Below are 72,089 nucleotides of genomic sequence, written 5' to 3' on the forward strand. Positions count from 1 at the left end.
AAGGATCACAGATAAACTGTTGCCTTTTCGTGACCAACATTTCGACTGTTCGCAAAGAGAAATTTGGGAGGCTTTCTCAGGCGTTTACCACGAACTGGCAACATTAACTAAGATAGATTATGACTGCTTGAAACTTACTTGTGATCATCAGCTCGTGACTTGTGTCAGTGCCAAGGTTACAACCATCCTCGTCTTCAATCCAATGGAAAATAAAGTGGTGTTTTACCTCTATGCTCTAGGCCACGCACGCTTTGGCCCTCACGGTGTTTCTTGGCTTTGAGTACGCGTCACGGAAGTTACGTTTGTTTTGCAGTCATAAAACATAAAAGGCCGCTTGTGCGTCTTTGACTCCACGACAGTATTTCAATTGATATTATGTAACGCTATTCACTGCAAATGCAATGCACTGAACAATCGTTAATCGTTAATCGTTCTGGAGCCTGTCAAGTGTCGTACTATGGAGTTACCCCTTTGACTATTCCATTCTTTTTGGGGGTGACTGAGGGTTGTGACGGGCTGTCTATTAAGCTTGGCGATAAAAAGCCAAATGAAATCAAAACAAAATCAACTGATAATGATTTCTGATTTAGGACAAAACCAAACATTTTGTGGTATGAGTAAGATTATAGAGTGATTTTGAAAAAATGAAGTGCGTGGCGTCAGAATAATTCCACAGGAAGAAGAACGTGTCAAAATGACTGAAATGATAGGTCGCTGTCAAATTTATTCTGTATGAGAATTTGATTTGTGCAAATTTAGAACGCAGAATTTATTGAATCGGCACGTAGTTGAACGTTGGCTGCATTGAACTTGCCAGAGATGTGGTGCAAACACAAGCGAAAGACAATATACACATATTGACTGGCTATGAGGGCAACAGCATACGTCTGTACCCCGAGGGACTGTGAGTCACCCCCAAAAACAGACTGTTTCCCGAGGCCGTAGGCCGAGGGAAACAGTCTGTTTTTGGGGGTGACTCACAGGCCCGAGGGGTTAAAGACGTATGCTGTTGCCCTCATGCCAGTCAATATGTGTTTTGTAACACACCTCATCCGTAGCCATGCATAAGAACGTACTATACACAACACTTGTCGCATGTAGGTCTATGATGTAATATGTTTGAGTGGTTCAGTGAGAAAAAGTTTTTCCTAAAAAGATTGCAATACTTCTGCAAAACGTTCAATTCACCTTTGATTATAGTTTTGTCCGTATCGAGTCCTTGTTGGAAACCAAAGCATTCAATTCTTCTTCAGAAAGTAGGATAAACCAAAAAAATTCTGGATTATAGTTTCGATCGGCCGCAGACGACATCTTTGTTTACATTCCGGTCCGCGTTCGCGTCAAATATCGTTTTTGACGTCAGCGGGCATCATTTTTCGGAACTGATGCCTGGCAGGCAACAGTTCAAACAAATGATACCTGATGACGTCGTTTACGTGGATCAGCACAAAAAGAACGCATCCCACGTGACTATCAATCGGCGAATTAGAATACAGACTGCGGATGAGGTGTGTTACAAAACACGTCTGTTCCATGTTCTTGAAGTACTGGAAACTGCTATATAAAACTGATGAAAATAACTCGTTGCAGTGTGACTGGAAACGGCCGATCAGTAGTCGACTCCGTGATCTCGCTAATCACCCGACCGGTTTCGTTTGTTGGCTTAAAGGGACAAAGTCGGCCATTTTTTCATGAATTTTGTTTGATACGAAATACTATTTATTATTGTTTGACACGTTGAAAGATAATGAATGGGTGACCATGCATATATTCGACCCCGGTTTAAGACAAATTAAATAAAACCATCGCGAAAATGAATTAATTAATTCATTTTCGCCATTTTTTCATGTATCGTGTCTAAAACCTGGGTCGAATACATGCATGGTCACACATTCATTCAGTATCTTTCAACATATCAAAAAATATGAATAGTGTCTCGTATAAAAAAAAATCATGAAAAAATGGCCGACTTTGTCCCTTTAAGAAAAAGTTATCAGTAGTTCTCCCTATTTACCCGGTTGAATTGTCATGAAAATTACCGATTCTTTTGTCTATCACTCCAATTCCATTGAAACTCTGTTTTGCAGTCGCTCACAGCCATCGGCCACCCCTAACAATGGTGCAGTCCTAGCTCTGCATGGCAGGGCTGTGTGTTACCGGCGTTATCTGTGGTGGGAGGCCGTACAACGCCGGTAACAACAGCCCTGCCACGCAGAACTAGTGCAGTTCATGGGGGAGAGGGGGGGGGGGGGTTAACTCTGAGGCACGATACTTGACAAGCTCTGCCACAGTCCGGATCGTGGTCAGTCTTTCTTTGGCTTCTATTTATCAAACAGCTGGTCTCAATAGCGACCTGTTTTTTTCCGTTAGGGGCCATGTGTTACGAGAAACACATCGCTATTCTCCGAGGCCGTCGAGGTAATAAGGCTGCGTTCACAAATAACGGTTAGGGGGTCTGGAAGAATCGCGATTGAAATCTTATTTTTTTTAGATCCCCTCCCCCTCAGTACCCTCAAAAATTTTCAAGTCGCCAATATGATCATTTTTTTCAAGCCCCCATTATCAAATAACCGCATACTTATTAGGGATGCATGTAAAGAAAAAAGAAACATGAATTTGGCAGTTCTACCGGAGAATGTTCGACATAACCTGTTATTAGCAGTTTATAGAGCCATATTTATGTAAGGAAAGTTCTTCATTTGATTCAATTGTTTAAAGGCATTAGTGGATTTTTTGGATTTATTTAAGCCGACTTGAGTTAATCAAACTCTGTCCAGGTCAATGGCACCTGCTGAAGAGCACACAAAATGACGATCATGAGAGAGTACGTAATTGTGAATTCCTGGCAACTTTTTTGCCAACTTAATCATAGTGGAAAACTGAGCACAGACAGTGACGTACCAAAATATTTTTCAAAAGTATGAGACACACATAGATGCTGCTCAAAATTGGCAAAACTGAAAGGTTAAAATATTCCATAAAATAAACATTTAAATCTCTATAATATTCGGTTCAATAATGGCGAATTCGGTAGTAAATAAATAATTCCATTGAGTCACACATTTTTTCGTTTACAGTCTTTGCTGTTCAAGTTGTTATTTTGTGTTATTTTCCGAAGAGAATGTGAAAATTTAGAAAATCAAGCATGGTGACCTAATATTTTTCCTTTAATGTTTGATTGTTCTCATGTGCCAGAATTCAAAAATCCCCGATATCTTTCAAGTTTCCTTGTCTTCCATATCATGTGTTGCTTTCTGGTCTGATCTTGTGTAAAGTATATTTCACTGTCATGAGCGTCATCTGACCAAAAAACTCTTCTTTAACTACATCAGAGTCAGAGCTATCTCTGTCGCTGCCGACAATGCAGTGACAGTGACACTGCAATAGTAAGGCAGTAGCTGTATTAACTTTATTTTGACAATATTTTTGTTCAGTTTATACAACTGTGATCTTGTTCTTCTCCCTACAGCATGTTGAACTGTCCAGTATTCAGCTTGCCAACACAGTCTGTGTATGTGTTCTGTGCATTGTATCATTGACAAATGACTTTCAGTTTGGACTCTAATTCAACTATCATCCAATACATATTTATATAAACAGGCTTTGTCGACAAACTGAATATTGTGTGTTTCAGCATACTGCAGGGAGACAGCAAGAAACTGTATTTGATATAATGCTTATAAATTTCGTAAAACGTAATCAATAGTTGCAGCTTCTGCCCTATTACTGGGCCCACTTCAAGGGACTTGTTTGGTTTTTTAAATCATACATATTTAGATTTCTTCAAGATGAAAGTCATGAAATGTGACAAAATGTTCTAGATTTTAATTATAACTAACATTAGAACAACTGGATGACATTAATATGTTATTCATTTTTCATTGAATTACCTGGCAAACCTTGGAATTGGAAAATCTAAAGCTAAAAGGGAACTAAAAATTTCAGGTCCCCACCCCTCTACAGGCAGCGCAAAATTTTCAAGTCTCCTCTCCACTACCCCTATTATTTTCGATTCCCCTGAATTCGTCCAGCTCCGTCACCGGGTTTTTTTTGTGAACGCAGCCTAATCGGGCGCTAGAGTCCGATAAAAGACTAAGTTATAATTTTTTATCACACACGACATGCTAATACCCTTCTTTTGTTATTATTTTAAATGTGTTTCGGTGTATATATTGTGAGAAGTTTGCTGGGTTATTTTCCACAGCGGGAAGAGAAGTTCCAATTTCTTCACAAAAAGAAGTTAAATGTCCTTAAAGCATAACGTATAACGTCCTTGTTGCACTTGAATCTTTGGCGCTAATGAGCTCGTCAAGTTCCTACGAAAATATCGTCACTTAGAGGCTCCTCGCTCACCCCGGGTATCCATCATGCTGTAATCACTCGCCATTTTATTGTTTCAAAGCTGCAGACGACACTAATCGCATCGTCAGATGACCGGGCACTTTGCGAAGTCTATTTCCCTAGGGAAATAGTTTTCGGAAAAATTCCCTCTGACGTCATGTTTTTCGAACCAGTAAGGACTAGTCTTATAATTTTCTCGTCACGTGACGTGTTCTTGCGAATTGTGACATGGAACAAGAAAGGAGCATGTGCCGTGTTATAAATTCAGATATTCAGCCATGATAAGCGGGCAATGTAATGACAAACGACGCTACAGGTTAACATTCGCTTTAATTCACATCCATTCCTGGTTCAAAGTTGAAAGGTCGAAAGGTGACTGCACCGGTGTATTTTTTAAATGTAAAAAAAATTGAAAAGACCTATACATTTGCACCAAGTTTGTGGGCATATAAATATCCATGATCACAACAGAGTATATTGAAGGAATAAACTTTAGCAGATTGTCTCTTTGCCTATGAGGTGATAGTAGGTATTTGCTTTGTTAGGCTGCATTCACAAACACCTTGGGGAGAATAAAAAGTTCTGTGATTTTTTTATATGACCCGCCGTAACTCAAAATGTGCCCAAATGCCCCGCCCCCGACTTGCAATATGTTTGAAACACCCTCTTTGGGACTGGACAGAAATTACAGGAAGGAATGCCAGTGGTTTTTTGCGGGTGGGTCGCAATTTTTTCCGCAAGCAGTTTTGAACGGTAATGGAGTTTCACGCATGTCTTTTGGGGAGGGTTGCCATTTTTTGTGCAGGATAGCAGAATAGCAGAAATGGATAACAGAAAAAGCAGAAAGCAGGATGTGGCCGATATAGTACTTCGTCCAAATGATATCAAATCATAATATATGGAAGTCTATTGGGTTGACTATTATTATATAGGGCTCAGCCCTTGGTGTCGCGCCAGGGGTTAAGATTGGCAATGTTATTTGTATTGATTCATGATAAAATGTAATTAATTGTTATTTCATAAACGTTTATATAACAACTATGCCCAGTTTCCCTCTGATGAAAGCAGTTGACATACGTACACGACGTCAAACCCTGCAGCAGTGCAGGTATAGATTTTCTGTAACGTGTAAAAATTTTGGACAAAAATTGGCAATTTTTACAATGATAACAGCCTATTGCGTTAAACAAGGGACGTATTATGCAATCATTATCATTGCAATGGTAACCGCACTGCCCACCTTCCACTTGCAAGCTGAAAACTACAGCGTTCCGTCTAAAAACTGGCAATTTTTGAATCTAATTATTGACACAGGGGGCGCTTTTCTAAAATTCAATCCCAGCATTCTTTGCGTATGCCTCCGTTCATATGCACGACAGTTTTCTCCCTTTATCTATATTAACGATATTTTGTATCAGCGACAAGGTGCATAATAACATTTACTGGCTAATAAAAGAGGTATATTTTATAAATGGCATGTTATATAATAGTAATTTCTTTCGTATTTGTTTATTTACGAGTACTCAAAAAAAACATGGCGGCGCCCATGAAAGAAGGGTACACTTCCGGTTACTCGCATATATATTATGAATATGCGCATGCGTAGTCAGTAAGCCGCTGCGCGACTATTAACAATTTTATTTAAAAACCAGCTATATCTGTACATTTACATGCGTGTGACAACGTATATAAATGTATACTTTACTTGAAGTGGGAGGTAAAAACTGCACGTGTGTACAAAAAATTCGATTTTGGATTCTACTAAAAGTGTTACTAATTATACATGGTAGACCATGAGAAACTTTGAAAATATTTTTTCCAAAATAAAACTATCAATACCTGTGCATTTATATATGTTTGTTAATTTTGGAATTTCGCCGAACGTGGATCCACTGTACATGATAGTCTATGAGAAAACTATGAATGATTATTTTACATTACAAATTAGCTAAATTTGTCTTTTTTTTATAAGTGTTTGACAATTCGTACAAATGTACTTGATCAAAATAGGGTGTTTGAAAGTACAGATATGGACAACAAATGAATTTTACTCAAAAAATATTAATTCATTTCATGGTACTCTATGGGTAAACTATTAAATTATATTTTCCCTGATAAAACGTGCTATATCTGTGCATTAGTATGGAAGCATTGATTTTTTACCTGTAATAAGTTTCTTGATAAACAATAATAGTGCTGTCTGTACACTTATCAGCCAAACTATAAATGAAGGTAAACATTGTAAACATTGTAAACATTGCTGTTGTCCCTTTTGCGATCACATATGAAAGGTTTGGAAACAGGATGACTTCCCTCACCTGTCAGGAAAAGTTGACACAAAATAACACAATTGTATAAAAAGGACATTAGTTGCACCTTTTGGCCAATCATATAAGTTTAATGTTCCAACTGCAGTTCCTTGTTCTACTCCCCACGGCATTCTAGAATAACTAATATTCTGCTTGGCGATTATTCTGAATATGTGTAAAGACTGTTATCATTGTTATGGATTGACAAATGAATTCTAGTCTGGACTTGTTAAACAACAATGCTGACACAAATGGCTGTGCTGGACTTTTTATCACGATTCAGGGAGTAGAACAAAAGAAACTGCAGTGCGTGGTTACATAAAGAAGAACGAAATCACTCAAACATTAAGTGTTATAGCTTAGATTGACAACCCAACACCGATTTCATATAAATCAAAGACAGTTTTGTTTCGAATCCCCGTCCTCAATTAAGGCCAACATTCCTTCAAGTGCCCCTAGACTGGCCCCCAGTCGCCTGGCATTATTTTCTCAGCAGTCGAGTTACTGGCTGGCCGCAAGCAACGATCTACGAAACAGCCTACCACTTATCACGACGGTCTACTGATGTTTAGTCCTTCAATTTATTGCGGCTTTCCTGTCTGGTGCTTCCAGGTTAATACAGAACTGAGCATGCACGATATTTAGTGAGATTCATGATTTTGTGAGAAACGTTGCCATGACCAGTCTGGCTTACAAAGGGCCCTGCGAGCGGCAAAGAGGAGAAGCGAACGCGAACGCTCGTAACGATCGATTGCTCCTCGCTTGTTGCATTGTCGCTGTCGACACACTTTGTCTTTCAAGGTATTTTCTGCGATAGCGAGTTTAGTTACAACGGCTGCTTGCTTTATTATTCACCTGGTGAATAGCGGACAACGCAACTTCAATGAGAACCATTTGAATTGTGAAGGACAACTAGGCGTAAGAAAAAAACATGTAATTCTTTACCCGAAACCCCGACTATACCCTGTTTTCCTAGGAAATAGGGAAGGTCGATCGTGAACGTAACTTTTTACTTTTACTTATATGACCTATCAAAAACAGCAAATTTCGGTAAAATCACGCATGGGACTTTTGAAGGGTCGAAGGGTTTTAAATAATTCTTTTACCGGTTCAATGATTCAGTGCCCGCGGAGGTTTACAAAGTGTACGTTACTCATAGAACTTTTTTAGCCGCAGGCTAAATGATAAAACCGTTTTTTCTCGAAGGTCTATGGGTAAACGCAGGGTTTGTAACTCATAGGACACTATGGCAGCTTCAGGACCTACATTTTCGTCGCCGATGGATGAAAAATGCACGAGACATTTTTTTGCATTGCAAATTTGTGTCATTCTTGCATAACAAACCATTGTACGACACAAAATAAGCATGCTTTTGCTGTTTTGAGTGTCACGGTACATGCTGTTTGACACAACCCACAGATTGTGGGATAATTGGGTTGGTCGGGTTAGAGGAAACACATATTTTTTTTCTTATTGGCCTTATCGTATTTTTGCTTTCACCCCTTGCAGGAACCGAGAGGACAAATAATTGACGATAAATCGAAGACTGTTCAAAATTTGGTATCTTAACATGCTGAGTTATCTCTCGAGGACAAAGAGATCTCGCGTTATGTCTAGTGGTCTGTCACAATTCTGGCTAGCCTATGAGTATTTACGTACGATTTTATGCAGTTCAGATTTCTTTATGAAAATTTTCACCCTGATCTTGACGTAGGAAGATGATTAAGATTTCACTACCTATCTGTGCAACTTTCACAAACACTCTTTCACCAACCTCTTTAACATTTTTTGAACAGAAACAGTGTCAGCTTGCTGACCAGAAAATGAAGTCTCACAATGATATATTCATTAAAAGCATCACGAAAATCTACTTTGTCAGCACATTTTCAGGTTGCTCAGTGAGTAATCAATGTAACTTTTCGAAAATGTCACAGTTTTGTCGGAATAATCGCATCTTGCAGAAAAAGTGGATTTTTTCCCCGACTGTAGCGTTGACGAACTTTTATGCTGCTCTGAGCTGCTGCGATGTGATCAGTAAATCTCTACATCTCTAGTGGGCGTGGCTCGTAACTCACACTGCCTAGCCTCACCACTGTACATCAAAGTTTTTTGTAGCCCAAGATCGTTTTATGTGAAGTCGTCTGTCCTTTCCCCCCTAAATTCGATGTCTGCAAGGGACCGATCAGTTTCTTCAGCATGGGGGCAATGGATCCATAGATCCGTGTGATTTCCGTGCGCATGTGCAAGAGCAGTTAATCGCTTGATATGCTTGTTATATATTGTGTATGCCAGACCATTGAGCGAGGCCAGACGTTGTTGTCTCGTCGCTCCCGTTCAGGTCGATCCGGCGGGAAGTAAGATGATAATTTGTCCAATGTTTCGAACAGTTACGGGCAACAAGTATCGAGTTTATAACTACGGAAAGCATTACGTTTCCTGGGCACTGCTCTCCTTCGTTTAACGTTCAGGTAAGTTTATACAGAATTTTGCGTAGTCCCCCCACCAAGGTGATTACTGCATAGACAGTAGTTAACGTGACGCCTCTATGCTTCAATACCCCATTGATGTTGTGACACTGAGAAGCAACCGACCATGGTCAGTGTATGTATGTATGTATGTATGTATGTATGTATGTATGTATGTATGTATGTATGTATGTATGTATGTATGTATGTATGTATGTATGTATGTATGTATGTATGTATGTATGTATGTATGTATGTATGTATGTATGTATGTATGTATGTATGTATGTATGTATGTATGTATGTATGTATGTATGTATGTATGTATGTATGTATGTATGTGTGTGTATGTATGTATGTGTGTATGTATGCATGTATGTATGTATGCATGTATGTATACAGGGTTCTCCCCACGCTGGTCGGCGCAGGACGGGCCCGACCGGCACTCGGGATTTCTGACCAGCGTCGACAAGTGACTGTCCGGCACTTGCTGTTCAAGCTTTGAACTGTACATGAATGTCTATGACAATTTTGAGGCCAAGCAGTTCATAATCTTGCATGACGAGTTGATGAAAACAATGGTACTATTGAATCCCTTTCAATAAAATGCTGTTAAAACAATACCACCGGTTAATTACCGTACGCTGATTTTGCATATGAAAAGCTATTTTGTCAGGTTGAGCGTACATAATGTATGAAAGTATCTATCTATCTATCTATCTATCCATGGAGGTAGCTCTGCTACCTCCATGATCTATCTATCTATCTATCTATCTATCTATCTATCTATCTATCTATCTATCTATCTATCTATCTATCTATCTATCTATCTGCCTTTTTACGTACGTACGTACCTATGTATGTATGTCATCAGCGCCCATTTGTCAACTTGAGCTCCGAGGCGTCATGTTATGCAAGGGCTCTCGTAATAAAACTTCTATACCCAAAGTTTTGATCCAAAACAAGCACGTCACAGTGGATATCGTTCATTAAGTTAATTTCTTTTGTGTTACCAGGCAGTGGGGAACGAATACGAATTCACTTCACCATAGACAGTGGGTGTCAACTGTTTATATCCCAAGTCGAGACATTTTATAACAATTTTCTCATATCAGTACTCCTAGGGTGAGCATCAACATTTATAAATGTTCTTTTAAAAGTTTTCCAAAATTACGACCACCCTTTGTTGATCCCATATATCTCAGTCTGTACCCATGATTTCAATCTTGTACAACCAGGATAGCCCTGTGTAGAAAGATGTTTGCGTCAAGCCGGCGAACTTTGTTTTTAACCGAAATGCTAAAATGTAAATACACAAATTCTACGAGGAAACCGGTTTTCTCCCTGGTGCCGCTTGTGACAGGTGGGCGTGTCAAGGCTGCTAAAGCAGGTTATTTTGGTTGAACACTGGCAACCTACAAATACAGGTGGTGAAACTAGAGTAAGTCCCAACAAGGGAGCAGTAAAGCATATAATACATGTAAAGACTTAACGCTTGGTTACTAGAAAGTACAGGACAATACAAAGTATATTATGTAAGGAACAATTCATAGCAGACTGGGAAAGTATATGTGGGAGCAAGTTGACTTGTTGCTGCTTCGGCGGCCGGAAGTGCATTTTTGCTCATTTGCATAGCAAGGGAGGATGCTGCAAATTTTGAGGAGTGGGGCGCAGAGGACTAGGAAAAATAGTAATGGCCAGCTTAGACTCAGGTTTTTCGCTCACGTCTTCATGCACACGAACTGTTGTAGTAAACACGTTTGTCATACTTTGTGTATGTCTGTCTTTGTGTATGTCCGGCTGTCTGTTAGTACAATACCTTACAAACAACTGATTGGATCGGAATCAAATCTGGTAGATATATTCTGTCTTGGAATAGCAAGACCGATTAGCTTTTGGTCAGGGGTTACTTTCACAATGTATTACTAATTTTGCATACTTGTTTGTTCAGAAACCAGATATTCTCAGAATGATAGTGTCATATGTTGTAAATCTTCCAGAGACGTTAATCAAGGAACCATGGACAGATTTCAAGGTCAAGTGCAATTTTTGTGATGATGACACTGTTCATTTGTATATAAAATGAACTTTCCAAGAGTTAAGGATATATATCTGGATTTATCCTACGAAAGTTGACAAAACTTGCTATGTCCATTCAAAATACCGTGATATATCAAAACTGAAGGTCTTTAGCATTTTTTTCATCAACTGAAAACTAATTTGCATATTTAACACACTTTCATAATCAGGAATATATATATCTGGATAGACTTTAACAAAATTGGTGAAACATGCTATATACATTGAAGATACTATGATGTGACATTGACAAATATCATCTAGCAGTTGTATATCAGCTAATTAGTAATTTGCATATCGAATACCTTTATATCAAAGCCTTTCATACTGTGTAAATGCCTTAAATACAATACACTACTTTGAATACGTTGATATTTTAGGCAAATTTCGCTGTGTGCAAGATCTTTACAAAATTTGGGCAAGGCCTTTACAAAAGTTGTCAATCTGAGACTTAGTGTCTGATATTGCTCATAACAGCGTATTTATATCGTAAAAAGCCTGCCAAAATTCGCCTATGCAATACTGTAGGAAGGGAATGATATGAATCGATTATAAAAAGAAATACTCTATGCTTGAATGTTATCATGACATACTGATGTGACGATAAACTTCAATTATGTTATGGAATGGTCCAGTTATAACATGCGGCACACCCATGATTATAGAAATAAAGGATGACTCGCCAAGGACGAGAGGAAAGCCAACAATTAATGGTATACTGTCACCTGTTCCAATTTTGCCACAGTTACCGGGGAAAGAGAAAATCGAACCAATCACAGATTTAAGCGGGTGGCCGTTTTTTAAAAACAGCGCCCTCACATAGGCATTTTGAATACTAAGGAACGCTCCTTTGACCATATATGGGCATATTTAGATTACAGGTGACTGTATACCTTTAAAGGGCGAAAATTTATGGGCTCGCGCCAATAAATTAACATTAATGGTCAGGGCAGAGTCTGTTATAGCCACACATTAACAGCGAACCCACGAAAACCGTCAAAATTTTCGAAAATTTCCCACGCGAAAGACAACAGGGCCCAAGAACTTGTCAGTGAGTAGTGCGGGCGCTGTGAAAAATTTGCAAATCCGGAGATTTTTTTCAAAAAAGTGTCTAAACAAGTGCTCCATTTTATTTTGTGATTGATCATGATCTTTATATAAATCACAATTTACGTTTTAGCTGTAAAGTTACTACGTTTACGATATTATTCATATTCACTGGCATGTAAACAAACCATTACTGTGTATTTGTGGGCAATAACGTGGTTCAGCTCAACTAACTAAAATGCGACGGACAGGGCATGGTAATATAATAGGTAATTAACACACACTGACTGTATGAAAATTCCATTACGTCCATTACACGCATTCCATCTTGATGTACGCCCCCATGCCAGAACTTCGCAGTTAGCAGTGATGATCAAGTATTACATTATATTCTTTGTGGAGTGACCATGATATTACTGGGTGATGAGTTGAGCACATGATCGAGTGAATACAACCATGCCATGTGACTATATGCGAGCAAGAATATTAAGCAACCTAGGTAGTGAAAATTAACGGCAATGCTTCAGTCAAGAAACATGGCCGACACGCCCATGGCTTCGTCTCCAACAACACCGACCCCAGCCTTCATAATATTTCATTTTATGCTAAAGTATACAAACGTTACTGGTAGACCCCTATCCCTAAATAAGTAAAACTTTGAAGGACTCTAACGACAGTGCGTTACTTTATTTCATCTTGCGTCTAGTTTAGACGCCTTGGGAATAATCGATAAGGACGTTCCAAATACAAAGAAAATGAAGGCAATTTCACATATCGATTCTACCTTTGTCAGTGATATGGTATAGAGAGTAGATAATTATGGTTTCATTAAAAAGGGAAACGTGACGAGACAAGGTGAATCGATGGTACTTTGACCCTGTTCATTTGATCTGGGTCCCCGGGCAAACAGATTGTGTTTGTGATTCGTCCTAAAGGTGTTTCAGGACCAAAGCCCCTTCGTCAATCGCTCGCATGGATTTGCTTTGCCACATTGAGAGTAGCCATTGTTCATCAAAGAGAGATGGATTAGTACATTGTGGGGTACTTACCTTTGTTAAGTTTTCAATGCGCCATTGACTGATCATACCTTGTGTGAATTGTAGTAAAAGTTTATGAGCATGACATGTTTATATAACTTACATTTTGTCATTCTGGAAGTTTGACGAGTGTGGCAGATCATAATTAGTTCACCTGCGTATCTGACTGACTGAATGTAGGCCCAATATCAATGCTGTATACTTTGAATTTGAACAAGTACGACATTGGTGAATGACCTGTGTTCACTTCAAATATTGTAAGTATGAGAAGATTCAAGTTTTTGAGTAGCAAATGCCTTTTTTGTTATTTTTACTTCCATACGATGTTTCCAATACATTCCTTTGGGCACACGGTGTCAACCCGTCTTGCTTTGATTGGGACTTTTCCAACCTGGTTGTGAGATCAGTTTCCTTGGAAAGTGCAGAGATTTCCACAGATTTAGGTACGTGTGTATAGGTTCCAGAAAAACGATGTCATTCAACCGTTACACGGCACCTTGATCACGCCATGTGTTTTCAACTTTTGTGATCGCAACGAGAGTAGCTGAGAATTCGCTGTTTTCGGGGAGCACCAAGCTGCCGGGACAAGAGAGACAAGCGAAAATGGAGGTTCTGGAGTAATGACTCGTCTGAACCGTTTTCGATTGATAGGTCACAGCATGGAGGCACCTCTACAGTCACAGCACCGCTCCAGCGTAGACCACAGGGCCTCATAAGTGCCTATTTAAGTCAATATTACAGCGTTTTTCTTTCTTTTTCAATGTCACAAATAATCCAGCTGAAGAGCACAACACTTGTGTAGCTGTCTTTTGTGTAGCGTGTATTGGCATGTATAGTGCGTCCTCGTAAATGTGACCTTTAGTTCTGTGACCTCTAGGCCCGGCTCTAGCCATGCCTACTTCCTGCCCTGCCCTCGCTATGCTTACTGTACTAATTTCCCAATATACAGTAAACACAGCGACGTATGTACACGTGGCCAGAAGGCATGGCCAGAGGAATTGGCTAGAGGTCACGGAACTAAAGGTCGTATTTACATATGATCACATTCCCCATTGAGGGCGCACTATACATGCCAATACAAGCTACACAAAAGACAGCTACACAAATGTTGTGCTCTTCAGCTTTATTTGTAACATTGAAAAAGAAAGAAAAACGCTGTAATATTGACTAAATAGGCACTTATGAGCCCCTGTGCGTAGACTATATAGCATACACTGCAGTATGTCTTTCACTCCACATATATTGTTATGTAACTTCACGGGGAGACATCAGAGGCAGCAAATAGTTTCAACCATTGGCAGTTAAATATCGAAAAAGTGATTAGAAAAATAATAAAATCGATGTGGTGTACGATTTTTTAATTTCATTTTATGTCCTTAAGACTGCATCGCGATACATTCTAAGACATCGCCATGGGTGATACAGATTACACAGTCTTTATGTAAAACAACATGAGGGAGTTTGGCGGATGATCTTTTACCTCATTTCCATAAGTATACATATCTTTGACGTCATCAATTTATGGCTTGAGATGGTGCCTACGAGCGTTATACTCTTGCGTTTCCGTAGTTCGGATTATTATGTCGTAGACTATGAAAATATTGATGTGATTACATAACTTTTTTAGGCTCAGCGTGCGCCTGGATGAGCACTTAACTCCCCTTGTTGCAGCAGTAGGCTACTCAGTGTGCGTCAAAAGTTCAGACGGCAGTAGGGTCTATACCGATAAGAACCCCCATATTAACTACAAGAGTAAAACAGAAGGACTCAAAATTTGCGAAGTGGGTGTATTTTGTCAGACTCTAAAAATCATGACTAATTTTTGCAAATTTTCACATCAAGACGAATTCTGATCCCGGGAGAAATACGGGCGGCCATTTTGTTTGTTTGCATTGACAAGCACGTCGAAAATTGACACAAAAAAGTTCCGACGCACCAAAATTGATGACATAGACGCGGGTTGTCGTGACGTAGAACGACCAGAAAACAAATATCGGTATTTTCTGCTTAGAGACAACAAATTTGGCTCGTGCATGTGATAAGAGTGTTAAAACCAACGTTAGTAAAACTGAAAAGTGAACAATGTTGTCGTTTTCCTGATCGACTTTGTTGGCACTACGAACGTTTAGATCGACGCACATAATATTATGAAAAGAGATCCTCTCATATAAATTTCTAAAAAATCATATTCATAACGTATGTGGCGTACCCTTCCGGCAATTACCCCTATCCTTGTGTCTAAAATGTGACCTTCCCATTGCTGGCATTCTAAAATTTGACCCTCCCCCAATCACTGCAGTATTCTCCCAAGGAATAACTCAGACACAAAATCAGCTAATTACATAACAATATGTTTAATCGTTATGTAAGTTACAGACATAAATTACGGGGGGGGGGGGGCTGGCATTTTGAGAGGGAGAGTTGCAATTCATCACGCAGGCATTTTTAAGGGTCATTCATTTGCGGGAGGGTCACCACATTTTGTACAACTATAAGGCGACAAGATGTGGCTGATATAGCGCTTCACCCGAAAATATCAAATGATAATACATGAGTATCTATCTTGCAAACTATTGACAATTTTCCCCACACAACAAGCTATATCTGTACATTTATATATGTTTGATAATATATGTAAATGTACTTTGCTTTTGAAGTAGGAAGTAAAATGTGCATGTGTGTACAAGAAATTGGATATTTGATTTCATTGAAAATGTTCATTTACTATACATAGTTGTCTATGAGGAAACTATGAATATTTATTTTCAAATATAATGCAATAATAGGTAAAGCTGTGTATTTATGTACACTTGATTATTGATGTCATGTATTTGGTTCGACTAGAGTGGTTACAAGTAGATATGTGTGCAAGGAATTGGATTTTGGAATTTCACCAAAATGTTGACTTTACTGTATATTGTCGTCTATGAGGAAACTATGAATGATTTTTTTCCAGTGCAAAACCTGGTAAATCTGTGTATTTATGTACACTTGATTAATGATATTAATATACTTGATTAGTCTAGGGTAGTTAAAATGGATGTGTGTGCAAAACAATGGATTTTGGAATTTAGGCGAAATGTTGAATTCAGTACACTTGGTAGTCTTTGAGAGAACAGTTTTACTATAATTAATTTTTTACTAATGTAAAACATAACCTTACAATATCTGTGCATTTATAGACATTTGATAATTGATATACACTTTGCCCTCTTTCCAATATGTTATTGTCTCTTGTCTTCCATCAGTTTTAACTGTTTAATGTGTTTAATGTAGGATACCACTGCATCTTCTTTGCTAGTGAAGCTTGTCGATAATGTGTATGTATTTATTAAAAGAATCAATGTATTTCGTCGGCAATTTCCTATTCAGGAAATATCAAATGGACATTCAAAGGTTTGGCCGTAAAATCACCTTCTGTAAAAAGTGACCCTCCCCCAAGATGGGTTTATAAAGAGTGACCCTCTCCCTTGGACAGTTTTCTAAAAAGTGACCCTCCTCCTAATTCCCCCGGCCCACCCCTTGTAATTACTGAAGGCTCCCTTAACTACTGTAAGATGGATTAAAGCAATATTTTCCATATCTTCATTACTGAATGCGGCCAGTTTTACTTTAAAAAATAAAAAGTAGATAATATAATGAATAATTATATGAAAAAATAACTAACTAACTGACTTACAAACTAACAAATAAATAAATAAATAATATTTCTTATTCATACAGATTTTTGAAGACATTTTCACTCTTTGGCAAGTCGACTAGATGTTTCGAAGATGCGTCACTTGGTAGTATTAAAACATTGCATGCTTGCTGTCTGCACCGCAATTTTTACCTACCTATTCCTGGTTGCTGTGCTCCATAGTAAAATGATGACATCACTCCAAAGCATCCGTCTTGGGCCAGTCCGAGCTTCCAGGGATAGAGTTGCCTTGGCTGCAGGTAACGTGCAATAACTTGTGCCTCATATTTCACTGTCAAGGGATGCAACAAGACAAGCAAACAGTACGTGAAAAGCTGGAAGCTTATGTATCTGTGATGTTGACATCTAGACACTGGCATACATAACAGACGAGTAAAAAAACCCTGCCCCGATTCGTGGTCATTCAATCTTAAATCCTTGACAAATCTGTGAATGCAAATTCTGTTCAATATACATTACATAAATAGTAGGGTCCTCATGAAGTCAAGTTCCTTTCTTTCTGAGAATTCGAAACAATATCAAAACCATCGAAAAGTGTGAGTTAATAAAAGAAAATAAATAAATAAATAAATAAATAAATAAATAAATAAATAAATAAATAAATAAATAAATAAATAAATAAGTAAATAAACATATTTTTCCAATGTTGAAGATTCTAAACACCAATTAAGCACTGGGATCTGCGAGTATTTTATTCATAAATAAATGTAGAAAGAAATAAGGAGAAAAGCTAGAATGAAATAAAAGCAATAGTTTTAAAGACGTTCATCCTACAGCTTTCAGTTTCTCTGGTATTTATGGGTACCATCCGTTACGACAGGAAAATGCGGTGAAGTCAGCGAATTTCTTGTAAAAGTACATTTGAAAAAAGTAATAATTAAATCTAGGGGATAAAGTTTTAAAAATGTTACAGCGTAAAGACTACAGTGTACTTAACCCTTTCACCCCAGTTCCCTGTGTACAGGTCCAACTTTACCATAGAAAACAATGGATTTGGGAAAAACCATAGCGGTGAAAGGGTTAAAGGAGCAAGTAATTTTAAGCTTTATTTATAAGTAAATAGACTAATTTGAGAAAACTTTCAATGGAAAACAAGGAAGTAATACCATGTCAGTACTCGATGTCAACAAGAGCTAATCCGAAAATCAGGCATTGAGAAGTCTACTGTTCCTTTAACCGAACTGGGATGGTACATGAAACACCCCTTAAGGTAGAACGCGCCTCGGGACAGATATTCTGACTCTCAAATTTCTACAATTCTATTCTGATGTACCACTTGTGGGGGTTCATTTTAAAGCTCTTGGAGACACAAATACTTTCACCGTCTTAGTTTTTCGAAAATCCAAAATTTAATATTTTCCCCATAGAGTTAATACAGGGATGGCGGCCATTTTGAACTTCAAATATCGTGAAATGTTTGGTAATTTGTTTCGCTACTTTCAAACTTTGCACGGTGACCCCCGATTTATGTTGTTGATTTATTAAGAGAATGATTGAAAGTTTCATTTGGGAAAGTTTAAGCAAAAGTTTAAGTCTTTCACTTTCGAATCGCTTACAACCTTAAAGGTATACAGTCACCTGTAATCTAAATATGCCCATATATGGTCAAAGGGCGTTCCTTGGCATTCGAAATGCCCATGTGAGGGTGCTGTTTTTTTAAAGCGGCCACCCGCTTAAAATCTGTGATTAATTGGTTAGATTTTTCTCTTTCCATGGTAACTGTGGCAAAATTGGAACAGGTGACAGTATACCTTTAATCATTGGTGGTGACAGGTAAACTCTTAAGTTCGAACGATGGTCTAAGCAAGGGTATTTACTAGTAAAGGCACAGGCCTTTATCTCAAATTATATTGGTTTAACTCTTTAAAATTTAAAAGAAAAATAAAGGACTTGCATTCGGTAAGCAGACGATATCAAGAAGAATCAAGGCAAGCATAGGGGATTGGAGGCTACGGCATATAGGTAATACAATGCGGCCTATTCTCTTCGAATAAGCACGCATGGATACACAACTGAGAGATGGCTTGCTTTGTATTGGATTAGCAAAGCAATGGGCGCGCGCCTCAAAACTGAAAGACTAAAACTTTTTCTCATACTTCTTGTAAAGAAACTTTTAACCACTCTTTTTTCGTAATGAGGAATAAATTAAACTGGTTACCTTGCAAAGTCTATAATAGAGTGACATATTGTCTAAAATTCAGCAATACTTGAAATTCATCATATCCCCAATACCCAGTGTTAAATCTATGGAGAAAGGGAACATTGAGATTTTCTCAAAACAATATTGAAAATTCCATTTATTCGACAAGTTTCAAAATTAATCAGTATAATTCCATGCCAATGAAAATGTAAGTCTATCGTGTTGTGTATAGGTTATGAAAAATTGCCAAACCTGTGATGTTTGCTCAACCATTTCTGTGCATTTACATAACGATAGGTTTTATCTAGGTACACTGTACGGGTCGGTACAATGATTGGTGTTTTCTATAGCCAATACTCAACGTGTTCTGTAAGTGAGAACAGCAGACGTCGCATTGGGTTAATTTGTTGCAAAATCTATCAAAGGAGAACGTTTGCAATGGATGCTGTTGGCGTTTTCTTTCGCCAGAAACGTTTTTTCTAATCACCCAAGCACGTTGTAATTCCAAGCTATTTTGAAATTCACTGTAAAATTGCAAGGTTTATTCTGATGTTTGGAATTAATGAACTACAAAAGAGACCTTTGTTTTTCAGGCGCCACTGGTGGAGCACCCCGCTCGCTAAACTGTTCCGTTCGCTTGGCTGCCCCCGGTACGTTCCCAACGGTAGCTCTAGCGAGCCCACCCGGTGCAGGAAATACGTGGACCCGTCACTTGATACAACAAGCGACCGGTTTCTTCACAGGCTCGGAGTACCGCTACTTAAAGCTAGCGAAAACAGGTGAGCTAACAAAGAGGGTATTCAACGTCAGATGAAGAACGACTGACAGCAAACCGAAACGAGTATTAGCTTTATAGTTACACAATTTTGTAGACTTAACCTGTCCACCCCCTTTTCCCTGTAAACAGGTCCATAATCATCATTGATAACGATGGGCCAAACCATGGTAGTGAGAGGGTTAAATCTGTCGACAAGAAAAACGATAAAAAACGATTTCGTATCACTCTATTTAAGTTTCATTGCTATAAACCTCGTTTCTGTTTTAGACGTCTTAAATATTCCTACAAAGGTGCAGTTATCTGATACAGTTTGCAACAGTTAAATTAAGTCTTTTTTCGGTCTATTTTTCTATAAAATCCCGCTAAACTGAGCGAACATGCTGTGATGACCGAGTAACGACCATACCAAAAGTCAGGATAAAGACAAAACACTCCTTCTTTCTATCACAAGGTTTGTCAGATCCATGGCAAAACATATCACAAAACATAGTGACTGATTCATGAGCTCTTCTGGTGATAATTTCAGACACACTGCTCATGCGTGGTATTCTTCTGGATACTGTCTGCTCCCCTGCCCCGTTTCTACCGCTGGCCGCACTGCTTTTCGTGAGCAACGCAGCCGGCGGTAGAAATGGGCCAGGGGACCAGAGCAACCACGTACCCCAGACCTTTGCTGTATCGCACCCCGCACACTATGCAACGGACAGAGGTAGTCAAGGTGTCCCGTTTCCTATGAAAACTTAATCACTTTGCATATGGCGGCTTGGTAAAAGATTTTCTTCTTTGCATTTCCAAAATAATTTCAGTATTTATTCCATATTAATGGATTATCTTTAAAAACCAGGTAGGGTTTTTGGATCTAGGACTATTAACCTCGGGGGGGGGGGGGGCAGATATTCGAACTCTCAAAATTTTATATTTTTCTCTAATATTGCACTTGTGGAGGTTCATTTAATTGCTCCTGGTGTAAGAAAACTTTTCACTGGCTTAGTTTTTCGAAAATCGAACATTTTATTTTTTCACCATAGAAAATGAGAGTTATGAGAAATTTCTGATAGACTGCAAAATTCCTGTTTAATTTTATTGTCTTTCTTTGTTTTCCGTCCCTAGTGTAACGCTTGCCTTTTACTTCATTAATAGTGTTAAAATTATGTAAATTACCCATTTCTACTATTCTGGGTACAACCCCCTTTTGGCAATTTAGTCACGATAAGCCCCTGGACTACGTTCCGCTGAGTGGTATCGACCGGAAGTGTATGCAAATGTTGATATCGACATTAATGAGGGAGTTCCCTGATCAGCTGAAAGCTGCCCGTTCAAATATACAATTGGGTGTCTTTACTGATAATGGATTCTCGGCCTATATGCAAATTTATTGATCGTGGCGGTGATGACGACTGTTGTTATTGTTGTTGTCGTTGTTGTTGTTGTTGTTGGTGGTGGTGGTTGTAACCTCCACAAATGTAATAATCTCCACAAATGTAATATCAACCACAATTGTAATAAAATCAACCACAAATGTAATAAAATAGTCAACCATTAATGTAACAACCCGCAACCACAAATGTAATAAACAATTTAACCATAAATGTAATAAAACTCAACCATAAATGTAATAAACTTGAACTTGCATATGTGATCATTTGTTTATCAATGCCCTGAGTAAATAATAACTTTTATCATATACCTACATTCACGTGCCTGTGTGAAGCTATGGGAGAAAGCGCCCTCAGATCCGTGCATTTTTTTTACGTATCACGCCCCGGCCCGGTGCCCAAATATGGGCAATCGCGTGCATTTCTGAACTATCTCGATTCTGGTTACTACGCGCGTTGCTATCCGCAAACGTTCCATTCGTACACAAAGCCAGCGCGAGATTTTGAAAACGTCTGCTCGCTCAGATCGTAGTTGCGCGTGGCGACAGTGGAGCCGCCACAGGCGTGCTGTTTTCTGGGTAGTTTCTATAAGTGTAGTTTATTCTACGTTTCGACGTTCTCTTCCGTAGCCTATGGAAGACCGGTCACGACATGCGACATGCGACCTGCGACTTCAAAACTGCGACCTGCGTCCTGCGAGTTTGAAAACATACGACCTGCGACTTCGGCATTTAGACCAAGGTGTAGGCCTAACCTGCGACTTCACAACAGCGACCTGCGTCCTGCGTGTTTGTCAAACTGCGATATCAGTCTTGATTTGTTCGCACCATTGCTCTGAACACGAGCCTGAAAAACACGAGGGACACCATTGCACTATATTAAAACAGCCGGTTTACCGCATTCTCGCGACCAGAGCATAATTTTCGCACCGCTGGCCTACGCAAAAATCGGCCAGCGAAAGAATTCAACCAGCGATAGAAGTGCATGAAGCTGTGACGGTAGAGAATTCCACAAACGAAGAGCACAAATTTATTTTCCTTCTTACGAAAGGCAAACTGATCTGAAATAATGCAATAGCAATAGGGTTTTAAACGTCTACATCAGTGTTTAATAGTTTCTGGAACCTTCTGCCTACATGATCTAAAATATTATATACACACAAAAAATAATATGTACATATTATAGTATGTACATATTAGGCATAAAGACTGAAAGTAGGATTGTAGTAGGGTTTAATTATGTCCTGTTTTACAGTTTTAACTCGCGTTATCTATAAAGAAAGTCGGTCACTGGCTATTCATGGTTAGCAAATATGTTTGCACTTCTATCAATATCAGTATTATTTTAACTGCTTTACTTTGCATATGTTATTTGTGTAGACAAATGTAGTCCGAAGTTAACCAGTAAGAATATTTTTATTTTCCAACTGAACAAAAGTTGGATCAATTCGAGTTTTTGACGAAAAGTAAAAATGAAATTAGACGAAAAGATGGCAACATCCGATGATCAATCACTAGAGAATTGGAACAAAACTGGAAATGTTAGAAAATGAACGACAATAACTGAAAATTCTAATGTTTGCAATGACACTGACGCAGTTATGATACAGGGGGACAATGAATTAAACAGACAGCTAGATGGTTATACCACAGTGAAATGAGGATAAATACCAGAGATATCTAAAAATCAAAAGGTTTGTCGATAACATAAGGAAAGAAGCGAGGTAAGGCAGACGAAGAATATCTAAAATAATTTGAAATTATAATATAAACATATAAATGCCTAGATCACGTAGCATATTATTTTCCATGCATTAACACGTACTGTCAACATTTCCGTCATAAAATTATCTCTCCAGATGAAAATGAGTGAACTGGTGTGTACATGAATTGAGTTTTGCCAGACTTGGTGAACGCGCTTTACCAAAGCGAAAGCAATGGCTTATTAATTGATCGATGTAGAACGTTAAATCTCCTTTCCACGTTTTACCCTTTGAGCGCTGTAATTTTCTCCCACCAAAATTTTAGTGCAAAATTTTACCAATTGTATGATTTTTCTGTAATTTTTTGATAATTTGGACCAAATCGACATCACATTTCATTGGCTACAGGTTTTTCCCAAAATTTTTGCAAAAATTGGAGAAAAATTGACAGGGGTTTATTATATAAAGGGGACAAAAATAGACTTTGGCGCTCAAAGGATTAAAGTTCACGCAAGACGCCTCCAATCTAATACTGAGGAAAACACCATGAAACGTTACGTGTTGTTGTCGCATGTCGCAGTTGTGAAGTCGCAGGTCGCAGTTTGACAAACACGCAGGTCGCTGTTGTGAAGTCGCAGGTTACACCTAGGTCTAAATGCCGAAGTCGCAGGTCGCATGTTTCAAACTCGCAGGACGCAGGTCGCAGTTTTGAAGTCGCAGGTAGCATGTCGCATGTCGTGACCGGTCTTCCATAGTAGCCTAATCACCAAGGTAAGAAACAGAATTATCCGGCCTGCCAAGAAAACTGCACGTTCTAGTCGAAAAATAAGCACAAATCCTTCATTGAGTTACCTAGTTAGATGCGGAAGGATCTCGGCTGTCCAAAAAAACACACTCATGTCACGATAAAATGACAACTTCAGGAGAAATCTGCCGTGTTTTGACAAACTAGGCATTTCTGGCGTCCAACGTTGTAATAACGCAACTCATTATCATAATTGTACGCCGTCCGCATCGCTGATTGGTCCGTGAGCAACGCCATCAACGGCATCAGACTGAGATTCACCACTTTCTATGTGCAGACACCGTCCATTATGATAATGAGTTGCGTTATTACAACGGTGGCCATCAGAAACGCCGATGATGTCAAAACGCGGCAGATTTCTTCGAAAGTTTTCATTTTATCGTGACATGAGTGTGTTTTTTGGACAGCCGAGATCCTTCCGCATCTAACTAGGTAACTCAATGAAGGATTTGTGTTTATTTTTCGACTAGAACGTGCAGTTTTCTTGGCAGGCCAGATAATTCTGTTTCTACCTTGGTGATTAGGCTACGGAAGAGAACGTCGAAACGTAGAATAAACTACACTTATAGAAACTACCCAGAAAACAGCACGCCTGTGGGAGCCGCGCCGGTAACATCGGCTTTAATTTCTAAATTCTAGTGAAATCCTGTGTATACTAAGTGCGTGCCTGTTCAGTATAAATTACAAAAAACTGGCATCACGCTTTTATCCTTTTTACACCTCGATTTCAGCCTTGATCTCTGTTGGTCACGTAATAGTACGCATATTGCTTTGCGCGTTCTGGAATTCTGCAGGTAAACAAATGACGTCATTATGTATATCAATCCGCGACGGGAAGCGGCCATCGTATTCCCCATCGTATTTATGAAAAACTGACACAAATTGCGATGGATTTTTGATGAATTTTATCTGCTTAACAAAGTTGAATATTATGTAAACTACATATTTATCATTCCATAAGGTATATGATAAAACCTTTACGGCCCTGATACGGCTTTTGCGGCCCTTGGTCGTACGGCGTACGGGCCCTCGCACGCTCGGGCCCTTCCGCCGTACGACCTCGGGCCGCAAAAGCCGTATCAGGGCCGTAAAGATTATAATAAGACTAGTGTAATGTTATTGCATACTTTCCTGAAACTAGGTTTCCTTTCCGAAACACAGAATAGAATACTTTGAGAACGCTATTAGAAAACGGCGAGGTACTGATCAAACCGTTAGATAATGGTTGTGGAACAGCAGTTCTAGACACTGATAATTACATAATAAGGAAGCGTCAAAATAACTCGTCAACCAGTGATACCACACAAAGTTTATGACAGATGACTCAGAACAAATAACAGAGAAATATAAAACCTTATAACAGAAACTTACGACACAAAACATGTTGACGAGAACATATATTTCAATCTAGTAAATAACAATACGAACACTACCTTGAACACAGTAGAACAAAATTAGACATCCTGGCATCCCTAGTAAAGTAACAAACTTAAAGTGGGACAACATAGGAATACAGACAATCTATTGATTATTCCACACAATTTATCCACTGAAGACGAATTTGAGGCGATTGATTAAGAAAGTACGGCAATTTTCGAAAAAAACGGCGTTAAAGGATCGTAGTGTTATACAGTCTTCCCCACTCTGGAGTAGAGACTGCATGCACTGACATTCAGATTACAGCTGTGTGTAGCCATGGCCAATCAGTTCTGTACACAAAACAGGGAAACGTAAAATTCACTTTCAAATATGCAAAACACACTAAACGCAAACAATTAAGAAATGAATAATGTGTGGAGTTGCTTTCCTTATTACATAGATCAATATTTAAGGGCTAATTCCTCAATTGCAACGACAAAATAGATTTATTACATTTATGGTTGATAAGTATTACATTTATGGGTGATTTTTTTATTACATTTATGGTTACCATTTATTACATTTGTGGTTGGTGTTTTTATTACATTTATGGTTGATTTTTGTTACATTTATGGGTGATATTACATTTATGGGTGCATTTTATTACAATTGTGGTTGATATTACATTTGTGGAGATTATTACATTTGTGGAGGTTACATGTTCAAGGCGGTTCTGCTGCAGCTGCTGTTGATGATGATCTACAACAGATTCCTTATGTTTGTCCACAGGATACGATGGCGAGATGGAAAACTTTACCAGTGGTACTACACTGACTTTTAAAACGCATTGCATCCGTTTTGCTCGCAACCAAAACAAAGTTCCCGAGCTATCTCAAGCGGCGATTCTATTGATTCGAAATCCTTGCAGTCTTGCAATCACAGAAAGAAATCGCGAGGCTACTAATCAAACAGGATTAACAGTATGGAGTCGGCAGCTGCAGAATGACAGGGGTAAGGATATTCAGATTATAGCAGACAATCTTTCCTGTAAAATGCAAATTCACAATCCTAGCAATAATGGCCCTCCATGAAGCTCATGTCACCGTTACAAGTAACTATTTGGTAGTCACTTCCCCCCGGCATGATATCGATAGACACTGAAATATCCGCAGTCCGAGGGCGCACTCTTCCCCCGAGAGCGCCCTCGAACGACGAATTTTTCAGTCTGGGTATGATAAGGCACATGAATTAATTTTATCTCTTCCCAGGCTTAGTGTCTTTCACGTTCGGCAAGTTACGTCATTTTCACCAAATCCATATGCAAAACATTACGATGCAATTTTTAGAGTCATCTATACATTACATTACCACACCATTCAATGTTCTCTGTGTCACTAATCGAAAAGTATGGCTAATTATGACATTTTGACATGTTTTCGTGGTGGTGTAAGCATATTGAGAAAGCGCCACCACTACTTGGAGCGTGATGCGATCACCGTATGTCGCTTTGCTTCTGCTTGAACATGGATGCCAATACCAACGATCAGCGGGCGCCGTACTCTAGATATGTTATGTGCGTTTGCACAAGGGTATGAATTCCGTGCAGACATTGAGGTTTGCATTGAGTTCAACGGTTGAAAGTTTTATTGCAAGTTTTGACGTCATATGACTTACTATACCTGCAGACAACATTACCTCTTTTCCCTGATTCATAATAACATATAGGTTGATATGCCTTGGTCAATTTAACATAGACCCTCGATGGTCTATGATTTAACACGGCTTTGAGATTTTTATTAGCATGGGGCTACTCATTTATGGGAAAAGACACCAATGATGTTATCATTTATACTTTATCTGGTTCTTAGAGAGACTTTTTGTCGTATTCGGGGTGAATGTTTGATGATCATATCGATATTGAAGAACTCAAAGACCTTCCTCGAATGAGACAGGGTGTAGCTTAATTGCACATTTGCATGCTTCTTTCCACTGACAATAGTCGTTATGATATTGTTCACAGCGTGGTTTAACAAGCTGGTGTGGCAAGTGCATTTTTATGAAAACTTTGTCAACAATTGGATTGGACTTGGTAAGCCCATCCTGGTACTTCATTATGAAAACATCAAAGAGGACGCTGTTCGTGAAATACGGCGGGTGGTGAAGTTCCTGAATTTGACCGTCGACGAGGAGAGAATGGAATGTGTGCGGAGGAATACGGAGGGCAATTACCACCGCAAGTACGGTGACAAAGCACAGCTTTACAGGGATGTTCTTCCGCCGCCTATAAAACGTTACGCTCAGCTGGTCATGGAGAGAGTTTCCGACTTCCTGGTTGAACATGGACAAGATCCCGTGCCCTGGAAGAATATGCCTCCTGGCATTTTGCCAAATACTTGATTTTTTTCACAAACAGTTCGCAATTCTTGTGGATGTGGATCGTGATGGTTCGCCGGTTATTCTCAGAGAGTAAAGAAGGCATTTTAAAGGTCACAACACACGTGAAGTGAATTTTATTTCACCAGAAATATGTAGACATAATATATACATGTGCGAATCATAATATGTACGTGTAACTTGTTCTTATCTTGTTTGTTTCCGGGTCATCGTGTTTTTTTGGAAGGTTCAGCAAAACGCTTGTCACGTGACTATTATGCAATAATGGCTATGTACTGCGGACGGTCGGATTTCTCAATATCAGGGCTTTTAGAAAATATATACTTTATTGGGCTTTGCGATTTGTATAACTGAGAAAAAAATAAAAACCTGAAAGTGTCCGTAAGGTATGTAGCTACCTTAGGTGCTTTTTTACTATTGTGCTTTTAAAATATCATTTTGTTTTTATGATCTTGTATTTTTATTGTAAAGCGGTTTGACATCTTATTGATGGAAATCGCTCTAGAAAACAACATTTATGATTATTATTGTTATTATTTTTAAATGTAAATCGGCTGTCAGGATGTTGACCACACAGTGAAGATGTGAAACGGTATATATTTGTTAAAAACTTTATAAAAATCTAGTTTAGTGTAGTATAGTCTAGTCTTTTGGCGGCTATCTTTATAAATAGTAATCTCTCTATCTTGTCTTGAAATCTGGCATGGCGATACCAATTTTAACTTACTTTTCTGCGAGAGTTTCAATTAGAAGAAAATACTTTTTTAGTATCATCTTACATTTCCATGTTCAGGAATTGGCCAACTCATCGCGAGTCTTGAAGACTTCAAGTAGCGTTCAAAGAAAGGGATACGTCACGACCTCAGGTGAATTAGCATAACAAAAGGGCGTAAAAATCCCGCTTCATATATCACGGTGACACGCACTTTGGTTGGAAAACTTTATTCAACAATATTTTAAAATTACCAAATAATGATTTGCGTGTAGACTGAAAGATTCAGTCACGTGAGGGCGCTTTAGAAGAGAGGGTCGAAGATCCTGCGGGGCGCCTTGACAAGACCGAATCCCAGTCCAGAAAAACTTGTCGTCACAAGGCAATTACGTGTTCTTTTTCAATATTCTGTGATATTTGATAAAATCACAGTGACGTCAAACTTCGAAATATCATATCGTCGTATCACCACAGTGTCAGTTGTTTAAAATTCTGGCTTTTTTTCCTGACTGTTTCTAGGTGCCAACTCTGAGTGAGATCTCGTTAGGATCACTACAGTTTTCTTGCCAATCGCAGCCACGTTCATTCAATGCTTGTCCCTTATGCCCGGCTTCTGCTCACCATGCAGCTCGTTGGTGTAAATTTAACACTAAATCAATCAGATTATTGATTTTTCCCCAGCAAACGGACCGAAAATATCGCCTTGTGCGTGAAAGGGCGATTCCATTACTCTCACTCAAAAAATACATCATTTATCGTGAATGACTTTGCAAAGTGTCAGTAAATTGAATCAGCCAGTCATAACAGATTGCCTTTTTTCGGTTGGGTCTATCATAGCATTAACCTGGTTAAGCGTAATGGGACATTCCTGCGTACAAAAATCTGAATCTGACGGAGTGAGGCGCCACGTGGCGACGGATGTGCTGCCATGGTAACGAGTCGACTGCCTGCGAGAGTGAGCAGTGTTTAATGATCATGTGATGAAATCAAGGAGCAGGAATGAGCACAGCTAATGCATACAAAAGAAGGCGATCAACAGCTTGTAAAGCCCCCGCTCACTTCATGGTTTTGTCGTTTACCAAAAAAGGGCAATTTCGCCTGGAAGACGTTTCACGTTTTTGACATTTCGACATCAACAAATCGTATAGTCAGCTTCTCCTTCGCTAGATTTTCTCGAGACTATAAACCACAGATTGCTTCGGCAACTGTTCCTTATGACCCAGGGTAGTTCAGACTGAGTCTCGTAATTTAATTCATCAAATCCATCGCTACAGGCAATTTCTTTTCATTCGCGGTCGCAGGCTCGTTGTTGAAAATGTCAAATAACTTTAAGACATTGCTAAGCTTTTACCTAAAATCGAAAGATTACAAACACTGACCGCACTCCCTGTGGGGGAACGTTGAGACATTTTGATTAGATGACGTCAGAGTTCGTCTTTTATAATTGACCAAAAACTTATATATTGACATCATCTATATAAGGATTAGGATATTTATTTCCTAATAGAACAGAAAAGAAAAATAGAAAAATACTGACATATTAAGGATTAGTGAATTGGTAGGGACTAGAAAATTGTATCATACTAATCGAGTCCAGCCCCCTACTATCCACAATCGCTGAATTTATCATTTTGCCATAGGGCGCCATATTGAACATTTAGTCTGGCTAGCTGAAATAAATTCTATATAAATGTAAGTACATTATTAAATTATAAAACTTTGTGGTAGAATATACATAACAGAAACGAAACCTGTTCGATAAACAAGAGGTGACATTTCAAGTATTTTTAACTTTTGAGTTGGATATCAAAGACCTTATACTTCGTGGGATTTGGTTCCAAAGTGTAACACCAGAGTATTTCATTGAACACTGTCCTATATTAGTGGTATATTTAGGGATGAGAAGATTTCCCTTGTCTTTCGACCGAGTAGGATACAGATGTTGAATGCTTGAAAAGTAACAAGGGATTTCTGGAGGAAAATTTTCACCTATGTTAGCATAAACAAAAAGTACATTTTGATAAGTATATTGCTTACAAACATTAAGAATTGCCAGCTAATGAAATAATACGGGTGTTTGGTCGTACCAAACTTTTACTGGGGGGTAGTTGCAAAAACTATCTTCATTGTGACACCTGAAAAACAACTCTGAATATCCATTTAACGTTTGAATTTATGTCAAGGGCTATTTTTCTCTATTTTCGTTTTTTTTTTAATTTCAACAACGGTTTCTTGTTCTACCTCCCACAACACGTTGGGATATACAAGACTCAGCTAGCTACACAGCCCCATACATGTATAAACCGCATTGTTATTGTTGACAAGTGAATTCTTGTCAGTACAAGAAATCATGTCAACAATAACATTGCACTCTTCATGTATAGACGCTGTGTTGTCAACCTGAATATAGGTGTTTAACGTGCTTTTGGAGTAGCACAAGAACTTGACATTGACATACAAACCAAAATAATGGAAAAAATCATGAGTGTTACAGCTCCTGTTTCTTTAAGGTAGAATGCGCCTCGGAGACAGATATTTGGACTCTTAAATTTTTACAATTCTTTTCTGATCTACCACTTGTGGGGGTGGGGGCTCTTTTTGAAGCCCTTGGTATAAGAAAAAAGTTTCACCTTCTTAGTCTTTTGAAGTATGTATGGAATTGAAAATTTTCACCATCCCTATGTTAATTCTATGGAGAAAAAAATATTTTTCTCCATAGAATTAACACAGGGATGGTGAAAATTTTCAATTCCAAATAATTTGTAATTTATTTCTCTAATAGCAAAATTTTCACGGTGACCCCAAATTTCAATTCTTGATTTGAAAGTGAATGGTTGAAAGATACTTTGAGGAAATTTTGAGCAAAAGTTTAAGTCTTTTACTTTCGAGGCGCATACTACCTTTATACTTCTAGTTCGTACAACGAATTTGCTTATCGTATATAGTAAACTACTTGCATGATAAAATCGACCATGGCAACATGGTAGCTGTGACGTGTTCTTAACCTCTCGATGTAGAAAACATTGTAAATTTACATTCAATCTACCATCCGCACAGCGCCCTCATCACAGCTGTTAAAACAGCTGTGTAAATTAATAATATGTGCGCCATTATTTGTGAATGAGTAACAAAGGTTTTATCATTAAAATTTTGTAGCATTTTCACACGAATGTAGTGTAATGTAAAGTTTTACAATTGACATCCATTTTTAGCGGCTCTACTCAAGATATTATCCCGACATTTAAAATACCCAATGGCTTGCATTTTTGGTATATGCTTAGTATCAAATAAAAGCACACATTTCAGTGAGTATGATGACAAAATAGTTATTTTGAAAATTAATTTATCAAAACAGCGCGAATATAACAGTTCGTTTTTGTTCCCAATTGTTTGCCAGTTCATTAAAGACTTTGATTGACACGTTGGTCCACTCCGGTAGGCCACAAATTTCGATCGACTTGTATGCCCAGAACATTCGATTTCATTCGGCATGGATTTAGTGTGACGTCAGAACCAGCTACGTCATTATCTGTGAAGCCTCAGTAACTAACTACACACGACGTCATTCCGCTTGCAAAATGTGCTTGCGCTTTTTGAGGTCCAGTTGAATTGTTACTGACAAACGATGACCGCGGATGTGTTTTCTGATGATAACTCCAGTGGAAGCGATTTACCACATTCGTGATGAACTATTTTCCTGTTAAATTTTGAATAATCTGTATATTTGAATAGAATCTAGCGGTTTACAAATCAGGAGAGGTCATTAAAGAGGAAAGTTCCAACCCCTGGTAATGAACACTCCCATAAATATATTATTGTTATGCGTACCAACACATACAAAATAACGTCAAATTGTCATTGTGCCTATCTTTGCAGAGTTGAATATCGTTAATATAAGCGAGAATTCGCCTCGGCGACAGATATTCGGAGTCTCAAACATTTTCAATACCTTTTTACTCTGCTACTCGTTAGGGCTCATTTTACATGTTATCGAGTAAATAATAATTTGACTGGGTTGATTTCATGAAAATCGAATTTTTTTTCCACATGGAGTTTAACAGAGGGATGCCGGCCATTTTGAATTTCAAGCGACGGTAAACAGTAAGTTAGTGCTAAGTTTTTCATGGTGAGCCTTGATTTTATTCCTGATTTTGAATGGAGGTATTTTCAAGTTTCTCTGCGGAAAATTAAAGTAAAATTTGAAGTCCTTCGAGTTCAAGGTGTGTACTACCCTGAGAATTCACGGTAGGTCATAAAAGCAAGACTTTTGGCCGTATAATGCCCTCTTTGTATACAGACATAACTAATGTGCAGAGCTTTGCGTGTATGTTGGAATATGCCGTTCTGACGTTTTGGTCGTTTTAAGTGATGAACAATGAATGACGTTGAACCTGAGCTTTACGGATGCAGTGACCCTTGGAGAGTTCCTGTTGTCTAACCAAACGTAACCTTTGACCCCCGAGTAGACAAACCTGAGGAAATGTATGTAACTCATAAAAAAGGCGGGAAACAACAGGAAGCCGGATCGTGTTGTTCTAATTTCTCATACTGGATCGAATTGGCACATTTTCTGTTTGTTGCTCACAAAACGCCGCTTTAAAAGTCCACAGCTGTACCTCTTGATGATCATTTCACTATTGTTGACCGCGGAGTGACGTCAGTAGGTGAAACGCACGTGAGCGAGGTGATGAGATCATCAGACGATAGAGAAGAGCCAATGATACAGAAATTGGATGAAAAATCCGAACTTCATTTGTTTTCACCGCGTTGTGATGCCAAAATGACGTAAGAACCCACAAGTATATCCGGATCGAGAATGTTTGTGTTGTATATTAACGTCAAGTTCTTGTTCTACTCCACAAAGCATGCGGGAAGAGCGGCTATTCAGCTTGTCAAGACAACGCCTGTATGCGTAAAATGCAGTTTGTTTTTTACTTTTGAATCTTGACCGGACCAAAATTCTCTTTTTAACAGTAAGAATGGAGTTTAGTATTTTTCAACAATAACAATGCAGTTTATGTGGGTTGATTTGACAAGCTGAACGCTGTGTATCTAACATGCCAAGGGGGGGTGATCAAGAAATTGTTATTGACATAAAAACGTAAAAGTGGGAAAAATCATCAAACCTTACAGCTACAAGCCATATGAATGGAAATACGAAATGTGGGAACATGATTGTCTGAAAAAGAAGAACAAACCAATAAAAAACAACGACATCAATTGGCATCGACTGGGTTTACATCTTGCCTTTCACTTTAACCCTGCAAGAATTTGCCATAAGGTAGTAAGCGCCTAAACAGTGAAAGACTTGAACTTTTAGTCAAGCTTTCCTCAATGAAACTTTCAACCATTCTCTCACCAAATCAATAAAATATCAGGGTTCACCGTGCAAACTTTGGTACTAGAGAAACAAATTACCTGACATTTACCGATAAATTCAAAATGGCCGCAACCCCTGTGATAACTCCATGCGGAAAATAAAATTTTCAATTTTCCAAAAGTTGAGATGGTGAAAATAATTCTTACTCTTTAAGAGCTTCAAAAATGAACCTCACAAGTGGTGGAACAGAAAAGAATTGTAAAAGTTTTGGAGTCCGAATATGTGTCCTTGAGGCGCATTCTACCTTAAGCTCTCTTTCATCCATCAGGAAGGAAAAAGTATAAAGACCGTGACATAATTTTCGCCCATTAGTGTCCTTTCACTGAAAAGACTAGACTCACGGAGTATATCCACGATTTTACAAACGATACAGAGTACGGTATGAAAGACTGGACAATTTTACTGAATCAACAATAAAAAAATAGCTTTCCACTGGGAAAAGTAAACTCTTTAAACAAGGATGTCTTTACTTCAGAAAGAGGACGATTATACGGATGAACTTGTTTGAAAGGACGTCTTGTATTTAAATTCAGCCTGGAATCTGACTGACTCCACAATGTAATCGATGGCACTGTGGTTACTGTCAATGTGAGATAAGACTTCATGTGGATTTAAAGATTATTATACCTGTTCAAGTGACAATACGCTAGGAAACAAGAAAACATCTTCATCATATTAGATAGCACATTACCGATTCTCTCTCTCTCTCTCTCTCTCTCTCTCTCTCTCTCTCTCTCTCTCTGGAACATGTACATATCATTACCATATTTGGTAATGTCACCTTCAATTTTCACACACTGAATCCAATTCGTGCACAGTACGCTTCACTGCCTCGATCGTAGACGTGTTTACCGTTCACAACTTTTCCTTATTCGTCAAGACGTCAAAAAAAGTATGTCAAAGAAACTTGGAAAATTGCATCCATTTTCTTCTGAAAGAGCCGGTTGCCTTGACTGCCGGTGACGTACAGGTTGCGTCCGTTACCAGGAAACCGAGCGGACATCCCGTTGCTCCCTGGCAGATTATGCGCGCGCGACACCTTAATCGACGCCAATTCATCAAGCAAGTCAAAAGGCAGGTCACTTCCTAATATAAGGACTTAAATATGCTATTAATAATGTGCGGCCTACGTGAAGAACAATGCGTGATATTATTAAATGAGCATATAAAAGCAAGCCTGGAAAAGTCTAACGTCGACTTTTGCACACAGGTATTCTGTGTTACGCGCTTCGATCCCGTTTTAAGAAGAGAAAGACATCTTAACGGTTCGGCCAGCTTGCACATCGACTCTGGAAAGTGACAACTGCTTTACCTACAACTGGTGGATCGCTTACTTTTGTGGGAGACTGAGACAAGCAATATCGACGTCCGAAGACCTCCTGCCTTGACTTGGATACCGAGATAACCATGGTTGATAAATTGGTAAGTTTCGTCAGATCTTCCTTGAAAACAATATATAATACTTCAACGCTAGAAATGATTACAAAACCAACTGTTTCTCAATCTTATGAGATTTTTTTTTCAAAGAGACAAGAGTACCATGAAGAGTTATATGTATGTGAGACTAGATTATATGGTAAAGGGCTATTTTAGATGAGAGAGAGAGAGAGAGAGAGAGAGAGAGAGAGAGAGAGAGAGAGAGAGAGAGAGAGAGAGAGAGAGAGAGAGAGAGAGAGAGAGAGAGAGAGAGAGAGAGATTATGTGGTAAAGGGCTATTTGAGATGTGTTTGTGTGAGACTGAGAGAGAGAGAGAGAGAGACAGACAGACAGACAGACAGACAGACAGACAGACAGACAGACAGACAGATAGACAGACAGAAACGGACTGATGGAGAAAGTTTGTGTTTTCTCCAGAAAAGGAGGTTCGTGACGGATGACAATTTAAGGGTTTTAGGGTTTCAATGCAAAATTGCCTTCTAACAATTTCCCATTATGCTATCACCAAGTCACCGTGACGGGAAATGATAGTCTACAAACTCAAGGTGAATGTTGATTGCATCCGATCAAACCGAGAAAGCAAGAATTGAACTTCGGCGAATGAGATCAGTCAGTTGCTGGAATAATGGATTCAGTACGTGTGAAATACAATTACTCCAAACGCGGAGAAATGTGTCACCATGGTGAGCAGAAATCACGTGATTTTGTGGTATTTTCCATCGTCCGATAGGAAATCATCTCGGGCACTTTCTATAGTGTTTTAAGGCGTATAAACCGTGAGCAGTTTGGCTGATTCATAGATAAGAATCAATATTTTATACAGAAATTCTGTTGTTGATATATAATATGATAATGTGAATGCAGCCAAGTCACCACAGGTACTATATCGAGTACTATTACAAAGAAGTGGCCTTGTTTTTTTGGACATAGTTTTCCCCGGTAGAGTATGGAGTCAAAAGTGTGTTTAATTATCAGGCGAAAGTTATGAATGAATAGCAGGCTTGAGGAAACTGTGGTTCTGTCTGACAACAAAATTCTTCAGACAATGTTGAGAACAACTGCATATCTAAAGCATTTTAATTTATTACGTTGGCGATAGTGTGTTTGGCTCCTTCAGTTCGATTTAAGAGTGAATGGTTATAAAAATATTTACACAGTGGATGTATGATTTTCACGCAAAGTAGAAACGTGTCGTTTACTATCCTATTAAACTCTCAAGAAAATACAAGGTTGCGATTTGTTGGCTAAGGAAGTATGTGCCTCGAAAATGAAAGACTTAAACACTGTCCGTAAGGAAGTCTAAACCTTCCCGTTTCGAAATCAAGAATTAATAAACGGGGGGAGGGGTCACTTTGCATAGTTTGGTACTAGAGTAGCAAATTACCAAGCATTTACAGAACTTTTAAATTCAAAATGGCCGCCATCCTTATGTCTGAGCTTCACAATGAGCCCCGACAAGTGCCTAAGCCAAAAAGGTATTGTAAAAGTGCGTCCCCCCTCTCTCTCTCTCTCTCTCATATACACCCGCGACCATTTTTCTGTTGATTAAGCCCATTTGATTTGATTTGATTTGATACAAAGGCAAAACCAGCTGTATCTAGGGTTGTGAATGAGTTTACGATTGGCACCCAGTGTTCAAGATTTAAATATAATGGTAACATTACCATGCACTGGTCCATGTACAAGTGTTGTTCAGACAGCTTATTTGTCCTATCTGTACCATAATCAAAGGAAAAAACTGGTATCATATTGATTGTAACTTACAGACTGTCGTCTATAGACCAAATATGAATTATCTTGTATATATGTTTGCCTTTTGACAGTATCTTGCCATTTTTTTTTGAAATCAGTGCAGTTGATTTCAATTTCCCCTGACACAGTGTCTGCATGGGACACACAAGTTTGCGTGATTCTATAGCAGTGATTACATTAAAGTATGTTGCCTCAATAAACTAATTATCACGTAGAGTCTTTAATGGAAGTGGTATCTTGTGTCTCAATTTTAACACAGGGTGCCAACGGTTAGCTCTCATTCACGACTCTTGGCATGGTCTGTTTCGTCTTTATACAAGCAGAATTTCTTACTGTATCAAGTAGGCTTAACAGTAGAGTGGCCACGATATATATATAGTATATATATATATATATATATATATATATATATATATATATATATACTAATATACTATATATATATATATATATATATTATATATATATAGTATATATATAGTATATATGTTTCGAAGTAAACAGATGTCCTAACGGGAATTACCGTGCTCTACGCTAAGCGCAGAGCGTTATAAATAATAACACAAATTACGATTACTTCAAGTACAAAGTTATAATATCTGTTATTTCGCAACCTTCAGACTGTCTTCCCGCGACTTGGACTCTTAAGTCGTGGCGTCATCGCTTACATTCGATTTTATGAATATTAATCGTTTCCGAAAACATCAAACTTCATTCGTCAAATCGAATTTCCTTTCCACTGGCGGGAGTGGGCGATGACGTCAGAGAATCAATGGAAATTAATGAGATAAATTATGCAAAGGAAATAGAGGCAAAACCAGGTTGCCGAATCCTAAAGTTTTGCTCCTCGGTTGCCTAGTTTCCGCGCCCACGTCGACTGAGCGCTTCTGTTACCATGGAAACAAGACGCGTCCCATAACTTTTAATACCGGTTTTTCTATTGATTTGTCAAAGGCTCCGTCTAACCAAATATAACTTTCTTGAACGCCCGCTTCTAAAATAGCAACACACGCGAACACGAGTTCACGAAATATGACGAGAAATTGTACCTCTAACATTTGCTGTTATGGCCGTCAACATTAATTTAGTTATAAGTATACCCGTTCTCTGCGTGGTGCTGTTTTAACACGAAAGCTCACACATGTGAACATTCAAGCATTGATTAAGACGAAAGATCCATTAACTGCTGTATGATAAACTGTATTCACTGGTGATGCATGGCCGTATGTGTACAATGCACGGCGTGTGGTTTCCCTTGTTGGGTAAATATGAATTGAACTCTCCGCTAAATAGCCTCTTTACGCCTCGCTGATTAACTTCCTCAGTTTATCTCCGCACGGGCTTTCAAACACGATCGCTTGTGCTACATTTGTATCGTAGAAATGGAACGCGCTGTATAATAAAATGTTTAAATTGATGGGTATTTTGTTGTACATTTCATACATGGGAAGCTTAGTATAGAAAACTTAGAACTCTGACAAAGCCATGATTCTTGATGATGGCTTTTACTTGAATTGTATCGAGTTTAGAAATATATGAATGAATGAATGAATGAATGAATGAATGAATGAATGAATGAATGAATGAATAATAATAAGCTTATAAAATACGGCTTTTGTCCCACTAATGTATTTCTGTTTGATATCTTGGTATTGGTCGTATTGCTTGTAAATTGTAATTATCTACAAGGATTAGGTTTGATCGTCCAATTTTAAAATAGATTAGTTAATGGTTGCCTCGTGTTCACATCGCTGATCTACACTGGTTAATTTATAAATTTGTATTCATTTGCAGCGTGCACACAAACGCAGCTTGGTGATAAGTCGGAGGGATTCCTTCAACGACTGTGTTAATCACTCGACAACTCCAGTGATCTTCTCCCTCAAGAATGAAATCGGAGGGCTGGCAAGGGCGCTGGACGTTTTTAGGGTAAGTATGCCCCCCACTTTTAGGACAGGTTGGAGGGGTACATTTGACGAAACGTCGAAATACCCTTACCTTAGTTATAGTATGTACAAAAAAAAAACGTTTAGAGGGGTTCCGAAATGTCTTTAAAAATACAGACCGATATTGATGCCTCGTATATACAAAGACAAACATTACAATCAATGAGAAAATATTCAAATCTTATTATATATATGGAAACATTACTTAGTTGCTTCACGAATCGTCTGGTACCATCACTTCACGTTTATGATATTAGTGAATGAGTCTAGTTACGTGAAATGAACAAAATGATCAACGTCAAGTTCGGTACGATTACTCAATTTTGTATAGTCAATGAGTTTTAATTCGCTATCTTTACACATTTGACCAGGAGAAAATTTATCTGAAAATGTGATTGAAAAAATTACAGCAAAACAATGGTATTATTTGATGAGTATTGATAGATGTACCATTTACAACGATAGGTGACAGTTTTTCAAATCTGATGAGCGGTCCGGTCTAGTCTGTCATGCGCATGATTTCAAATGTAATGCTTGGACTTTTGCTTTCTCTCTCGCAACCAGGAAAATAACGTAAATGTCGTCCATATTGAATCTCGCAAACCGCGCAGACAAGATTCGGAGTACGAGATTTACGTCGACTGCGAGGACGGAGATGGCGACATACAGGAGCTCATGTCACTGCTGAAGAATCATATTGACGTCATCAACATCCCCGACTCCGATGGGTCCGACGGCGCTTCGGCAGAAGGTAACCGTGATAGTTGCATCTCTATGCAGTCACCAAGACAGTCGTACAAACGGATATTATATATATCACATGCCTTTGTCCATCTATTTCCTGGGCTTCGGCGATCTATTCAGCTCGTGAGTCAATGAATCGTTGGTAACACATTTAAATGAGATGACCGAAAACGACTGTAAGGAGGGGATTAAAAAACAGACATGTTAGAAGAGTATCAGGCGTTTAAATTATTTGCTACCAATTTCAGAGGTTTCTGTTGTTTACCCTCTGGTGTATGCCATGGCAGTAAAAAAGTGACAGTGAGTTGAAATTAATACACCAACGAATTGTAAATTTGTCGAATGATTGTTTAATTGAATATGTGTTTTTCATTTCAGTAATACTGAGTGAAATTCCATGGTTCCCACACAAGATTCAAGATTTAGACAGGAGTGCAAATCGAGTATTGCAGTATGGCTCTGAACTTGACGCCGACCATCCTGTAAGTGTAGTGTAGTGTAGTGTAGTGTAGTGTAGTGTAGTGTAGTGTAGTGTAGTGCAGTGCAGTGCAGTGTAGTGTAGTGTGATGTGGTGTGGTTATATTATCGTCCTCTTTAGCGTACTTAGGTCATGGATATGATGTACTTTATACAATCTAGTTTCTATCTATCTATCTATCTATCTATCTATCTATCTATCTATCTATCTATCTATCGGTAACTGTGTGGTATGTTATATTTTAGGTTCATGTCGTCTAGTGTAGTGTATATTGCTAATTTTCTAGACCCGATCTATCTAAAATAATTGATGTTACCGTTATCTTTATCACATGTTCTCATACATTATGTATTAATAAATGCATATTTCTCCATTTTAGGGATTCAAGGATAAAGAATACAGAGAGAGAAGACGATACTTCAGTGATATCGGCTACAGTTATAAATAGTAAGCTCTCTTTATTAACGTGAAATTGTACTTGAAGTTTTGTCCTCTTATTATATAGAAATATATGAGTGACTAGAGAGAGAGAGAGAGAGAGAGAGAGAGAGAGAGAGAGAGAGAGAGAGAGAGAGAGAGAGAGTACACATCCACGGATAGTTGTACGTGTGTCAGACACTCATATATTGTGTAAATTTGTTCGTCTTACCTTCCGTTTTTGGCATTTTCCCCACAGCGGAGAGTCGATTCCTCGAGTTGAGTATAACAAGAAAGAAACTGAAACATGGTAAGCTGCCAAACTTTCCTTTTGACGCCTTGATAGTCTCTTAAGTATATTAAAACCAGAGTTTAATTTTATGACAGATGTAGTTTATTTATGATACGCTTTCAAGTAATTTCACTCTTTTTATAGAGATAGAGGTTCTCTCAATTCTAGTTTTTTTTACAGGGGGACTGTTTTCAGGGAACTCACGAGGCTGTACCCAACACATGCCTGTCGAGAATATCTTGCGAATCTACAAGTTCTTAGAGATGAATGTGGATATAGGTAAGATGGCACATCGCCATTGCTCCTTTCTTTCAGTGCTTTTAGCATATGGCTGATAGCGTTGTCGACTTTTCTGCTGCATTAGTTGCAATATAGTGTAAAATGGAATTCACGATGGCAGTTTCTCTCAGAGAATGTTAGGGGCACCGGGCACCTTTATGTTACGAACTCGAATCATGCTCCGTCTTCTCTTATTTTTCATAGAGCACTTGATTTTATTTTCAATGACAGACCAAAGTATAGTCCCAGGCTACCCATGTACTTATATGTTTAATAATCTGTTTTTTGTTGCCAGAGAAGACAACATTCCACAGTTGCAAGATGTGTCTAATTTTCTTAAAGGTAAATGATTGTAATTTTCTCCATCAAATAACATCATGATATTTGGTAATTGATTGAAACAGCGTTTAAACATGAAAGACGACGAAACAATGAGGATGACAAGGGCTGGAAGACGGGCATGTGGAGCTTTTTAAGTGTCAGAAATCAGATAAAACTACACAAACATTTTTGTATTTTGAATTTCGATTTAGGATATCAGGAATCTATTGATCTGAAACTACAGGTAGAGAGAGAGAGAGAGAGAGAGAGAGAGAGAGAGAGAGAGAGAGAGAGAGAGAGAGAGAGAGAGAGAGAGAGAGAGATGCTGATTTTGTTCTGTGTATTCCTTGTTTCAATCATTGCATGCGAGTCTGTTGTTCATTTGTTTTCCGTTGAAAACTTATGAATATCTCAATGTATGCGCAGAAAAACTGCTTTAATACGGTCGCAATGTTGAGAACGCCAACAAACACGATACTGTCAATTGGTATTTTGTAAGTACGTGAGAAGAAGCTGTCAGTATGTGCCCTCTTGAATTTTTAGATAATGTTACGAATTTCTCATCTTGAATACAACACACACTGCAAAGCAGACGAATGAGGCAATCATATTCTTCATACTCCACAGCTCGTACTGGATTTCAAGTAAGGCCGGTGGCTGGCTACCTGTCGTCACGTGACTTCCTCGCGGGACTGGCGTTCCGTGTTTTCCACTGCACCCAATATATAAGACACAGTTCGGATCCTTTCTACACACCAGAGCCGTAAGTGTTTTGCACATGTTTGCAAACTTTTTCAAAATATGAAACGCCAAGTTTGAAAAGAATCAGAGTTGCACGAATAAAGAAACCTCAAAGTGAGCAATAGTACATTTATTTTGAAAATACTACACAAGTATTAAACCGAAAAAAAATGCCATGAACGTCACTATTTAGTAAGCATTTTGAAACTTAGGAAATTATAACAATAATATTAGAAGTCATCAGTCGTGTTGCTATGGAAGCCGGGTTATTATGTTGTCCATTAACATCTATCAGTAGTGAAATCAACATAATTGCAACAACAAATCATTGTCCTTCAGTCTTATCAGTAAATGATAACAACAACCAGATTAAAAAATTCCCTGTTGCACGGTCCATTTGGTAGCATATAACTGCCTATTTTGTGATGATAAACCCGTAACTAGCCTTTAAAGACCCATTAATTGTAACTTTATAATATTATTACTTTTGTTAAAAAAATCCCTTGTTTTACATTCAAAATCGTGTTGGGATGCCTGGCTTTTGGCTGTGTTAACACAACTCCTGTGTGTTTCATATTTGGTGCTGTTGAGGATTGAGTTTATGTCTGGACAATCACTGGAATTCTTTTGTCGACGCCATCTTCGCATATCGTACAAACTATGTTATATTGGCAAGGCCGTACTGTGTATTTCAAAGTAATTCTGGAGGAAACATATCAAGAAAATGTACTGGTTTTAATTTCTAAACTAACCTACATTTAATCAAAAATTACTCCCATTTTCACCGTTTATTTCACATTTTCTCAATAAATAAATGACTTGCAGATTGCTGAGCTGTTGTCAATTATTTTACATATTTGATTGATTAATACATAGCCTGTGAAATACGACTGTATATCTCCGTTCAGCACCATGCTCTGAATATATACCGTGTTTGGTTTTGGCGATCTATAAATCATTCTTTATTGGCTGGAGATTGATTGATTGATAAGACCCGGTTAAATTTAATCACCGACATTCGAATTCTGTCACTTTACAGGGATTGTTGTCACGAGCTCTTAGGTCACGTGCCACTCCTCGCTGACAAGAGTTTTGCCCAGTTTTCACAGGTAGGTCACAACTTTCAGTAATTTTTTTAGTTTTGATTATGATACAAACCCCTGAGGTTGTATTAAAGGTCCAATTTAATTCTTCTCTGTGCAATGCTTTTAACATTTTATTTCCATGTACCAGCAACATGTCTTTGTGTACTCCCTAAATATATGTTGAACTGGTCTTTCGTTGCCTTTTCAACGCGATTCGTATATATATATATATATTAGATGTTTGGAATTAAAGTCAAGTTTGGACAAATCAAATTGCCAATTATAGAACGAATTCACTCCCAGAACATACCACTCATGTGGTTCACTTTCACATTGCAATGGGGGACCGCGACAGACATCGGTACTTCAAACCGATGAAAGTTTACCCGGATTCCCAAGGAACGAAATCTCTTTGCGGAACTATCACAAACTCTGAAAAGATGCCCTACTTTTTCTTCAATAGGAGATTGGTCTTTGTTCCCTAGGAGCATCTGACGAGGAAGTACAAAAGCTAGCGACGGTAAGCACTACTTTTACTTTTGCATGACCCACACACCGTAAATGTCATAGCTCAATGGTCACAGGTTACACGGGTTAAGCACAACGAGTCTGGCACGTATACGCATTCTTCACCATGAATATCTATCTGGAAATAATATAAAATCCATGTATAAGTTCTAAAATAGGTGGACAAAATAGCGGTTTTCACCATATTACTGATGGACTGATGAAGGAAAATGTCAAATTCCTGGAACCTTATCAATGTCACAGTGAAAGGAAATTGTTTCTTGAATAGGTTATGTAAGAAGTCTTTTGCCGACACCGAGATTTCATATACTTTTTAAATGGTCAATATCTTGCGTCTTAATCAAATGTCGTATGACAGTGCGGTATCTTTATAGTGAACATATAAAATTAGTGTCTTTAATATTGCAAAACAAGCTGGCTTTTATATCCTGTCAATTATGTACTGTTTGTTTGTACCGCACGACGGCGTCCCATTGAGCTCAACAGCGACTGAAGGCCTCGTCATGTCTCGAGCTATTAACATTTTGAAAATTCAACCTTTTACAGTGTTATTTCTTCACGGTGGAGTTCGGTCTGTGTAAGCAAGACGGTCGCACTAGAGCCTATGGAGCTGGTCTCTTATCATCAATAGGTGAGCTAAAGGTTAGTATGAAGCATACAATGAAGTACATATCCACATACACGGTTACCTGTAAAAGAGACTGAATCTACATGATATGCTGTAGAGGGCGCGCTTATTCGTCGAAAGGTCTAGTGGAAAGACCACTAATTGGGTTTTATGGGCGTCATAACAGGATTACGACCAATTTATACTTTCGTATGCATTGTTACCCGTTGGCCAAAAAAAAATAGTTTGTTTCTCATCCCCGCGCGCGTCAATGTAGACCCGCCGCGCCAACCTTTTTTGTGCATCTCAAGAGGGAACGAAAAAAAGAAAGAAAAAAAAAACGAAAAAAAAACTAAGAACAAATTCAACGTTCAGATCATACAAAGCAACACAAATATTTATGATATACAAACTGAACTAGACAGAACATTGAACATCACACAGCGCTGTAACATTCCATTCAGAACTGTGCACTATGTCATTGAAAGCTATCAAAACTGCATTCTGCACTAATAGTCAAAAAGCAGCACTGTTGATAAGCTAAAAATTTGCTGTGCATTTATCTCTGCATGCATTCCTATGTTCTCATGTTGTAAGCGCGTTGTTGTTGATGGTTGAATAAAAAAAAGTAGCAGCAAAAAAAAAAAACCCGCGTCACCGCATCAGTTTTGCAAGATGCCTAGGATGAGAAACAAACTTTTTTTTGCCCGTTTTCATAAAAATTCTGCGTCATCGCATACACAAGGTATCTTCTATATATTATGCTTTCATATTTAGTCTCTCTCCTGATGTAATATTCATCACTTGAATCTAGCTGAATGGTTTATAGTGGAGCAGACAACAGGTTAATAACATGAAGACATACCTTCTCTTTCATGGATAAATAAATGTCCACGTGAAAATTCTTTTTATTCAGCGAATTGGATGGCGGTTCTTTACAAAAAATTGATGCAGCTCTTTAAACTAATAATGAGGGCAATGAAATGATTGTAGGCCAGTTTACTAACATCATGAGAAAAGACAGTGGTATTCCAACAGAAGTAGACATAATTTCATCACTCCACTTTTTTGCAGCACGCCCTCACCGACAGAGCTGTGGTGAAACCATTTGATCCAAAGGAGACATCGCAGGAAGAGTGCATCATAACATCATTTCAAAACTGTTACTACATCTCTGGTAGCTTCGAGGAGGCAAAGGAAAAGATGAGGTAATTTACATAAAGTACACATCAGCTTCTTTAACTTTGTCAACAATCATTTAACGCTACATACATCCCACACTGTTTTCAATATACTTCTATTCATCGGCATGTCTGTTTGTCCGCTTCTTCTTCATAGCTTTGCAAAAATTGACATGATAAAACCCAGACAAACGAACAAAAGTCCTGAATATGTTTGTATGAAAACTAAATCTCTTAAAGCAAAAGGTATATGGAAATAGTCATAAAAATATATATTTGACATTTACAGCTGTTAAACTTCAGACATCACTCTATGATTAACTGAACTACATAAGTTTTTGTCGCAAAAGAGGGATTATGTGCGATCAGATGTCGATTCTCAATAAACAGGATCAAAGAAATCACACCCATGAAATTCCGTGAATGTACTTTTTACATTTCACCAAATGTTTACATTCTCTGCGTGACTCACCTTTATCACGAGGGACCGTGCCTTTATTCATCATGTCTTCGTATCACAAAAGACACAAAAGGGATTGCATTAGCCTATTGTTCGGCTCCTCAAAAGACCTATATCGTTTCAAGCCCCATTCTCTCTTTCTGTTTCCTCAGGGAATTCGCCAGTACTATTAAGCGGCCCTTTGCAGTGCGTTACAACCCATACACCCAGTCAGTTGAAGTACTGAGCAATGTGCACCGAATCGCCGATGTTGTGAACGAACTGAAGGGCGACCTCAACACATTGAGTGAAGCCCTAAGAAATTACAGTCGTAGAGGGCGCCATTGGTCCAATAATCACTGAAATTTTTATTTTGTACAGCTTAAGATGGCAAGAAGGAAGACTCTATACTGAAAACAACCAATTTTGCCCCAATTTTCTTTAATTTTAATAATAAATTTGCAGCTATCTCTCCGTCAATCAAGTTACGCCACATGCAAATGAGTAAATATTTGTAAATGGTGAACATTTAGTTCATAGGTTCGTGGCACATGCATATTCGTAACTTTGCGAACAATTAAAAGTGATGACTGGTGGAGGAAAGATTATCTTCTTGCCCTAACTACAAACCAGGCCATATTACTACAATCATATATTTTTGTTAGCTTTGAGCTGATAGAGAACTGAAATGAGGTAATATGTACAATATGTAAATGCAAACACAGCTGAAGCAGTGGTAAGCAATTACAGTGTAAGTTGTTGATAAAAGTAGAGAATACATAGTCCATACACCAATTTTGCTGTCATCGGGTTATAGAGTCGTATACGTTAAAAAATTCTCTTCTAAGGGGACAGTAACTCTAACTTTGATAACAATCACTACTTTTGTTCTATCAGACATACTTTTTTTCATATTTCTTCCCAAAATTGCTTAAACCCATAATTTTATGCTAGGTCAGGGTTAGCTAAATCAAAGGATTTGTAAGAGAAACCGTTCTGGTGTTATGTCATACATGAATTAAAACCCGCACTAAAAGTATGTTATCTTCAATTAAATTAAAATATTGCACCGTAAAGGCTGTAATGACACATTGAACATAAGGTGCTTCGGCAAAAATGCTTTTTGCGTGACAACAGCAAGTACATACTGACGGCAATTCTTTCCTTATCTATGAATACCTTACTTATAGGACGACAACTATGACAATCACTGCAAAAATAGTGCTATCTGTTTATTTTGCTATTCAGAATTAGAATCACTGCGTGTATAAACTGTTATCGCAGATTTTTCGGGCTTGACTTTCCCCTTTCATTGCGCATAGTGATATGCAATAACTATTACAGTCTCATTGTAATAAAATATGTTATTATACCATGCACTTTGCGTATTGTCAATGTGTGTATACGTTTGTGAGTACGTACGTATGTCTATACGCTTGTCTGTCTGCCTGCCTACCTGTCTGCCTATCTGCCTATCTGCCTGCCTGCATGCATGCATGCATGCAGGATGCATGCATGCATGCATGTATGTATGTATATGTGCGTGCGTGCGTGCGTGAATGTATGTATGTATGTATGTATGTATGTATGTATGTATGTATGTATGTATGTATGTATGTATGTAGTATGTATGTATGTATGTATGTATGTATGTGTGTGTGTGTGTGTGTGTGTGTGTGTGTGTGTGTGTGTGTGTGTGCGTGCGTGCGTGCGTGCGTGCGTGCGTGCGTGCGTGCGTGCGTGCATGCATGCATGCATGCAGGCAGGCAGGCAGGCAGGCATGTAGGTAGGTAGGTAGGTAGGTAGGTAGGTAGTAGGTAGGTAGGTAGGTAGGTAGGTAGGTATGTATGTATGTATGTATGTATGTATGTATGTATGTATGTATGTATGTATGTATGTATGTATGTATGTATGTATGTATGTATGTATGTAAAGAGTTTGTTTTTTTCCCTACTCAGTTCAACACTATAATTTCAATATCAGTGATAATACTACATTTAAAAATCGGCATTGTGAACAAAAGAGCTCAAGCGCTAGAGATTTCTACTTCCTTGATTACGAAGGTTTCGAACGTCACTGAAAGCACACGTGCTTGTCTTCGAAATGGATAATTTGGAGAAATAGCAAATAGGACACCAACAATGCGTTGGTTAAAACTTATTATTTTCAGTTTAAAAACAATCTGAAATTATCAAATTTGACCAAATAATGTTACGTTTAAGTCAGCAGACACTATTGAATAGTTTTAAACACGAAATGGTAGAAAATTATTCACTTCAAGATTCTTACTTTTTCCTGTTGGCCGATAGAGGGCGCTAAGGTTGTGCTCCTGCTCAGACTGAAAGAACAGAGTATGGTGAACGATTTTCTTGGCTCGCGGCTTGATAAGTACAACTTCTTTAGAATGTTGTTAACATACTCAGAAATGGTTATTAAAACAGATAATATGGAAATGTTAGTATGCAAATTGAGTTGAGACAATGCAAGATATACAAAGGTAAAATGCAAATCTTAATACAGTGACCCGTGCCCGACCCCCTTTCTGCACGCACATCCGATTTTGAGCGACGTGTGGGTGTAGAAATGAGGGTCAGGTACGGGGCACTGCATTAAGATTTGCATTTTACCTTTGTATACCCTGTATTGCCTAAACTGATACATGATATCACCACTTGTCCTAGTTGACAACAATGATGTTAGTGTGAAACTGTTCTGTCTGGCAGCAAACTAAGTTGAACTATTTATACTTCAATGGGTTACTTGTCAAAGTGTTTGTCTTCAACTTGTGTATGTGTAGGTATTCAAAGACTAATAATATATGGTGACTTCTCGTCGAGTACTCTGACCAGAAATAAGTTGCAATATTTGCACACAAAAACAAATCTCTGTCAAGTGCTTTGTTTGCTTTGTGATATCACAGCTTTGCTTGCTGGTGAACAAAGAGGGCTCCTGTCGTTCAGTCGGTCGCCGACCAAATTTGGATCAAATGGTTATTAAAAAGATAATGAGTAAACAGTGGTTAATATTAAAGTGGAACCGTTCAAAGTCACCGTTTTCAAGGCAACTAGATGATATTAAATTAATACTGCAGCTTGATCTCAAAGATCTGTTACTTCTTGAGAATCAATTTGCTCGGTACTTCAGAAATCGCAGACGAAGAAATGATAGTTTGCGTGTAGCTTGCAAATTTGCCACTTGCTCCCCACTTTCTTGAGAAAAGAGTATTCAGCTAAGATTCTCTTGCAAGATTCTATTTACCATATTCCACATCTCCTGTATTGAATCATGGGATACGTATTTACTTTTTTTTCAACGAGCTTGATTTTGTTTTCATGCAGTTGCCGCATTTGGAGGTTTAATAAATCTTGTTTCATATATATAAGATGATAGTTCTCCTAAAATTTCTTCTCCAAGATTTGTCTGAACAAGCTATAAATTTACCTCAATCCTTGCATGGCACTCTGTGTGTAATATTTTATTACCATATCCGTTTACTAGGCAATGAAACAACACACGACCACTGATCAAGCGTAAGAAAATCTATGCCAATAATAATTTACGTCTTTAGCTTTGAGTCATATTCAGAAAAGCGGCAAGAGCGACAATCGTACTACTGAGTGCTTTCGCAACTACAAAATGTTTCATTTTATCGTGCTATCAATTAACATGACTGAATACTCGTCATTATAGTCTTAATTATAGGAGCTTGTTAGGGATGAACTAGTAAATGTGCATAAGAGCTGAGTAATGATGCAGATCATTTTTCGCCTTCCAAGATTAGAATGCACATTTTCCAGAAATGCAACGCCGCCCGAGTCATTAGTTTTCCGAAATGCAGTTGAGCCTATTTTTATAGAGAAACTTGACATTTTCCCCATTCTTGTATCACCAAGGTCCAGTTTCACGGAATCCAGCCGGACCATAAAATTGTTAACCTTCAATGCCCCTGATATCGATCTGTAATTTTGTCAGTCGGTTAAAGTTAGCTTCGGTATCTTGATCACATTAAAACTGTCTTTTGATAAACAGTGCTCATTAGAATGACACTTATCAATCGCTGAATTTTTCTATGTAATCTGTTACGCCGCCTCAAACTAAAATTAATCAATGTATCTGTATGCACTGATACACTGGCGAATACTAAACAATGGAGGGGGTCATCCTCGATCGTCGGTTCCTGATATTGATGAAAAGCTGTGCATTATTCAGACTGAAATTCTTTGCTCTTCTGACAAGTTTTTGACAATTATAGTTCTAGTTGCTTTCCTTTAATCTCTCAAAGTGCAAACCACTGTATCTTGTCTACAACACAAGTGTGTCAACTAAAACAATGGCACTTTGTCGATCGTCTGTTTCTGGTATATAATTCAAAGTTTAAAAAGGACATCAAATGTATATCGTTCTACCCGCTTATGAGTAGTGATCCTAGTACACTATCGTTTTACTGTGTCGTGCTCCAACGAATCTGAAGCAGCGTTTTGACAACGTTTTCATTTGCTTACATTTTTTACGTATTTTCCATTGGTTTATGTAAAAAATGTATAAATGAAGTCAATATACAGACAATAGTTACAACTGATAAAGCTTCGACTAATTATCATTATGTAGTTTTTAATTATTGCCACCCTACCGGCAAACCTGTTCTAAACAAGATTGCTAGTTTTGTGTACTGTGAGGCTGGACCATATATGTCATATCTACACCGATCTGCACCGGTTATGGTGATTTGTCAATGTCTTATCTATTAGATATAATCATGATGTCTTTACTATATACTTTGTCCACCTATAAACAATGGAATGGTACAAAGGGTAACATTAATTTAATGATATAGGAGATAGGGATCAATGATGATGGCATCGGTGACTTGATAAACTAAGCGGCGCCCCAGGCAAGCCTACTGATTATACAGAAGATGGTCCTGTTACTTAGTAATAAACAGCGTTAGCTTCTGAAACTTGAAAACATTAACAAATTGTTGACCGATAAACAATGCTCATTTGAATTGATTTGTTAATCTAAATTGCATTCCGTGGAAGACATTATACGCCCACAAGTTATTTCGAAGTTGCAATTATCATCCAGCGACGTTATCATTGAATTTTTCAACGGTCAGGCGTTCGAGAAAACACATCTATTATTTTTATCATATTTCACTATTTTATAAAACGCATTTTTTTCATTCGACTGCCTACATTTTGTCCTGAAGAATAATATAGCACATTTCATGAAGAGGCTATTTTGACAAGCAAATTGCCTAATTCAACACGGCTTTGAGCACAACAAGACACTGCGTTTTACAGACAACACAAATATTAGAAAATGCTTTGAAGTTACAACTAAGGGAGGCTCGACTAATACAGTTTATTGATTCATTTCGTATATAGTGTTGTTTGACTTTGGATTGTTCTCGTCAACATGACTGGGAGCCACAGCTGCGTTGACCTCTTGCAAGAACAGGTCATACCACAGACATGTAAGATATTGCATCAACTCAGATCGTAAACACGTTAGGTATGCAGGCTGATTACTCTGTATTGTCAAGCTGTCAACCTTTTAAAAATATAACCATTGCAAATTGACTACATTTAGTACATTGTATATCTTGACTACGAAAAAATTGTCAACTCAAACAAGGGTTGTTAGTACTTTGTCCAGTAACAATTGCGACACGTTCATCATAGAAGTTGAAATGTTTTTGACAGCCAGCTGTAGTCATAATGTCGGTACAGTTTCATGTTTGGAAGTACAAACACTGTATCTTGCAATTGACTAAGAAAAAACTTGTCAACCAAAATGGTTGTTTTCCGATCTTTGATACCGGGTATCTAAATTCAAGCTGTAATGTAGTGATAAGTAATGTTAATTGTACGTCCCTGACGAGATTTTGAAAGCCTGTTATTATCCTGGTATTGTAAAGTTATCGTTCAATGTGTCAAAGGTAAGAACGGTCCTGAAAGCACAGCTGTATTTTGGTAATGATTTTCATTATTTGCTGAACATAAGTTTATGATTTCATTCGTCTACCAACAGTATACAAACTGTTATCCATAAACACAACGTTTATACTCGACTAGTATTATGATTTTGACAAGGCTTATCTGGACAGATGACCAGCATATAATACACTATATACATAAAATAGCTGTTTTGTCATGTGGTTGTTGATTAAACGCTACAGTACACAGATGCTTTGCCACAGGACAAAAACCCAACCACCATAAAACAAACCCAGTGAGAAATAGAAATGCCTCTTTTAACTGAAAGCAGAAGCATGAAATTAGGTAATCTTTGACAAAAACTATTCGATACGGTCTAAGTACTTTCAGAAAGTGAAATGCTTGTAAAGATCAATTTACTGTCAAGTTGCTGATTAGAGTGGTCACAATCGTACATTGCGTATGTTGTCCTTGATGGTCGTTGCCGTTCCGGTTACTCGTACATACCTGGGTCAGTAATAACCCACATACAGGCGAGTGGTCCACCATGATTCTGTTACTTTAATCACGATACTTCTACATGATTTCAATGTCAGGAAAGCACAAACAAATTTCCTATAGCCGCATAACTTTTATAGGGGAGGTCAACGAGCAATGAGGTAGTTGTTTTGAAGAGCGCCGCCATCGTCTCATGCGGCTACTAGGTTTTGCTTGTCTTGAAATCACGCTCGATTCTGAATCAACAACTGGCTGAAAACATTCTGCACATGCGCAAATCGCAAGACAGAAAGACAAACCTTGTAAACAGTGAAAACCCGGTGAAATTCTGTCATTTCTTTCGTAAGATACATATTTTTGAAAATCACTCTCAAAAACTTGTGATTTCTGAAGTTTTCTGGGCATTTTTTCTGTCCTTTCTAGAGAACCTGGAGAAAATGAATGAGATTTTTCATGTGGAAACCGTTAATTTTCCCAGTGACCTGAATACATCATCTAACATTTCCACTCACAACCAAGTCGGGAACGCGACTGTAAATGTAGGGAACCGGATTTCATGCATAGCCTATTTTCCGTCTTTTGACAAATAGGATTGGCTTGTTTGACCTAGAAAATGGAGGAGGTGAGCGGTGATAGACCCTCTGAAGAGAAGCATATCTCCATGCTGACACGTCTATGCCGTGTGTGTGGCACACAAGACCTAAAAAAGCCTGCAAATGTCAACTTATATGCCAATGAACTCATGAAGGTGTGCCAGTGCCACCACAATGTTGATCACGTGTGTGAAGACCTCAAAGTGGTCCCCGACTTCAAAGTGGTCCCTGTAGTTGTAATTTAACTAATTTTTTACGCAGTCCAGGGATTTTTCCATTCATATATTTGCATAAAGTTGTTAAACTTTGTAGCATTGCCAATACTAATCTGTTTTTTGGTCCTTTTTGATATATGCGCTCACTTTTATTACTTTTTCAAAATTCGGATGTATTTTACAATGCGAAACCAGCCCAAACTGCACGTCCAATTTTTTCACCCGGTTAGGGTGTCTCAAATTCGCATCATGGGAGTTTGAGTTGCACACGGTCGAGACCAGCGACCTACGATCACTGTACGGGTATGCAGATGTCCATATGGCCTTGCAGTTTACTGAGGGATTGGACATAAATTACAGGGGGGTGGGCCGGTGTTTTTTGGGGGTGGGTTGCCATTTTTCTCGCAAGTATTTTTGAAGGGTCATAAAATTTTGTGCAAGCCTATGGGGAGGGTCACCTTTTTCATGCATCAAAGCTGAAATTGCATGTGCACGTATTGAAAAATATGGAATTCTGAAAAAAGAAAAAATACCTCCTGGCACTTTCATTTTCTGCCATTACCATTTTCGGTGCGCCCTTCGGGCGCAAATTTCAGGTATAATAAACAATATATTGATGATCCAAGCAGTTAGATATATATGGATACAATGACATAATTTTTAAACCATTTTATTCGAAAATAGCTACAGGCGAGGAAAGGAAACATTCCCTCCCCTTTAGCTAAAAATAACATGAAGTGAGGTGACCTATATATGAACTCCGTGACAGCTGGCACTGACGTCAATCCCGTTTACAGATGACTCACTGATATTTTGGTCAGTACGGGAATTCCCTACAACAGCTGAGTTCCCTACGGAGTCATTTGTTTGATAGATTCTGACTGTGATGTATGTGATGGTCGAGTAAATACACAGACAATGCACAAGTAACGTTGCTCACTTTTAATACAACATGGCTGAAATGCAACGTATGAACAACGTAATACATAACAAAAGAACAAACGGTAATGTCCGATTGAGGGCGCTGTCCAATGAGGATTAACAGTGTCACTGCTTGTTTCTTTTAGAGTACATAGTACAGAGTTCAACTTATACATATTTCATCACACCCCTTCCTCCAGCTGGCTTCTCTGGATGCTGCTGGTTGTCACAATGTAGTCTTTGTGCCATGCTGGTGGCTTGCTGGTCCGCTGCGACGATCTCAACCCTCTGCTGGATTCAAAGCATTGGTTGGTGGTTCCCTCAGCTGGTGTTCTGTGTGTTTTGATGATGTACCAGCTGAATCTGAAGGAGCAGATTTGATGTCTGGATAAGGTGGAGTAATGTTGTCTTCTGAGTGGCTTTGTTTAGCATCTGCTTGTTGTGACACATCATTCACCCTTTGCTGGTTGTGACTACATAGCTTCTGGGTGTAGAATATTTCTTGTTGACAACAGCTGGTATCCATTCTCTGTCATCTGGGTCCATTTTGACATGTACTGATTCTCCTTCTTTGAAGTGAGGTCTGTCTATCTTACCTCTATTGTAGTATCTGGCTTGGTTCTCCTGTCTTTCCATCAACTGTTGTTTGGAGTTTGATGTCAGTTTGGGTTTGAGGAGGATTTGTTTCACAAGTTTGTCATCTCTGAGCCTCCGGCTGAATAACATCTGTGCCTGACTGAATGATAATCCTATTAAAGGTGTCTTCCTGTAGCGTAATAGAGCTAGATTTAGGTTGGTAGAATCTTCTCGGCATTTGTGAAGCATCATCTTTACGATGCCAACGTCTTCTCATCTTTACCATTACTCTGTGGGTATCTTGTACTGGAAGTGATTTGTTGGAATTTCATTGTTTTGAGAATTATCTGAATTGAACTGCTCAAAACGGCATGTTGTCAGCTATGATGTTTTCTGGAATTCCATGGCGAGCAAAGATAATCTTCATTTCTTGTATTACTGAACTGGCTGTTTTTCGGTAGAGCCTAGCTATTTCAGGTTACGTGGAAAAGTAATCAACGAGGATAACATAGTCCTTTCCAGCAAATGTGAAGATGTCTGCACCTAGTTTCTGCCATGGTCCATCAGGGATATCATGCTGTAGGTTCTCTTTTGTTTCTGCGCTGAAATTTATGGCAGACTTTGCAACTGGATATGACGTCTTCAATATCCTTATTCTTGGCCAGTACATTATCTCTCTAGCCAAAGTCTTGCATTTCTCCATTCCCTGGTGTCCAGCATGCAATCTCTCTAGTGCAAATTGACGCTCTCCTTTTGGAATGATTCATTGGTTTGACAGGAAAAGTAAATCATCCTCTTCATATATTTCATCTCTTAGATCATAGGATGGACGCAGTGTAGGTGATAGCTGGTTCCTTGCTGGCCATCCTTTCTGTAGGTATTGCTTGATGAGCTGTGATGTGTCATCTTGCATGGCTGTTGGTTTACACTCGTCAATCTTCTTTGGAGAAGCAGGGTAGTATGTCATCACTGAATGCACATGCATGTCTAGTGCTTCACCTTGCTGTGGTTTATTACTAATGTAAGCTCTGCTCAATGCGTCAGCAAAGTGCATCTGATTTCCTGGTTTGTATGTGATATTGAGTCTATATCTCAACAGCTTCAGCAGCATAAGTTGCAGTCTGGGAGAGACTTTGTGTAGGTCTTTCTTCTAGATTGCCTCAAGGGGTTGATGATCAGAGTGTACTGTGATGTCAAGGCCATAAATGTAGTAATGAAACTTTGTTGCTGCAAAGACAATTGCAAGCAGCTCTTTTTCGATCTGCACATAGCGCTGCTCTGTTTCAGTGAGTGGTCTAGACGTGTATGAAATTGGTCGGCCATCCTGAAGAAGGCATGCTCCCATACCACTCTGGCTGGCATCTGCTTGAATTGTGAGGGCTTGTGTTCATCATAGAATTTCAATACTACGTGAGAAATGAGGATTTTCTCTATCCTTGCTACCGCTTTCTCCTGTTGTTTTCCCCATAGCCATGGTACTCCATCCTTTACAAGCTGTCGAAGTGGCTCTGTCAGCTGAGCTTTGTTTGGGATGAAAGGTGACAAGTAATTGATCATACCCAGGAATCGCTGCAGATTTTGTTTGTTTTGTGGTTCAGGCATATCTTCTATGGCTCTGATCTTACTTTGATCAGCTTGTATTCTACTTGCAGATATTTTCATGCAATGGTACACCAATTCATTCTTCTTGAACTGTATCTTCCAGCATTGAACTTCACACCATTTTCCTGAGCTCGCTCTAGTACTCGGATCAGTGTCACATCATGTTCTTCTTCTGTTTCTGTCGCTATTAGCATGTCATCAGCAATTATGTGGACATTTTCGATGTCACCAAATACCTGGAAGCCTTTTTTCTGCAGGACTTCAGTCGCACTGGAAATACCAAAGGGCATTCTCTTAAATCGGTATCTGCCATAGGTGTCTGAAATGTGGTAAGATCTCTCGAATCTTCATCGAGTTGAACTTGCCAGAAGGCCCATGACTGATCGAAAATGGTGAAGAACTTTGGCTTGCCCAGCTTGGCAATTATTTCTTGGAAGGTTGGTATCATGTAATGTTCGCGTTTTATGTATTTGTTCAATTGTCTTGGATCAAGGCACAGTCTTAAGCTATGATCCTTCTTTTCTGTGCATACCATGCTGTTTACCCAGTCTGTGGGATGGTCAACTTCCTCTATAAAATCTTGCTCTTTTATCTCTGCTAGCTTTGTCTTAAGTTGACTTCTCATTTTGTGAGGTATTTGCCTTGGAGCGTTTATTTTCGGTTCAGCATCGACAGTTAGTCTGATTTTGTACTGTCCAGGATATTTACCAAGTTTTCCATCAAAAACTGATCCGTAATCATGTTTTATTTGTTCCTTGGTGATTCCTTTATAGTCTCCTGACGAGATCTGGTTGATGTGTCGGCTTGAGTTTTCACCTCGCTGAACCAAACCTAAGCCTGTAGCTGTATGTAGACCAAGTATTGGGCCATTTTGTTGCTTGGTGACAAAGATCTCCGCTTCAGTTTGCATGTCCTTGACCTCGAAAGTGACCCTTGCACTGCCATAGTGTTGAATCTTGCCGCCATCGAAGTGTGACCTTTGATTTTGTCAGCTTTGGTCGGCTGGCAACTTTCTTCCATGCTTTATATGAAATCAGATTGGTTTCCGCACCGGTGTCTATCTTAAACTTGAATTGTGTACATGCGACATCAACTGCTTCAAACCAGGCTTGTCTGGTCTTTTCTATGATGCTGACTGTGAGAACGCTTCCCATCTCATAGACACTGTCCTGACTGGATGAGTCGTACTGTGTTGTGTGTACCACCTTTTTTCGCGTTGTGCTCCTACACATTTTTTTTCTTGTGACATGTGTGGCATTCCTTCCCATAGGCAGGACATTTCTTTGGTGGATGCTGGTACCACAGTTACCGCACTTGTGTTTTGGGTTGCTGTTCTGCATGGGTTTTGATTGAGGACCTCCTCTTGCAATATTTTTACCACGTCTTCTGACTGCTTCAATAATTTTTTTCTTCAGCTGTACCTGTTGTCATTTGTTTCACTTCTTTCCTGGTAGTCTCTGCTGCGATGCATTTGTCACGCACACTGTCTAGTGTTATGTCATCGATACTCAGGAGTTTCTCTTTCAGTTCATTATCATTCAGAGAGAATATTATTTTGTCACGTATCATGTTGTCTTTCTCTGAGAATTCACACTGTGCCGCTAGTTTCTGTAGGGTTGTGAAATGATCAATGAACTCCACTCCTTCTTTCCACTCAGCACTCCAGAATTTGTATCGATTAAATACTATTCTCTTCTTGCCTTGGAAATGAGTATCAAACTTGCTAAGCACAACTTCGTACTTAGTTTTGTCTTCTCCCCACATAAACTGGTTATATCGTTCACGCGCATCTGGTCCTATTGTGTTTAGCAATCTGGCTATTTTCACTGCATCTGGTTTGTTATTGGCTTCCTGTGCCAACAGTAAAATTTCAAAGTCTTGTTTGAATCGCCTCCAATTTTCTGCAATGTTGCCTTTCAGGGATAATGGATCTGGCAATCTGAAATCCTGAGGCATTGCTGGCACTAGTAGTTGTTTTATACCATTTGATGAACGAAGACAAAATGGCGGGTGTTCTGTCTGACAAACCCAACTGTTTATGGCATGCTCAAAGAGTGAAAATTCTTATGGCAATACTGGCGCTGTTAAACTGCTTACCGGAGGGCTATGCTAGTCTCTCTTGGTCCTTTCGTTGTATTCTGCGACGTGTTGGCCTATTGTGTTCGACTCAGTAGTTGTGATTGTCAACATAGTAGTCGTGTGAGCTGTATTTTGCTTCAGCACTGGTGGCAACCACGTGGCTGTCGTGTGGGTAGCTGAACAGGATTATCAACATTGTCGCTTGTGGACTGCGGTTCCTCTATATGCTATTGACTGCTCGCTAGTTGATCCTGATTGTGAGTTCTTTAACTCTACCGTCGTTAGTAGATTAATAGAATCCCACACCCCAACCCATTGGGGTGTGGGATTATTTTTCTCACGTCCCTCCAATATCTTTAGAAAATTGCATTTTATTGTGGTAGGTTTATACTATCAAAAACCAGCACACGATTGCACTTGTTTCATTTGTATCATTCCGCAAAGAAAAATGAAGTTCCGTTCATTGATGAGCATATCAAACACGTTAACATGTATATTACCGATATGGCAATTTTGTTTTGTTGGTCAGCCACAAAATTCTCCAGGTCATCTGAGGTTAATGTTGCGAAACAGCTCTGGTGGCCATCTGTTGATGACATTGCGTGAAAGCTGTCGTCTGCTACAGCCTCGTGTGCAAATGGCTCGCTCATCGAAGTCTTTCGCTAACTGTATCGCTGTCAAGTCAGTTCTTCTCCAGAAAATATGTCGACGAGCGTAAATAGCCGATAGGTTTGTAATGGCCTGAATTCTCCTGTTACAACATAAAAGCGGTCATCCTCCGTGTATTTGTTGCCGACGCCGCGCTGACCGTACATGTACTTAAATCTAGAACAACCTGTTCACTCTGCGGTTCAGTCGTCTGTCCCCTATAGTACTAGTTGTACATTACGCGATGTTCTATTCGACAAATAATTCGTACAGAAAACTAGGCGCTGAGCAGAATTGACCAATCAACATACGTTTCACATACGAGGTGTTCGGTCGCGCAACAATACAGAGTGTGAGAACAAATTGTTCTCACACTGTGTTCTCACACTCCCAGCGCACTGGGGACGTGAGAAATACCACTCCTGACACCATGTGATGGTCGAGTAAATACACAGACAATGCACAAGTAACGTTGCTCACTTTTAATACAACATGGCTGAAATGCAACGTATGAACAACGTAATACATAACTAAAGAACAAACGGTAATGTCTGATTGAGGGCGCTGCCCAATGAGGATTAACAGTGTCACTGCTTGTTTCTGTATAGAGTACATAGTACAGAGTTCAACTTATACATATTTCATCACAATGTAAGTATAAAATTCTGCTGTTCCGTTCCAACAGGGGAACCGTGTCTGTTCAGAAGGCGATTTTTGTCTTCTGAATGTAAGTATATAGATGTGAATTCGCATCTTCTGGTTGTAAGTAATATAGATGTGAATTTTCACTTATGTTACTACGGAGCTGCATTAACACTTATGTTACTGAGATTTTTGTCTTCTGGATGTACTTTTGCTGTTGCGCAATACCTTTCCAGCAGGGGCTTTCCGGTAGGACTTTTGCAATAACTTCGAATGTTGCTTAGCAGCCATTGATGTCATGACACAGGTCTGTCATTCTACAGTTTTCGGAACGGTGTTCATGAAAATTTTCTACAGAATTTTTTTTCTGAACTCGAGAGTTAACTTGTTCACCCGATAGATAAAATTTTAGAAATTTCCTCTGAACTTAAAATATGTCGGAAGACCATTACTTCAAATAATATGAGACGTTTTAGATAAATGGTACTGATATCTAAAGTGTAAGTAGTTGTATCTTTTTTAACAAATGAAATGTTGCCGGAACGACTTTCTTCCTGAGTACGAGTAAAAATATCTAAATCTTTTTTATCTTTATCAATAGTTATGATAATAGTGCAAGGTGTTCTTGAGTCTGTTTTTATAGCAATATTTCCAACTAAATCATCAAACTCGTCTCCTGTACCTAATTTTATACATTTGATAATAACTGTACCATGCTCAATTATTTTCATATTATCAGTCATCTGTTGAGTGGCAGTCTGTAAAGTTAATTCAGCTGTCCCCTCCCCCACACTCTTCAGATCCGGTTTCTTTAAAGTTGCGTCCCAAAATAAATTTACTGGAACCCTGCTAGCTGTAAATGAACAATAATTCTCCCCATCATTTATCCACCTTCGCAGTGTATTATCTTTCTTCATTATTGTATTAAGAGGACTAATTTTAAGGTGAACATGTCAGAGCAAAAGGAGTAGGATCATTTGCAGCCTTTGTGGCGTCAATTACGGTTTCATCGACGTCTTTCAGTTCGGAAAATTCTACAGCATGTTCGTGGCTTTGCACTGTTGCCGCCGATAAAACAAAACGTTTTTCACGGTCCTTGTATCGAAGGACGTAATCCTTATTATGATTACCTGCTATCTTAGTATTATTGTTAATTTTAACATCACTTAAATCTTCGAGCTCGAGATTTTGTCCGTGAATTGCACCTAGACCGAAGTTACTTGGGCCAGACATAATTATAGTATATACAGTGAAAATTAAAATAATACCTTGTAATAATATACAACCATGGCTTCAGCTATAGGAATGACAGTTCTCGGTGCTGTATTAAATGCAACGGCATTCACAGGAGGAAATATTATCGGACAAAAGCTTTCCGGGAATGGTGAGGCTCTTATTGAAGAGAAAATTAGACATGATAAAGCATTAGAAAAATTTGAACATGACAAAAATGTCTGGTCAGAAAAAAAGATTACTCCAGGCTGATTGGGAAAGAGAAAATCAGGCTAAAGATATTCATGCTGCAGCTGAATTAAGAGATACAGATGCAGAAATCCTTGAAGAAGCAGCGGCGCAAGCCAACTCTGCGTCAGGGCCAGTTCAATTCTCAGATTATTATCAGCCCAGTCCTGAGCAAAAGAAATATGAAATGATTTATATTGCTGGAGGATTGGTCGTGGGATGGTTTATGCTGCGTTAGCTACAATAATTCAATACAAAAGCTAGTTGGCCAGTTATTGAAATTGACCATGTTTCCATCCTGATCTGTTATCCAAATACGCATTGAACTCATCCAATCTGAGCCTTTTCTCAATGGCATGGAAATTGAGCCCCCGTTTTTAAAGTCATAGGTGACCTTTTCACTTATTTGTTTTGTATCCCGGATGGGAAGTATTTGTAAACAGTCTGATACTTTCCCCTGTATGTATTCGCCAGAGCCAAATGAAACATAATTTCCAGTAACATCAACGACATCTGAATGAACTATGTATTTAGTGACTGTTAAGAAATCTGCTGTCTTCGGACTCATAGTACTTTTTTCCACTGGGTTGTCATCTCCTCTATCTGAAAAGCCGACGAGGTTAGCGAAGTTACCTGAAGTATTAAAAAATACTTTAACATCTTTAGCCAAAGTTAGAAGAACGCGGTTTGTCGGCAGATGTTTTTCAAATTTGATTTTCGGCTGCAACCCGATTTCTTTATTGAGTGTATCAATATTGTAGTTACCTGGACGTATTGATTTAGTCTTCTTCGGTCGGTTACCTTCTTGATATTTTATTATAGTATTTGTCCTCGATATGTTATACCATGAATTAAAGAGTGAACACTGTAAAAGTCTTATTTGAGTAAACTGTGATATGTCAATGCAAGGGTCAAAATTAACAGTAACCGGTTTGCCTGTTTTGCTTTCAATCCAAATGATCATACTTACTGTATATACATTACAAAGTATAAGGTTCTGCAGGAATAATATTTTTCTGTTCAAAGAGATCTTTGGTCGCAACCGCAGCAGCAGTCGCTCCACCTTATTTTATCCACCGAGTCAAATTGGTTGGCTTGGATCGCCAATATCCATTTTCAGAAATTTGCTGGAGATCATAAGATATCCCATCGTAAGTCCTGCGATTACAATACCATCATACATTGTGTTTACAACTGTTTTAATATCCATGATTGCTGACACATATATAAAATAGAAAAATAAAATAATTATGGAATTCCTTACGGAGTTAATCCATCTCATACAATGTAGAGGGCCGGGACTTGGTTTCGTTCCGTAGGGGGCCGCTACCATTCCAGGCTCTGTTTTTGTCGCTTTCTGAAGCGGCTCATCTTTCTGGAGGGGGCAATTATGCCGAGCACGCCCCCAATATAGTCCTAATGCAGTCAATGAAACTCCTATAATTCCTAAAACAAGATAACATTTATTATACCAGCTATCGCGTGAGCCATCACACTGTTCTTTCGTCGTAGGCGGTAGGCTTATACAGTTTGCTGCTACCGCATCGCTATCATTAGTCATTGCTTCCCACTTCATCTTCTTGTTTTGCCTGTTCCATTCTGCTAGTCGCTTCCCTGCAGCCACTCTCCCTGGATGCTTCGTCGGTAACGTAATTTTCTCTATATTGCGCTGTGGCTCCGTTCCGATAGGGTTCCGAATGGTAGTCGTCGGAGCTTGTGGTGACGGAGTCCCTGGCGGAGCTCCTTCAGAATGCGTTTCCGTTTGCTGAGTCCCTTCGGGACGTGGTGCTTTCAAAGTTGAATCCATTTATTTCGGGTATTATATTAAACCCGATTTTTTTAAAATCTAAATGTTTACCCGTAATTAAACCGGTGGAAACTAGAGCAAGTATGGGCCCAAAAGTGTAGGCTATCCATCCTGATAATCGTTTTATTTCACTGTTTAGAATAAAATCCTTTTTAAGATCAGTGGCATAGTTATCTCGGTCATCGATTGGAACTACCTGACTTATTGCACGGGCTCCTAGATCTATGAAACTTTGAGTGATGGTATCACTTATAAGAGAACTGTATTTCGCTTCATAGACTTTAAAGGCTTGTGTTATGAATTCATCTTTCCACGTTTCCACTTCTCTAACTGAAATCTCCTTACCAAAAAATAACTTACTTTGACCACTTGCAATGACACAGAGTATTTTTTCACGTTTCGTCTCTATTATGGATCGAGCGTCCGACGCTGCGGTTGGTAGTGCCGCTGTCGTATTTGCCGCTGCCGATGACTTTATTAAATTCTCCATTGTTTGCAGTATGTTATCTATTCTTAGTAAAAAATAAAAAAATTGTTTAAACCTGAATCCGAAATATAGTATTAACATAGTCTGGAATGTCAGTACCATTCCGATAGGGATTCCAAAGTATGGAAAATTCTCCTCCATTAAAATCTATCTGTATATAGAAACACGAATCATGAGTACAGACCTATTCCCGGTTGCTTTTCAATTGAATAAAAAACATATACCGACAGTACAGCATGCTGATATTCCCCCTAAACCGAACGGGGGAGTAAAACCTATTCTCATTGACTTAGAAATATATGTAACGCCGACAGATAAATTTACTTTCCACCCGCGGGATATATTTAAAGATAACGTAATCACTCATCGAACAGCTAAAGAAAGTAATGTCTGGTTGGGCGGCCCGCACATGAAATACTGGGACCAGCAATTAAATTTTGCCGTATGGTGCAGCAACTACTGGTGTGTAAATCATTCGCCCATCTCTTTGATAAGAAATATCCGCCACAAATACAATCATTCTGCCGTTTTCATGTATATTTTACAATACGTCGTATCCTTCATGAAATGGGCGTTGCACTTCCAGACGATACTGTCTTCAAAGCCGGCGACAATCCATACAATCTCGTCCAATATGAACTTCTATGTACAGAATTTGGAAATATAAGTCCCACAAAGTCCGACTTTCGATATCGAAAAGGCCAAAACTCAGGTCTTGGTTATGGTTATGAATATTACACTAATCGTGGCCCTGTTCGACAGCCAAAAGCAATATACAATGGTCATGACTTTTTCCTCTCCGCCGACGGAGGCGTTTTCTATACACATACCATTTTTGGAAAGAAAAAACATGTACTGCCCGACAAAGACCGACCACATTATTATTTCTTCCGAAATGATGGATCGGAGGGTCAATACAATAGTTTTATTCCTCTGAAGGGAGACAATATGGGATTAACAAAGGCCGGTCTAGCCAGCCTCAATGAAAGCCTTGAAGCCTACGTATATTGCATACTCGGTGCAGAAGATAATATTCGCAGTACCATTGTGGGCGATACTGCAGTGCAGAGCAAGTAAGAAAAGAATTCGGCGTTCTCCTCGAAGATGAAATTCGTAATACCGACAAAGTAATCAGTTATCGGCGATATCAAGACACAATAACGAATACTGGTGTCAAACTTGATATGGCCGTTTCGCCCAATTTACTTCTCTTGCCGTCTGAAATGGTTATTCTTTTGGGCCCGGCAATCGCAGGTTATAATAATGAATTGCAATACGCAACAGAATCTATGGTCTTCGGGGTGAATGGAGATATAAACACGGAAATTCGAGAAAGTGCTAAACATGAGATGGATGGGGAAGAGGATGCCGTGAAGTGGCAGGATGAGCTAACGCGTAAGCCACCTCACAATGACACAAGTCAGATTCCTATCGAAACCCCTACGGTTACGGTTACGGCAGGGGTTCCGAAGGCAGCAGATACAGTCGCCGGCGCGGATCCTATTCACGAATATGGCAAAATTGGTTTGTTATCTTTAGCCATGTTCATTACATTTATGTACAGTATATAGATCCGATGTATGCAACCGTGCCATTCAACATGATTATAACTGGACCGACAAATTCTGGCAAAACAGAATATGTAATGGATCTCCTCACCGGTCCGTACTTAAGGAAATTTGAATATATAGTTTTCATTTGTCAAACATTCATGAACAATAAAACGTATAATAAAAGATTCATTTTCACCGATGACAACGTGTTTATATTTCCGGTCGGACTCGATGCTGTGGATGATACACTAGCCTTCGTACATAAAGAATGGGCCCGCACGAACACTTTAATAATCCTTGATGACTGCGCCTCATCCAAAGATATGAAGAAGCGCAGTGACGTTTTAGTTATTTCGTGCAAGACACGACGGATTATCTGTTGGGTTCTGACTCACCAATATACTAGTATTAGTAAACCATTTAGGGAAAACATACAGATGTTAGTACTTTTTTACACACCTAGCAAGACAGACAACAAGACTATTATAAAAGAATATGGAATGGAGGTGTCAGAACGGGAAGCCGTGGACCTAATCAGACAATTGAAAAATACGCCATTCAGTAAACTAGTATTTCATTTACGGCATCCGTACGACATAAAATTTTTCGTATAATATAGCTAATCATGGCTTCGCCCGAAGGTTTCACCGATAGGAATCCCAAAGGAACTCTTAGAGAATTATATTACAACCCAAAAACTGGTTTTGGAGGTGTACAAAAATTATATGATGCAGCACGCGCCAGCGGACTAAAAGTTACTAAGAAAGAGGTACAGGACTGGTTAAAAACTCAGCTAACTTATAATCTACATAAACCGGTACCTCGTACTCGCGGTGGGAGGCGTGTTTTTGTAACATCGATAGACAATTTTTGGCAAGAAGATCTCGTGGAATTCCCTTCACCATTCGCAAAAGAGAATAAAAACATTCGATACATGCTAACAGTAATCGATGTGCTCAGCAAATATGCATGGGCCAGACCGATGCAGTCAAAAACGGCTGATGATACTCTGCAGGCGCTACAAGAGGAGGCAACCCGACAAACTTCAGACAGATGAGGGGCGGGAATTTACTTATCGAAAAATGCAGAAATGGTTGGAGGAGTCAGGCATTCACTGGTTTCACACCTACAGTGACAAAAAAGCTAGCGTCGTTGAACGTTTTAATCGGACGCTTAAAACGATGATGTTGAAATACTTTACATACAGACAGACACATGAATGGCTCCCCGTTTCACCAAAACTTCTCGAGAATTACAATAACACCGTACACGGAAGTATCAAAATGAAACCCGTCGATGTAACAGAGGACAACGATTGGCAGGCATTTTATACACTTTACCCTGAGTTGGCAGCCATGGGAGCTAACCCTGAATTCAAGCCGGGAGAACGGGTTCGAATTACAAAATACAAGACCACTTTCAGGAAAGGATATTTACCAAATTGGACAGAAGAGATTTTCATAGTTTCAAAAGTGGTGTATGCAGCTGGATTGGGAACACCGCCAGTTTACAAAATAAAAGATCTGAATGGAGAGGAAATACTCGGCACTTTCTATTCCGATGAACTTCAGAGCGCTGCTGGTGCCGACGAGCTGTACAGAGTAGAACGAATTTAAAGACGGAAAAAATTAGAGGAAAGAAATATTATCTGATAAAATGGCGCGGTTATCAAGAAAGTTGCAATAGTTGGGAGCCAGAGGAAAATGTTATTAGAACTTCGTAAGTACTCTCTGCAGTTCCTGTGCTGGTACTTGTCAAGTACTACTCAAGTACTAGAAAGTTATTTAATAAGTACCATGGAAGAAGTCTTAATTCTTGAAAGCCGAAAGTGTCAGTTTACCACCAACCCGCTTCCAACATCTGGCCAAGAATTAATCATGTATTGCCGTAATTAATGTTCACTTATTGGATCTTTTTTGGCAGTGTGTGGATGAGGTGGTACCCGGATCCTTCACATATTAAGTTTGCAAGATCTTCAAAGCGACTTCTCATGTGCCATGGTCCGTCCTTTCGAGTCCTCCTTGTTCAGCTTTATTGATAAGTTGTGGTTGAAGTATAATGTACACAACTGACATGAGCCATAGACAAGTAACTTTAAAGTCTTGCCGCTTCATCATATCAAGTGCCCGTAAGTCAAACGGAGCATTATAAGCACACACTGTTTCACAAGCATTAAGAAGTTTGTGTAGTTCTTGAGTGAGACTCGAGGTTGTTCTAGTTGTTCTTGACCGGGTGGATAGTAAGCTTTTTCAAGTTCCTCCTCACCGAAACCGTCTATTAAAAATCCTTGGCTGCCGCCGCTCCATGAAATTCCGAAGTCAAAAGCTCGTGGAAAAATCTACTGGCCCGACTGTCTCGGTATCAATTGTTGGATTAAGGTGAAGTACTACGAATTACGTCAAAATTAAGTTGTGGTGTCATTTTCTTGAAACTTTGCCCAAATATTCTTTGAAGTTGTGCAAGTGCAAAAATGAAATAAAAAACGGGGGTCACCACGCTCGTTTCCATGGAAACGGACGTTAAAATGGCGTCGTCAGAAATAATAAAAATGATATAATTCACTTAAACTAAAGAAAGCAATTATAAAAAGCTTAGCAAATGAGTAAATTTTAATAAATACAAGACTTAAGGTGGTTGGAAAGGATATTTCTGCACCAATTCTTTTCTCAGAGTTAATGTCAAGTTTCAAGTGTTAGAATCAAGATATTTAGTTCAAATTTTCAGGATAACTCCCTTAGTTAATATTTTCTCCAAAGAATATAAAAATGTATATTTGCAGCCATGATTTTGAAATATGACACCAGTAAATATTAAAATTTAATTTTTCATATTTTTTTTACATATTTGAATTTAATAATAATTGGATTGTATTAATATTACCAAATTAGTTATAAATATGTTGACACTATTTATTGTAAGATTTGTACGGCAGGATTTGTAAATAAAATTTGTTTTTATGATTTTACATGGGTTTATATATCAAAAAATTATTAAAAATTCTTTCAAATTTCAAAATGTGATTTTTCAAAAAGTACTTCAAATACAGGAAAATTGTGCCGTACAAATCTTATCTGTAACCTTGTTAATAGGCTGTAAAAATTCCATGTCCATATCTCATTTCAAAGTTGGATTAAATTGGTATACAATTATGTAGGAAAACTGTTATTCTGTCAAAAATGTTGAAAACAAGCCATATTTGCACCCCTCTTTTGAAGTCATAGAGCAGTTTTTTTGGTTAATCTCACTTTTGACACCTCTTTGACACTCAAAGAATCTAAAATGCATTTACAATAGCAGTCACTCACTCTGAATGCCAGCACCGCCTTGTCAAACTTTCCTGAAAAACAGCAAATAATGACTTTCCCTTTTCAAACATTTTATTAAAAGCTAGGGGACCTCTACCATAGTTAATACACTAAGGACTCCCCAACTTCTTCTTATTTGGTCAGTTTTTCAGACGTTTCAACAGGCTATAACTCTGCAATGCCTTTGTGCCCAAATGTCTAGTTTTTTTTATTCCACAGAGAATGTTGACTACTTTTATATTTTAATAGTTTTATTGAAGTTTATAACTGATGCTCTAGCCTTTCCAACCACCTTAAGATCCATATCTATCGAATGTATAGTTTTCATGATGTTAGGAAAGAAATTTTTACATAAACATCGATTACAAAATGACGATACCGAAATTATATCACTACATAATTTTCGAACTTTTTTCCTGTCGCTCTAAGTGGTGTCATTTTGACCAAACTTGGCGAATAAAATCCTGACATAATACCATTTTGTTTACACGTTTAATAAAAGGGTGTCACCACGCTACTTTTTACAATATCTCCAGGTGAATGGGTAATATGCGCCAAGTAAATGGGAGAGAAATGTTAATTTTGTCGCTAATATTGAATAAAACCCAGCTTCCTAGGGGGTCAAATATGACAAGGTTATAGGTCACATGTATTTCTAAGAGACTGGGTAAAAAAATAGGTAAAAGCGCAATTTCAACAATGACAGGTGATGTTAAATACATGCGCTACAAAATAACCCATTTGCGGCAGGCTGGAGTTAAATCTGCGCAGAAACGTTCTAAAGTGCGTGCGCGTCCGAATTCGTCGCCCTTTACCTTAAGTATATTCTTGAGAACTTCAGGCGTAAGAGGTTGACTAATTATCAAACATGGAAGTCTGTAGTCATTGCAAATTTCTAAGAAAGTCTGTTTGAACTTATCATGAATCTCTTCTAGTTCTTTTAAGGTAGCTATTTCATATTGTCTGGCTCGAGTCAGAATATTCCGCCTACAATAATCAAAAGGCATATCTTTGAATATGATAATGAAACTGTGTAAATCGTCAAATGCCTTTGAAACAATCTTTTTTTCTTCTGACGAAACGCCCCGGATTCGAGAAAAAGTCAGATGTTGAATTATGGAAGAGTCACAAATAATGTGGTCGGTGGCGCCCGCCAAATTTACTGCATCGTAACTCTTACCACTTCCAGTTGGTCCATTTATGAATATGTATGACATTTTTGTGCTATATATCATAGAAAAAAATTTTTAAAATAATTTTTCGTAAAGATATATTACGATAAGACAATGGCAATCCTTTCTATTTCAGATGCAATAAAAATACTTGAAAGTGGAGAAACCCAAATCAGTGGCGGCAAACTCATATTGGTGGCTAGAAGTGGTTTTCCCCATCGGGCCTAAATATGGTTCAATAGATCCTGCTACATGCGATGAAATGTGTGTCCGTTGGCAACAAAGTCTTCAGAAGTTTACTGATTTAATAGTATTCGGTACCTTAGTGAAAGTTTCCATGCATCCACCGCTAAAAGTTATGCTGCAAGCCTGGCCGCTCACTCAAAGAATCCTATCAGAACCGTAACCAAAGGGAATACCTGCGGATTATTTTACAATCCATCTAAAGTGTATCAGAAGCAAGGGAGCGACAAACAGACAAAGTATTTTAAATTTCGGTTTAAAAGAGGAGACGATTTCGCGACATGTATTGATATAGTTCAAGAAATTGACTGGTTTTAAAGCAGTGAGCTGATTGCCAGCCAGAGAAAATCCTGCTATTGTACCTCGTAATATCCGAAAAGGTAGTAAGATAGAATTCTTAGCATTTAAACCGCGCTTAAATAAGCGTACCCTTTCTTTCACTATAGAGAGGTTATTTTGTGTCACGCCTTATAAACCAGAAATTCAAGACGCGGAAGAACTAGTCGACTTAGAAAGATTAGGTGAGATATATAAACAAATAAATGCTGCTAAAAATATTATAGTGGATTTTGATGACCTAACATAGAATATTTTCTTTTAAAAATTTTTTAGTATAGTATATAAGGACAGTACGATGGAGCCAGTCGTGAATGAATATAAGATAAGTCAATTGTCCGATATACTTAAACTCGATTTAAATAGGGGGCTAGACACTCAAAACTACTTATACACTATGTATCGATCAGAGATAACAGATTCGGCGGGAAATATTTTCCTTATGGAAGATCCCTTTGCTGCAGAACAGAGGATAGATTTCAATGGTATCAGAGACATATTAATAAAGAAATGGAAGGCCAAAGGAGGCCATTCCGGTTTTCTTCGGAAGCTTACAACCTATTATCATAAAAAGCAGCACCGCTTACGTGTAGCATTCGACAAGGGAGATTTAGAAAAAGATTTTCCTGAAGTCGAGCGAGTCAAGGACATAGCTAAGATTGATATCGAAGGTATGGCTGAGAAGGGAAAGATGTATCGAGTTTTAACAATGATGAAAGTTTTAACAATGATGAAAATCGGTTTATTAGATCCAAAAGATGAGAAAAGTAAGCCATAAATTCGTGAAGTGCCTGTTAACTTAAAAGGTATATACACAAAATACGGCGAACGGGAGACTAAGATGAAACAAGAATTAATAATTCGCTATGAAAAGATTGATTGAAAATATTGAAGCTGTTGAAGGTTCTGGTGTAGTGCTCGATAAGATCCTTAATTTTAGAGTAATTCTGTTAAAACTTTGACTGGGGGCAGGCATCCCTTCGACACGTGATAGCCCGATTCAACTGCCTGAATGCTTAAAAAATAAGCATTGTGTCAGTAATCTGATTCTTCCTTATGGCTCTGATGGTAGTGACACCGGCCGCTGCTTCCAATACTCAGTTGTAGCAAGTATAAAGTTAGGTGACAAGGAGTTTTGCAAGAAGAAGGGAGGTCAGGTAAGAAATAACTGGAATACGTACACCAAGTTTATTGCTGATTACTGTTGGGATGGTATTCCATTTCCTACACCTATAGAAGATATATCCATATTCGAGAAGTTCGAGCGGCAAAATCCGAGAGTTAAGTTACAAGTATGGTTGATTTACGAAAATGATACTGAATTGTGCGACATACCAATCATATATCATGGTAAGAACGATGCATGTTCCGAAAAGGCGCAAATAGCCAATATCTTACTAATAGTTAGTGCCGTGGGCGGAGACGGCCACTTCGTGCCAATTACTTCATTAAGTCATCTTATTAATTCTCGTAATGATCGTAAGAATGAGCACAGACGGAAGTGTATTTGTATAAGTTGTGGTAAAGGTTTTGCAGCGAAAGAAGAATTAGAAATACAACAGATGTATTGTGAACAGACATGTCTAAGGCAGTTTTTCCTAAGGAAGTGTGCCAATTTGAAGGACATAAGAAGAAGGTTCCTTGTCCCTACGTCGTGTATGCAGATACTAAGGCAATTATTGAGAAGGACACCGGCCGACATGACAGAGGCGAAGCGCCAGACTTGCGTTGCATGTGAAAACCCTGCCACACACCGAATTGCAAAGTATGAAAATAGTTTTTATTGTGAAGAGTGTCGTCCGTCGAGAACCATTCCTATCTACTTTCACAACTTCAAGGGGTATGATAGCAGTTTTATTATAAAAAAGTTACATGAATTCGATACCGGCGGCCCAGAGCCGAAAATAATAGCTAAAACTGCCAATGGAATCATGGGTCTTATGAAAACATTTATCTTTAGTGCCTCAATTGTTGTCGGCGGAGAGTGGCCAAACCAAAAGAGGAAGACAGTGAAACGTTTCTTTTCAATAAAGTTTATGGATAGTTTACAACTAATGAAAGATCCACTAGATAAGTTGGCAAAGACAGTGCCAGAGGATGGATGGATGATACCACTTCCGTACAAAGAGATTCAGCGGGCG

General features: G+C 38.6%; 1 protein-coding gene and 2 long non-coding RNA genes across 3 annotated transcripts; all 3 read left to right on the forward strand.

Moving 5' to 3' along the window:
- The first annotated feature begins 8,913 nt into the window (after nt 1-8,913).
- On the forward strand, nt 8,914-19,893 carry LOC139147964 (uncharacterized). The gene is made up of 3 exons (XR_011555843.1): nt 8,914-9,118; nt 17,002-17,217; nt 19,712-19,893. It is a non-coding gene; the product is annotated as an uncharacterized lncRNA (long non-coding RNA).
- A 6,028-nt stretch (nt 19,894-25,921) lies between these two features.
- Nucleotides 25,922-27,963, forward strand: LOC139119196 (uncharacterized). Its single transcript, XR_011548862.1, has 2 exons — nt 25,922-26,149; nt 27,159-27,963. It is a non-coding gene; the product is annotated as an uncharacterized lncRNA (long non-coding RNA).
- A 6,428-nt stretch (nt 27,964-34,391) lies between these two features.
- On the forward strand, nt 34,392-46,689 carry LOC139147970 (tryptophan 5-hydroxylase 1-like). The gene is made up of 14 exons (XM_070719228.1): nt 34,392-35,046; nt 38,608-38,742; nt 39,324-39,510; nt 39,882-39,985; nt 40,361-40,428; nt 40,658-40,708; nt 40,871-40,969; nt 41,265-41,311; nt 41,918-42,053; nt 43,071-43,140; nt 43,580-43,636; nt 44,191-44,286; nt 45,326-45,459; nt 46,045-46,689. The coding sequence occupies exons 1-14, from the start codon at nt 35,032-35,034 to the stop codon at nt 46,232-46,234; spliced, it is 1,389 nt and encodes a 462-aa protein (XP_070575329.1). The 5' UTR covers nt 34,392-35,031; the 3' UTR covers nt 46,235-46,689.
- The last annotated feature ends 25,400 nt before the right edge of the window (nt 46,690-72,089 follow it).

Source organism: Ptychodera flava, chromosome 2, assembly GCF_041260155.1.
Source record: "Ptychodera flava strain L36383 chromosome 2, AS_Pfla_20210202, whole genome shotgun sequence".
Lineage (NCBI taxonomy): Eukaryota > Metazoa > Hemichordata > Enteropneusta > Ptychoderidae > Ptychodera > Ptychodera flava.

What these genes read in the sequence shown, in the direction of transcription:
- LOC139147970 (XM_070719228.1), top strand. An exon ending in GGGCGCTGGACGTTTTTAGG is followed by an intron (nt 38,743 to 39,323) that starts GTAAGTATGCCC and finishes TCTCGCAACCAG; the next exon opens with GAAAATAACGTAAATGTCGT. An exon ending in GTTTTGCCCAGTTTTCACAG is followed by an intron (nt 43,141 to 43,579) that starts GTAGGTCACAAC and finishes TTTCTTCAATAG; the next exon opens with GAGATTGGTCTTTGTTCCCT.